Source organism: Diabrotica undecimpunctata, chromosome 1 (assembly GCF_040954645.1).
Source record: "Diabrotica undecimpunctata isolate CICGRU chromosome 1, icDiaUnde3, whole genome shotgun sequence".
NCBI lineage: Eukaryota > Metazoa > Arthropoda > Insecta > Coleoptera > Chrysomelidae > Diabrotica > Diabrotica undecimpunctata.
In genome coordinates this window covers 164,092,788-164,153,735 of record NC_092803.1, presented here as the reverse complement: position 1 = coordinate 164,153,735, position 60,948 = coordinate 164,092,788, and the positions used below count along the sequence as shown (strand labels likewise).

At 32.6% G+C, this 60,948-nt stretch overlaps 2 protein-coding genes across 5 annotated transcripts in view; one reads left to right on the top strand and one right to left on the bottom strand.

Moving 5' to 3' along the window:
- Window positions 1-2,327: 2,327 nt before the first annotated feature.
- LOC140432484 (probable multidrug resistance-associated protein lethal(2)03659) lies at window positions 2,328-52,146 on the top strand. Of its 4 annotated transcripts, none has more exons than XM_072520400.1 (12): window positions 2,328-2,512; window positions 13,289-13,534; window positions 14,127-14,330; window positions 19,079-19,305; window positions 23,244-23,400; window positions 27,021-27,608; window positions 33,652-34,290; window positions 39,037-39,391; window positions 44,138-44,288; window positions 45,964-46,194; window positions 50,720-51,031; window positions 51,179-52,146. In XM_072520400.1, the coding sequence occupies exons 1-12, from the start codon at window positions 2,436-2,438 to the stop codon at window positions 51,625-51,627; spliced, it is 3,636 nt and encodes a 1,211-aa protein (XP_072376501.1). In that variant the 5' UTR covers window positions 2,328-2,435; the 3' UTR covers window positions 51,628-52,146. The 4 variants fall into 4 exon arrangements, with proteins under 4 accessions (XP_072376501.1, XP_072376503.1, XP_072376502.1 ...); XM_072520402.1 differs by having other exon boundaries at window positions 51,315-51,469; XM_072520401.1 differs by having other exon boundaries at window positions 39,277-39,391; window positions 50,720-52,146.
- Window positions 52,147-58,825: 6,679 nt separating this feature from the next.
- The window catches only part of LOC140436184 (uncharacterized), a 5,208-nt gene continuing 3,085 nt past the window's right edge, over window positions 58,826-60,948 (bottom strand). The window contains exon 1 of the mRNA XM_072524888.1: window positions 58,826-60,948. This exon is cut by the window's right edge and continues 3,085 nt beyond it. Coding sequence (XP_072380989.1) covers window positions 58,826-60,948 — 2,123 coding nt within the window.

Sequence of the window (60,948 nt, the reverse complement as noted above, 5' to 3'; positions counted from 1 at the left end):
CACAAAATACGACGTCAAATATAATTGTATAACATGTCATAAATAATACTAGATGTATAAATATATTTTGGAATTAATTTCACATATTAAGTCGCATTTTCTTTTATCCATTGTTTTTAGATATATTCTAAAAACAATGGATATGGAACATATAAATGTTCCTTGGAATTATTATTTTCGGTACTGTAAAATTGGCGATCAAATTTTTATTTTCTACCACATATTTAAAATTTGAACGAAAATACTTCAATTAATGGACTAGAGGTTGATGCCTATTAGCAAACATATTTTATTATTTACTTGTTAAAGAAAAATATTTAACCTAGAATTTTGATATAATTATAAAAAAACTACCGAAGTCCATTGAACGTAAATATCTACCAATAATTTACAATTGTTTAAACTTTAATTGTTTGTTCTCAATATTTAAATGGGCAGGAAACATTAACATTTCTTTTCTATATAGTTGCAAATCAGGTAATGGTAACTTTACAAGCAAGAAGACATAACAGATCTAAAAAACTACCGTCCTATCAGTTTGCTCTCGCATATATACAAACTTTTCACAAAAATTATCAAAAAAACACTGAACGCTAAGTTAGACTTCTATCAACCTAGAGGACAAGCCTGATTTAGATCCATTGAAACCATTGGCACTGATATTCGTAGACTACAAGGAAGCATTCGATACCTTAAACCAGCAATGTTAAAAGCATCGATAGAATTCCAAATATACCATCGCTACACTAAAATATTCAAATATATCTACCAAAATGCCACAGCTAGGGTAAGACTAGCTGAACAAGAAACAAATAAATTATGTATACAGCGAGGAGTATGGCAAGGAGACACCGTCTCTCCAAAGCTATTCACAACGCTTTTAGAACATACTTGTAAAAAGACAGATCTGAAGGAGCATGTTATCAATATAAATGAAGAGAAGCTCAGTCACTTTAGGTTCGCAGATGAAATATTCCTTATAGCCGATCGTATGGATGATGCAATAATACTACAATAATACTATTGAACAAATTATACGACGCTTCGTTGAAAGTCGCAGGGTTGGTGGAAGGGATATTGTGCAGATTGCATCGTGTAAGTATTGAGGACATAAAATTCGGTTGAGCAGCGATAATCAGACATGTAAGCTCTCACGTTGCATAGAATTAGTCTGAGTAGCGTCTGGTAAATTAAACTATGAATTTAAATTTCACTTATGGAGCAGAAACATTAACAAAAAGGTAGTGAAAAAGATTCGCGTGACTAAAAGGGCTATGGAGCGCTAGATGTTGGGTGTCTCTCTGAGAGACCGAATACCAAACGAAGAAATACATCTAAGAACAAAAACAACATATGCCATCAAAAAAATCACAGTACTAAAATGGAATTGAGCAGGATACGTCTCCAGATTATCAGACAATCGATGGGCAAAACGAATTGTCGGATTGTCGAAACGAATATTTTAGGAGGAAGTTTAGGTATGTGTGACTACAAATTGCTCTTCCGTTGCGAATTCCACGTGCTGATCTCTCTGTTCGTTTCGCTTCCTGAGACTCAAAGGTTCTAAGTTCTTGGAAAGTTTTCTTAAGGTAATCTTTTAATCGCTGTAGAATTCTTCTACTATAAGCTTATGGTGAAGTAAAAATCTTCTAATGTTAAATGGTATATACTCAAAACATTTATTAAAAAATGAAATTTTCCAAACGGATTACAATTTCATCAGAACGTTTTCGATGTTATCAGACCATATCCAGTAAAAATATAGTTAGCAATTGAACTAACCTGTCTAATTAGCTTTGGATTGCATTTTAAATATGTTAGAAATTAAAATTAAAACGACATAAAGTCGATGTTAATAGAGCTAACTTAATGAGAACATACTGACTGGAGTTGGCTGGGATCTTCGGGAGTGCAGCGAACATGTACTTACAGTTACAGGTCATGCTTACCTTGCATGCAATGGTCGTGCAATTCTTCAGCTACTTGTAATCACATAATATAATTTTGGACAATCCTCTGTATAAAATGTTTGCATTTATGTCAGTTTTAGACAAATTTCTATGATGATTATAATAAAATAACGGACTGAGGCACTTATAAAATAAAAAATAATATTCAAAATAATAGTATAATTATTAACGTTCCTTTATACATAGCGTACCATACCAGATAACTGTAAATAAAATTGTGTACGATAGAAAGATAGTATCGACTTATACAGACAGTAAACTTAACACAATGATAATTGCATATATTTACATTTTTTTTAAATCTCAACTAAATATTTGTTTTTATCTCCACATTCCTTTATTTATTCAGAACTTAAAGGTGGTGTTACTTCTTTATTAAAAGAATAATGTGCTATACCCTTGTGACATGATATCATCTACACAAGTAAGAATGCTCATATTCTACAAACAGATGCAATTTTAAAAATGGACCATTGTAGAATATCAAAAAGACGAAAAAATCCTAAAGAAACTGCTAATATTTTTTCAGTCTTAACATTTGCGTAAGTTACATTTTTTGCATATACCTACTAATTTTCTTATAGAGTATAAGAACATACCGTTAATACTACTTCTTCTTTCTCGTATCTTTGAAAGTGTTTTAGATCTATGTTCAATTTTCATTTTTATCTGTCATTGCATCATATCTAAGAATTTTCTTTTATTTTTATATATGTATTAATATACATTATGGTCTTGTTGATTCTTGATATCTTATATCTTTGATGTACGTCTCCTGATTTAAATATCTGGTTCATAGCAAAGAATGCCGTATTGGCTAGGATTTTTCTTCTGCAAAGCTCTGCATGGTCAATGTCAATGGATTTGTGTTGTTGACTCCTACATAGATAAATCTGTCTACTTTTTCAAAGTTGTCAACTGTCAGGTAGGGTCGTGTTGCTCTATTCGATCCACTTTGTGCTAGAATTTCAGTTTTTTTTATGTTTATTGAAAGACCTATTTGTTAAGCATGTGATTTAAGTTCCTTAGGTATAGTATTTTTGATATAAAAATGCGTACACGTCATTTAAGATTTACGACGTCAGAACCCCACAGTGTTGCCAAAACATCAGAATAGTTAGTAACTGAGCAATTTTTAAAATGTCAACTATTTGTCAAACTACTATATTAACAGTAAATACATTTAGTTTTAAGATTACTGCAACACACTAGAAAAAGAAAACATTTTAATACAAAATTATATATTTTAAATTTTAAACTTACCTCTTTTAGAGCATTAATAGTAAAAACGTCCCGCCATTATTTCTTGTTCCAAATAATCTATCTTATATAAAAGCTTATCAGCTTTCTACAGACTATTTAGTTGTTTTAATATTAGCCCAGTCTGGTTATACAAAAATCATCGATTTCACGGCAAAATGTTTCGCAGATATCTGAAGCTTTTAAGACATAGGTGGGGTTACTAGATGACGGATAGATAAAAAGATACTCCTATTTTTACCTTGCGTTTTTTTTAAACAATTTATGGTCAGAATTTGATTTTTTATCTATAAGTTTTTTCCCTTATAATTTAAATAAACAATACTTATACCATTTTTTTTATCACGAATATCTTTATTTTCCCGTTTTTTCAATTAAAATTGAGAAATAATTTACGGAGATATTTGCAAAAAAGCAGTTTTTTGCACTAATTTATAAATTTAATTAATTTTTTAATTAACAAAAAAAAATGTTATTAATACATTTCAACATTGAGGAATTACCTTCTTTTATATTTGTGCGAAATTTCCCCCCGATAGGTTAAATAGTTTAAAAGTTATTCAATTTGTTTTTCCCTGGGACTAATTATTTAAACCATTGAACTTGCCCTATGAATGATGCTAGACACATTTAACAAATTTCATAGGATTCTTTAAGACCTATACTATCTCAGAAGGTAAATGAATATTGAGTTTTCATCGAAATTATTTACAAAATAAACGTTTGAAAAAGGGGTATGTTTTTTACTTATAAACAATTGTAATAACTTCTATATTTTTCAAGCTACAGACTTGTACGTACAACCATTAGATAGCTGGTAAAAAAACTCACATTTAACAAAAAAAAATAAACCTTCTATAAACAATAGGAACGAAGTTAGCGACAATTTTTTTGTTAATTATATCTCCATTGTTTATAAACATTAAGAAGTAAAATTTGCACAAATTTTAAATGAAAATCTAAACTTTATATTGCATTTTATAGCAATAAAATTCATCCAATTTTTCGAAACTTAAAACCTTTCGAAACGAAGTTACTTTCGAAACATCGACATAGTAAAGTAGAGGGGAAACTGTTTTAGTTCCTCGCTACAAAATTTAATATTATGGTTACGGATTTATCATTCAAAAGCTTCAACAGTTCTGTAGAAATTTCATCAGGTCAGTTTGCTTTTCCATTTTTAGCGTTTCTTATTGCGTATTCTACTTCTTCTTTCAATATGTCTATATGTCTGGACCAGTTGCATTGATTATCTGAGTTAAGTTGTCTCTATCGTCTTCAAATAATTCATTCAGGTATTCTGTCCATCTTTTTATTTTATTCTCTAGATCTACAATAAGATTTCCATCTGTGTCTTTAAGTTTACCTATTTGGCATTTCTTTATGCTTACTGTTATCTCTTTTACTTTTTTGTGCATATTGAACGCATCGTACTTTTTCTCATAGGTTTCCATTTCTTCACATTGTTCTTTAATCCACTCCTCTTTAGCATCTTTTATTCTCTTTTTTATGTGTTTATTTATTTCTTTGTATTTGTCTGGGTAATTATTCATCTTTCTTCTTTGTTCCATCAAGTCTAGTATATCTTGTGTCATCCACCCCTTATTCTTTGTTGTTGTTTTTGTAAGATGTTTCTTTCCTGCTGTTTGTATAGCTGTATTTATATACTTTAATTTTTGGTTAACGTTGTTTGTATCGTTAATTTGTTGCTGCACTAAACGGAGGTTTTCATTTATTTCTTCTTCTGTTTCTTGTCGTATATTTTTGTTTCTAAGTTTATTTAAATCTAGTGCCTTTCTATGTGGTCTTCTAATCTTTTTTGGTCTCGCCTCTATCACAGTAACTACCGGGTTATGATCTGAGCCTATATCAGCTCCTGGGTACGTCTTAGTACATTTAACAGCATTATGATACCTCCTTGCTATCATAATGTAGTCTATTTGATTTCTCACTATTTTTTCTTTGGTATGTTGTGGAGATGTCCATGTATATAACCGTCGAGGAGGTAATTTGAAAAAGGTATTTGTTATTACGAAGTCTTCACTTTGGCAAAATTGAATCAATCGATCTCCTCTGTCATTTCTGTTTCCAAGCCCATATTTTCCTACTTGTTCTCCTACCTTACCTTGACCCACCTTGGCATTAAGATCGCCCATTAATATGTTAATGTATGGAAAGACTGAATTAATAAGTGAAGACAAACAACCTGCAACAAAAAGGTTCAGACCTGACAGTGAAGTTGAATAAATGAACCAAATTTTAACTTTTAAACCAATGTATGTAAAGAAAATAAAAAAAGTAAAGTTTAATAAACATTGTAAAATTTATAAGGCAAGTGATGAAAAAATCGACTTATTTTATCAAAGCAGTAAGGCGATTAGATTAATATTGTATATCATATTTGTAAGAAAAATAGAATAAAAATCAATATTGTTAATTATAAAAATACAAACAATTATAATTAATATAAGGAATATAATAATATAATGTGTAAAAAATTACCTGAAATTTAATTTATAAAATATATAAGTAAGTATTTAGGGTGAATTTCAAATGGACTCAATTTTTCCGAGTTTTCCCATATTTTCCGGCCAGTGAAAACTATGTAGTTATTCATATTTCGACGAGCTACCCCAGAATAAAAAAAAGAGGCTTGCAGCTGCAAAGGAAGCCGACATAATGTAAATTTTTCCTACGTGTTGCAATTTGAAGTTCCGATGCCGAAAAAAAAACGGAGCTGAAATAGATATCATCTCCACTTTCCTATGTCGATCTTTCGAAAGTACCGTCGTTTTGAAAAATTAAATAAATTTTATAGCTATAAGTTTCAATATAAAGTTTAGATTTTCATTCAAAATTTGTGCAAATTTTACTTCTTAATGTTTATAAAAAATGGAGATATGATTTTTTTAAAAATAGTCACTTACTTCGTTCCTATTGGTCATAGAAGGTTTTTTATTGTTTAATGTGAGTTTTTTTACCAACTATCCAATGGTTGTACATACAAGTCTGTAGCTTGAAAAATATAGAAGTTATTACAATTATTGTTTATAAGTAAAAAACATACCCCTTTTTCAAACGTTTATTTTGTAAATAATTTCGATGAAAACTCAATATGCATTTAACTTCTGAGATACTCTAAGTCTTAAACAATCCTATGAAATTTGCTGAATTTGTCTAGCATCATGAATAGGGCAAGCTCAATAGTTTAAATAATTAGCCTCAGGGATAAACAAATTAAATAACTTATAAAATATTTGACTGATCGGGGGAAATTTCACACAAATCTAAAAGATGGTAATTTCTTGATGTTTAAATGTATTAAAACCATTTTATTTTGTTAATAAAAAAATTAATAAAATTTATAAATTAGTGCAAAAAAACTGCTTTTTTGCAAATAGCTCTGTAAATGATTTATCAATTTTAATTAAAAAAACGGGAAAATAAAGATATTCATAAAAAATGACATAAATATTGTTTATTTAAAATATAAGGGAAAAAATTTATAAACAAAAAATCAAATTGTGACCATAAATTATTGCTTAAAAAAAACGCAAGGTAAAACAAGGAGTATCTTTTCATCTATTCATCATCTAGTATCCCCCACCTATGTCTTAAAAGCTTCAGATATCTGCGAAACATTTTTCCACCTTTTTTTAACCAGACTGGGCTATACAGCACAATCACAATACACAACAATAATTAGTTTTTAAAGCTATTAATCTAAATTTAATATATATTTATAAATACAATTTATTAATATATAATATATTATGATCAAATTGTGTTAGAAATCCAAAAATAAACAAAATTCTTACTCTAAAAAAGCAGCTTTTATTTCATAAAATTTATATTATTAATAATAATAAATGTTTTTGGTTATTTAATCAATATAATTCTAAAATTCCCAATATAATGATGATTACATTTTTCTGATTATTATACCATATTGACGCCTATGAAAGATCGAGCAGTTCCGTATGGGTTTCGTATTATTAGCTGTCTTAGGAAAATTTGAACTCTAAGGTTGACGTTCTGGAAATTTTAAATATATGTGACGTCACTTTATATAAATTGTGAAGTGCACGCATTTTTATATGAAAAATACTATATACGTATTATCATCTCTTGCTTTGGTTTTGCTCACAATAATTATGTCATCTGTATATGCCCAGTGAAACTGATTTTTTGATAAGTGTGTTGTGTCTACCTTGTGATGTTCTTCTAACTACGTATTTCAGTGCTAAAGTAAACAATGTTGGTGCTAGTCCATCACCCTGTTTTAATGCTTGTGTTATTTGAAATGGGTCTGTCTAATTCCCAGGCTTTTCTTAAAACCTGCTTAACCGTAAATAGTTGGTCAATGGCTCTTTGCCTAATTCCTGGCTGATATTCTCCAAAGAACTTCTCTTCGAGAGGTTGTAGTCTATGGTTAAGTATACTGGTAAATATTCTTTGCATAATTCCTGCCTAATATTCTCCGATGATCTTCTTTTCGAGGGGTTGTAGTCTGTGGTTAAGTATATTGGTAATTATTATAACACAGCTAGAAGATTCTCCTATATTCGCCCCTTTTATAAATTGGGCAAATAATACTCTTATTTCACATTTTCTCTCTCATTTCCACTTCTGCAAAGTCTAGCCAAAGAGCTATTGTACTGATAGTAGCATAAATTCCTATATGAAACAATGACCTGTCTCTTGTGCGTAAATTTCCCGCCCTCAAACCAAGCAGGGTGGAATGGGTGGAAAGGGTGGATAGCAGAAACCCGTGGACAGCACACATATCTAACGAACGCGTGCTAGAGACCGTGCACAAAGAGCGAGCATTGATTAACATCATCAAAATGAGAAAGGTCCAATAATTCGGTCATATAATGAGAGGACCTAAATATCGCTTACTCCGGTTAATCATTCAGGGCAAAATCGAAGGAAAACGTTGGGTCGGAAGAAAACAACTGTCCTGGCTGCGTAACATTAGACAATGGACAGGTCGAACGGTCGAGGAACTGTTTCATCTAGCTGCCGACCGAGAATCATTTCATCAGCTTGTCAATATGACGACAACCAACGCTTGAATACAAGCACGGCACACAAAGAAGAAGAAGAAACCAAGCAATTTCAGAATATCAGAAGAATCGATAAGACCATTTAAAACATTATATAGTAATGTGTGATCAGTCATGACCCTTAACCTAAACAGTGGAAGAAGATGTAAGATATTGTTAAGATCTTGACTTCGCAAACTCAATTTCCAAGGACAAACTTCCAGAAACCTTTTCTGCATTCCTTCCAAAGAATCGATGTGGTATTGGAAAGTAACCAAACAGTTGAGGCATAAGATAGGATACTATGTACCAGATTTAAATAAATAATCTTATAGGCCATTACTGAAAATTTGCTTAAGTTCCTTGTCACAAATCCTATGTTACTTAGAGCCCGAACTGTAATATCTCCTATGTGTGCAACAAAATTTAATGATGATTCAAATATAACATGAAGATCTCAAATTTCACTCTCTCTACTTAAAATATTTAAATGTATCTGATAATCAAACTCAAAGCATGGCCTAGACTAAGAAAAGGTTATCTTGAAACATTTATTTAAATTCAACGATAATGTATTAGAAGCAGACCTTCTATTTATTGAGTTTATGTCTTCCTGAAGTTTAAAGCATTTGGCTAGACTGGTTATCTCCATATAAAGTTTAAAGTCATCAGCAAAGAGTAACAATTTCTAATGCTTAAGTATTAAAGCTATATCATAAATGAATAGGTTGAATAGTAAAGGCTCCAAATCAGATGACAAAAGATTTTATCTTCACATATTGAACTCGTTTACTCAAATAACTAACAACCCATTTAAGTCAGAAGGATGGAAGTCCGTATAGCTGAAGTTTATGAAGTAAAAGATCATCATTCATCCTATCAAAGTTGTTGGCCAATTAAAAGAGAATTACAATACCAAGTCAACTGTTTGCACAGAAGGAACTCAAACAACTTAGAACTTAGGGATGAAAGACAGCGTAAGCACAGGTCGGTAATTCTTCATATACTCTCTGCATCCTTTTTTTTTAATTAAAGCTATCCTTCTACATTAATAAAAAACCTGCAATTTCAATGAAAGGGTGAATAAAAAACAACGATACAAATTTCAAGCTTGAAAATAAAGATGTGTTTTTCCTCTATTTTTGGATTCAATTATAATTTGACTTTGGTAAGTTACGTTCCAAAGAAAAAATAAAACTGTCATTCTTCTTAGATTAATGCACCATGTTCAATCTGTAGATATTTAGAGTCCAGCAAAGAAGACTGAAAATATTTATTTTATTTGCAAAGCGAGTCTGAAAAAATTTTATGCCATAACGTAGAAATATTTGCTTACGCACCCTAGGGTTGCAAGTAATTAGTAAACTAAAATTAGTAATTAAGATATCCAATAAGTTTATATTTGTATTATAAGCATTCTTCTTCTTATGACGCCATCTTCTTTCGAAGGTTGGCGATCCAAATGGCAATTGTAGGTCTGGAAACTGCTGCACGAAAGATTTCTGCGGATGAGCGGTCGAACCATCTCCTCAGGTCTTTCAGCCACGAGTTCTGGCGTCTTCCTACTGATCTTTTACCCTGTACTTTTCCTTCCAATATAACTTGAAGTAATCCATATCTTTCGCCTCTCAAAACATGACCCAAGTATTGCATTTTCCTCTCTTTGATTATTCTTAGTAATTCTTTTTGTTTACACATGCGACGAAGTACCTCAACATTAGTAACTCTTTGTACCCATGGAATTCTCAACGTTCGTCTGTATATATATCTCAAATGCATCTATTCTTTTTTCTATTTCAGAGTCCATTGTCCAACTTTCACAGCCATACAGTAAGACAGAAAAAACGTAACATCTGATCATTCGGATTCTAAGCTGTAGACTAAGGTCTGATGGTCTGATCTTATATTATACGCATAAACATATATAATACAAGATAGAATGATCGTTGGAATACCAGTCCTATTCCCCAGTGCGACAGAGAAAATTGATGCAAAACAGTCCCTGCATCTCTGTCTAATGTACCGGGTTTATCGACCACGTGAGTTTCTTATTGGTCATTTAGGTCACGTGGTCTATAATCCTGGTGAATTAAAAAAAAGTGAAGAAACTGCTTTGCGCCAGTTTTTCTATCCACTTCTATTGGAGAATCTAGAAGTTGCATTCCACAATATATCTACACATATAAGCAAAAATCTTTGGAGGAGATTTGGTTAATGAACTGTCCCTTCTTTTATTTAATAATATTTTATATTATTTTATACTAATATGCTTTTAATTAATCTTTTTAATATTAATTATTAGTTTTAAGTATTAAGTATTAGTTATACCCTTATACCACTTAGTGTGATAAGGGTTTTTGAATATATATATATATATATATATATATATATATATATATATATATATATATATATATATATATATATACACTCAAAAATGTTTTGCATAATGTAATATTTTCAAAATTATCCACCAAATCTGGTTAAATCTATTTTTTTTAACAAAATACTTTATTATATATATAAAATTGTATGTTTTGAAAAAAACAATAAACAAAATTTAAAGGATTAACAATTTATTAATATTATTTATAATATATATTATAAATATATTTTTTTAAATTTGTACAGATATAGGAACTAATACTTAATATGCCATATTTCCACCCCTTGCATCAATGCAAGACGATGTCCCATTGTTTCTTATAAGTGTATTAATGTAGTTCTGGTCCATGGTGCCCCATTCTTCAATCGCTGCTATTCTAAGGTCTTGTAGTGTCCTTGGGGCTGGCTGCCGGGACTGAATTTTTCTTTTGAGCATATCCCATCCGTCCTCAATTCGATTGAGGTTAGGTGAGCAAGGTGCCCGTTGTAATCTGACGATATCTTCTGTCTCTAAAAAATCTGCCACATATCTTGTAAGGGAGGGAGGCGCATTGTCGTCCATAAAAATAAATTCTGGACCAACGGCTCTTCGCCACAAGCGTACAACAGGTCTAAGAATGGAATCAATATAAATTTGTCCATTCATGTTACCAACAATAGGAATTAAAGGAGTTTTATTATTTAGCATGATGCCGCCCCAAAACATTATGGAGCCACCTTGATATGGGAATCTTTGGACAGCTTGGTTAAGTCTATCCTGTCGATTTGGGTTCCTCCAAATCCTAATTCGGGGATTATCTGACAAAAGGCTAATTTTGGTTTCATCAGAAAATAACACGTTTCCCCATCTGTTGTCATGCCATTGTAAATGTTCATTGGCCCATTCCAGTCGAGTCCTTTTCTGCTCTAACGTAAGCTTTGGTACAACCAATGGTCTTCTTGTAAATAAATTCGCCGAATGCAACCCGTTTTTAATAGTCCGATCGCAAATTAGAATATTATGAGCTTGCTGGAGCTCTTTTCTAATAGCTGGGGAAGTCAAGAGGGGTTTTTCCGGGAAGTTAACGTTAAAAAGCGTTCGTGGACATTGGTAGTAATTCTGGGTCTTCCGCTTTTTAGACGATCGCTAACAGAATTCGTCTCTCGATATTTTTTCACAATCCGAGACACATCACTCTGATTAACTCCAACCCGGACAGCAACGTCGACTTGTGTGTGGCCTTCCTCAATCAAAGTAACGATTCTCGCTCTGTTGAACTCAGATATCACTTGTCTATTCATATTGTTCACTCCAAAGTGAATAAAACGCAAACCAATTTTTACAAATATCGGTTTTCGAAAACTGATGAACGCGATATGAATACTGAGAATCTTTGGAAATACTATTTCTATAGAAAATCGACAATTTGTCTTTAATTTTGTTATATTGATTAATTTTAATTTAGACAACATATTTCTCTTCGACATTTGTAATTTTATTGACAGTTATCATATTTATTATCATATTTATTATCAATAAAAAAATATAAAAATTGAAATTTTAATAATAAATTGTAACCAAAGCAAATCTTGCCTAAAGCTTTACAAGACTTTTAAAATTATACTTATGGCTTCATGTGGTTGACAGAATAACTTGCTGGTGGCTTCTGATAATCGCTGGATGGATGGAAGCTGAATGAGTAGCTTTCAGCTTGGTGAAGATGTCGGGATCGAGCCCGTTGTAGTTTTAGGCCACTTTAGTTCTGCATATCTGCTGTGCTGCTGCAATTGTCATCCCTCTGTATGGTGCACCATGAGATTTTTAGAACCTCATGGATGAATGAATTACCCGACAAGGGGAAACAGGAAAAATTTATTTTAGACCAAAAAACTAAAATATTAAATATTGAGTTAGCTACTGGATATGTTTTAAAATATTTTCTTACCATATAAAGTTTGAAAGTAATTACAATATCGAATAGAAAATAGCAAATTGGCAAGGATGAAATGAATACAATTATTATTAAATAAATTAGTTAAGTTATATTAAAGATACTAATTGCATATGGGACGAACTATAAGGTTAAAAGAAACATATGCGGTGCAGATTATGCATGTAAAGTTAAATTATAAAAAGACACTAGATATGGTTAAATATTAAATATAACTTACCCCAAAATAAAGATTTAATATATAAATGAATTTGCACTTCAAGCATGCTTTTCTATACATGAATGGCTACTTCCATTTCTTCAGGATTGAAGTGACATTGCAGAGCAGAATTACCAACTGACAGATATACTTTGTCTACTGAAGTAGAGCATAGAAATTTTATGTTTCACGGCATAGAACGAAATGAGGTCTGAATAAAGGAATTAAAATATTAAGTAAAAATTAAAATTGGAAATTAGATTATGACAGAATATTTAGTAAATAAAAAGTTGAATGAAGAGTTTTAGTATAAAAATAGTAAAATGAAAGATAAAGTTAATAGATGAATAAAATCGAAATAAATTTAAATAAAATAATTATTTAAAGAAAAATAACAAACATGTGACGTTTATGACATTAGCAACTTTTTATCTTTCACTTGTACTCAAAATTTGTTGAACGAAATATTATAGAAACGTTTCCTTTTTGTTTTAGATATATAGGTGGTATCTACAAGCAAGCTTTTAAAAAAGATTTAGAAGATGAAGACCTTTACGAAGTACCAAAATCTTGCAATTCGGGAAGATGCGGAGATAAACTGGAGAAAATTTGGGTAATTGAGAAAGAGAAAAGTAACAAAGCAGACAAACATATTATAGTTCCAAGAGTGTTATGGAAGCGATGGGGTAAAAAGTATTTAGTTTTAGGAATCCTTGATTTCGTTGTTACCACTACTAGCAGGTATAACTAAAATTTATTAATAATTAATATTTAGTACACTCCATTCGCTTAGTTAGGGCATATTTTGACAGTATTTTTGTCGGAAACCTACAACACAACAATTCCTACTTCTCAGTATTAATAGCTCAAGTATCCTACTATTGCAGACTTCTTTCTTTAAAAACGAAGAATGATTCTAAATAGTGGAAGTGTATACTAAACCCATCAAGTTTTGGGTAGTATATATTTAAAAAATATATTTTAGTTGTTATAATTTAACATAACTATTTATTATATGGTGCAGATAAATAAATATTGATTGTCGGTAATTCGCAAAGTTCTATTTCATTTACCATTTAGTTTGTTTACTATTAATATTGACTATAAGTACGTGTGTTTGGTTGTATAGTAATTTCCAGCCACTTCTAGTCTGTCAAAAAGTAACTAACTTCGCAAAACAATAATTACTAAATTCACTAGACAGTTCAGACTGAGGATAGCGAACCGAGTATAACACGTCATAATACTTTTTTTTGTAATTTTTAAACTCACCATATTTAATAAGATGTAGTAGCATGAATTAAAAATCAAGTAGCTTTTTACTTTGTTTTAGTATAATCCAACCATACGCGATTAGCAATCTCATTGCCTACTTTAAAACAGGCCAGAAGAGCATCTCAAAAAATGACGCTTATTTCTATGCTTCCTTAGTACTACTACAAAACATTGTACGAATGGTATACAGGCATAACTTTACTCTATATTTTCAAACGTTCGGCATAGAAGTAAAGACTGCGTTTTCTTCATTACTTTATAGGTTAGTATTAATTAGAAATTAGATTATCTCGAGAACTAAAGGTAACCGAATCATTAAAATTGGAATGTAGTGGTTTTGAAGAGTGAACTGATTAATGAAGATATTTTTATCTATTTGCTACCTCCGGTTATACCAACAGTTACTTGTAACTTCTTTTTTTTTTAATTGCAAATATTTTTTTTAAATTGGCATAAAACTGGCATCCTAAATTTTCGTCTAATTTTTCTTTTCAGATGAGACATCCTGTATATTATTCATTATTTTAGAAGATTACGATTCTCACTATCGATCTGTATTAGTATTTCCTCTACCTATCTCTTGTAGTTTTCAAATAAATTAACTTCACACATGGGGAGATGCAGTTATAGTCAGTCCTAGGTTGAGAAAAAATCCAATATATGCAGAATCCTTTGGTAAGGATAGTTTACGTTGTTACTAGCAACAACGCAATCAGAGTGGCACAGTTGGCAATGACAAATAAACTCAGAGTACTTAGTACGTGTTTTCCCCACAAAAATATTCATGATGAATATTTGAAAAATTTGAATATTTTGAAAAATATTCATGATGAAGAAACCTGGATGATACCTGGTACTAATAAATTTAATCAAACTGATTATATATTAATATCTAAGCGATGTGCAACTTCCGTAACAGATATTAGATCTTACAGAGGCACAAATTGCGATTCGGATCATTTCTTGGTCATTTCGAAGGTAAAACAAAGAATATTAATAATAAGAAAAGAGGAAGGTGTCAAACAAAGAAAATGTTAAAAATCATAAAAATAATCAGTACCAACAATCAGTAAAACAAAGAATATTAATAATAAGAAAAGAGGAAGGTGTCAAACAAAGAAAATGTTAAAAATCAAAAATAATCAGTACCAACAATAAATAAAGCTAATTTTAAATGAAAGATGAGAGGAAAATTACATCAAAGACGAATGGAATATCTTTCAAACGACAATTATCAATATAGCAAGGGAAACAAAAGAAACGAGAAATGTTTTGACCAAAATTGCCAACAAGTAATAAATAGCAAAAATGTGGCTAGGTAGAAATGTCTAAAAAGGAATTCCCGATGAATTAGAAGACATTTAAAGAACTAAGAAAGGATGCAAGGAGAATATTTAGAAAGAAAAAGAGAGAAGAGCTAAATACAAAAATACGACACGTTAATGAATATAATAACAGAAGAGAAACTAGGAAATTTTACAAGAAAACCAAGCGATACACTAAAGGATACATGACAACAGTGTGCAAGAACAAAAACGGGGAAATTATCAGCGAGAAAAAGGAACTAATGAAAAGGTGAAAGGAGTATTTTCAAGAGCTCTTAAACCCAGAAAAAGAACACAACCAAAAAGGAGAAATTATTCATCACACAGTAGAATAACTAGCGCCTGGCAGAGATGGAATAACTACAGCACATATAAAGAATGGTAAACATGTGCTATGGAAGCGTATCCATAAACTAATCTGCTGCATATTTACACTAGAAGTCATCCCAGACGATTGGAAAGTAGAAATCATATTTCCTATGTACAAGGGGAAGAAATTATTTATATTTATATTTTATTTCCTATGTACAGCCTTCAATTATTTTTGGAAGAAATAATTGGTGAATACCAATGTGGTTTCAGACCAAAGTGGTCAACTATAGACCAAATACATATGTTAAGAGGTATACATGAAAAATGTGCTGAACATAACATACCAATTTATAACTTATATATTGATTTCAAGCAGGCGTTTGATGGAGTTGATGGACAAAAAATGTTAAAACAACTATCCACGTTAGGAATACCGAAAACGTTAGATAAACTTATACAAATGACTTTCGAGGATTCAAACGCCATGGTCAGAATAGATGGAGATATGATAGAGGCATCTGATATTGAAAATGGAGTTAGGCAAGGTGATGCCTTATTAACAACACTTTTTAATCTAACTTTGGAAGCTATTATCAGAACACTAGATATGAACGGCTGTATTAATATAAAATCCACTCAAATGGATAACCCTTAATGGAAGGGTATTAAGTGAAAAAACTCTAGATTTGAAACGAGAAGCCGCTGTATTTGGTCTGAATATAAATGGAAGCCAAACCAAATATATGGAGTGCGCAACGTCGAATTGACATGAGAACCTGAAGGTAGACAACCATACCTACGAATATGCCTCCACCCTTACACAAGGAAAGAGAGAGGACAGGTAACTTCATTTAATAAATCTTCGAAAAGTGAAGCCAGTTTCGATGTGACCGCCATGTTGTGTGACACTGCACGTTCCCATTACTACTTCACGCAGAGTTATTAGATTTACTGATGTTTCAGTAGATCTATTGATTTCAACTTCAATTTACTGATTTACTGAAACACTATATCAATCTACTAAAAAATATGTAATGATAAAATCATGTTTGTGATCATTACGTCAGTCTTTAATTATAAATTTTAAAAAATCTATTTATTGATATATATATATATATATATATATATATATATATATATATATATATATATATATATATATATATATATATATATATTCTCAATCTACTAAAGAAATAAAATATGACCTGGCAACTTTTTTGGTGTCGGTTGGTGCCAATTTGGGCTTCAGTCAATTTCATACGATTACGCGTCCCATCTCTTTCCTTGTCTAAGCCTCCACCTTTTCCCAACTAGGGTCAATAATAAATAACTGGTACAACGTCAGTCAAGAAATATATACTTCTTATATAACTTTTCTTCATTCTTGTCTTTTAATTTTTTAACCGTGTTTGACTACAATCAGGTCTCTGTATTCTTAAACTTCTGTCCTGAGGTTTTTTTAAGTATTGGAATAGAAGAATCTCTAATAATATTGTCCATATTCCTCCAAATTTTATTAGGACTTTCTTTTATGTTACAGTTCATTTTTCTACTGAATAGACCTTGTATCATATTTCTAAACTTCTACCACCTAACTTTTTGTGGCATTTTACGATATTTTGGTTTTGTTTTGCTTTTTACTTCAATATGCAATATATCAATGTTCAAGCAATTATGTTGTTGGCGTAAAGTCTCACAACTAACTATTTAGCTGTAATTTAACTACTAATAAAGTTGTTTTTCATGTTTTAAAAAAAATGTGTTAACAATTGCCTTATCTACTGCTGTTGCTACTTCCAGCGTATCATCTCCAGCTTAATTTCTAATTCCAATGCCTGCTCCTCCGTGTTTATATCCTCTCTTATCTTGAGCTACATGTACATTAAAATTACATTCTATTATGACATTTTCCTTTGAATATCAAACAGTATGTCTCCTAATTAACCATAAAAAGCTATACTTTCATTCTTACCTAGACTGACTTAAAGAGTATACACGCATAAAACATTACTGTGCTGTGGGAACCCCAGGATGAGAATTTCAAAATAAACATTTAAAAGAAGACGTCTGGGTGGAAATCGGAAAAAGTATGGACATATCGGGACAAATATGCAAAGATAAAATGAAAAGTCTGCTTTCGGGATTTCGAAGAGAGAAATCAAAATAAAAAAAGCAGTGAGACTGGGAAAGGTAGGTAACTGGAGCAATATTAAGTGGTATAAAATAAAACACAGCAGGCGAGCAAAAACGAGGGGAGCTTCTACAGTAAAGATTCGTTGAAAAGTGTGGAGCGCACGAGAAGGAGGCGGTTTCATGTAGAGGAGCGCATGTCGTATCCATTGAAGCAGTTGTAAAAGCGCGGAGTGACTGAACATAGTGGATACCCACCTTAATACGACACATAGATACAACTTCCTGCAGCTTATAAAGGTGGGTATCCACTATGTTCGCAAACTTAACACGCTCTCCACGTTCCTGCAACTGCTTCAATGGATACGAAGTGCGCTCCACAGTTTTCAACGAACCTTTGAGTATGCCGTCACCATTAGTTGCTAGTGCAATATATATTTTATTTCATTATCTTCTCGAATACTATAGAAGCCCTCCTTAGTTTTGCTCGTCAGTTGGGTTTTATTTTATACCATATAATAATGCAGTTATCTACCTTTCCCAGTTCTACTATGTTTTTTATTTGATTTCTCTTTACGAAATCCCGAAAGCAGAATGTTTATTTTATCTTTGCATATTTACTCCAATATGTCCATACTTCTTTCGATTTCCACTCAGCCGTCTTCTTTTAAATTTTTATTTTTGAAATTCTCATCCTGGGAATCCCACAGCATAGTATAGTTTTGATATGACCCGATTAGAGTTAAACATTTATCTTCCGACCACTATATTTATCCTCTTCTTGATATATTGCTTGCGTCTATGAACAGACTGAGCTCGCCTTTATGTTCGCCCAATTTACCGCTACCTTTTGTATCTCTGAGCATGGAGCGCGTACCGTTGCAGACTCCAGGAGCGCGAATATATCCATTATATGGAGCAGTTACAGGAGCGCGGAGCAAAAGAAGTTCGCGAACATAGTGGTTATCCAGCTTATAGAGGATGAGATCGAAAGTAGATGCGGGAAAGGGCGCAGGTAGTGTTCCTGGCTTAAGCACATACGGTACTGGACATGCTTGAGTTTAAATGATTTGTTCAGGAACACCTAAAACAAAGAAAAATCTTCCGAAATTCTTGCTGATTTTTAATAGGAAAAGGCACTCGAAGAAGAAGAAAAATAGTTTTGTAATATCAAATTCGATAAAACAAATTAACTGTCTAGTTTAATATACAGTATATATTACTTTTTATTATTTTTTAGAAAAGCTTTAAGACTAACTCCAGCAGCTCTGTCAGAAATTTCGTTAGGAAACATAGTTACTTTAATAACTAAAGATGTTCAAACATTAAGAATGTCTATATGGCTTTTTAACGAAATTTGGATAGCCATCACACAAATTCTAGTAATATGTGTCCTTTTATATATGAAAATAGGATTGATTTCCTTTGCTGGAATAGGAATCTTGTTAGCCGCCATTCCTTTAGAAGGTAAGTATTCTACGTCTTTTTGAATATATTAAAATATTATGTGAATAATAAATGAAATGTTATAAAAAATTAAAATAAATAAAAATAACTATTCTTAACTAACAAAATTTTAATAATTTGCATTAACACCACGTCTCTTGGGGCCGGTTTCACCAACAACAAATAAATCACTGAATAGTTAATCGTCGAATAAAATTTATTAGTAGAATAAATTTTATTCCGTTTCAATAACTATTTGTAATCCACAATTAGTTATTCGTCGAATAAGTTCAAAGTGTAATGATTTTCCACAGACTGTACTCGTTGACACCTCTCTTGGCCTCCACCTCTTAGGTGCTTGGCCAAGCGCATCGCACTATTTTTCAATCAATTTCCTTATAAAGACAGAAGGCATATCACTGCAGTAATTAGAATGAGAACAGGACATTGTTCCACTCCCGTTCATTTATTCCGCATAGGTATTCAGGACAACCCATACTGTCAATGTGGTCAAATTGGATCTCTGAATCATGTTATCCTAGAGTGTCCAATCAACGTTTCTCCAAGTTTTGACCTCTACAAAGAATTGGTTAAAACAAAACTACAAACTCCTATAGAGATTTGCTCTCTCCTATCCAATCTTAATTCTCAAAGACTAAATTTGTTGATTACTTTTCTTAATCTAGCCAAAATCAATCTATAATATATTTCTATCTTATCTACTATAACATAACCTTACAAATTTCAAATATCAAAAAGAAAAGATTATGTAGAAAAAGACTGGCTGCTACACCCAAGCGAGAAAAGTTTTATCCTGTGTTGAATTGCCTTTCCTATACTAACTGTCTGGCCCAAGAAGAAGAAGTTTCAACATAGTTTTATATGGGGATACTCGATTGTCTAGAGCAAGTTGAGAATATCCCCCCTGAATTAGCTGGGCAAATTATCCCCTGGGATATTACCCAATAAAGGAAGAAGAAGAAGAAGAAGAATCATATACATAACCTATAATATTTGATATTGGTTGATTAATTTGTCAAAATAATAATAATTGTCAATGTCAATACATAATTTATATAAAAAAATCTGTTTGTTGTGATTGTAAATTATTGTGAATCTGAAACTTGAGAAAATGGACAAAAAACCCGAGAGCACCAAAAATTATTTAGAGAAAGAAATGAAGAACTTTGATAATCTAAACCTAGTTTTAAAGTCCACATAATCAAATTCAGCAAAAGGGTTTCTTCTTTGCAGCTGCAAGCGTGGTCTTCTCCTTCGCTGCTCATTTCCGTCATCAGAGGATGATGATGAAGAAGATAATAATCTAAAATAAATATTTATGTATACAAAATTCAAATTGTGTGATATAATTACGTTTACCTGCAATACATTGTTGATAATTTCAAGTTAAACTAATAAATTTTCTTTATTATTGATATTTAAAGTGAGGTTAGCTGTCAACTTATTCGAAGAATAAATATTTATTTCTCCGATATTGGACTAATAACTTATTTGGAGTTTATTCATAGAATAAGTCTTATTTGACGTTGGTGAAACGCAGATATGTCAGTTTTATTGGTCGAATAACTTTATTCATTGAATAGACTGCTATTTGTCGTTGGTGAAACCGGCCCTTAATGAGCTAAACTATTTTTTTGGCAATTAGGTACATCAGATATTTTTGCTTAAACTGTTTAAATTCTCCTAACCCAACTAATAAATTTCTGAAAAACTGGTGGTTGATTTCTCTGTGGGTACATTACCAGGGTGGTACTTTTTGGGTATTCCAATCAATTAGATGTTAGAAGAAAATGAAAAATGGCGCATAATTACGGGATAACTTTTTAAATATGTCTAAATAATCGAATACAATTAGAGTCTTCTGTCTACTGTTGACTAAAACTTTCTTGTTTTACTGCTCTAGGGGTCTCTCAATCTTATAAATGCTTTACGAGCTAGACCAAGTTTATTATAAAACAGTGACCGATTGGACATGCTCTACCTACATGAATAATAAAATTGTAAACGCTTTGTTAGATAAATCAAAACCTGAAAACTATAGAGGAATTGCAGTTACTAGAAGTATTAGCAAAATATATGGGAAAATAATAAAAAATCGAATAGAAGAAGAATACCAAGATATGGAAGCCAGAGAACAGGCTGGTTTTCGTGCAGGTCGATCTACAATAGACCATGTCTTCTCTATTACTCAAATAATTGAAAAGATAGTTGCTCGTAGACAAGAAGTCCACCTGACGTTCGTAGAACTTAGGAAAGCGTATGATAGTGTCCCGCTTGATAAATTATGGGAGGCACTGGGGAAAACAAATATAAATATAGAATTGATTAAAGCAGTGAAAACGTTGTACTACCAAAAAACAACAAGAATTAAAACAGGAAATCTGATAACACCGGGATTCAAAGTGACTAAAGGACTAAGATAAGGATGCTGTATATCCCCAACATTATTCAAAATATTCCTCGAAGTAGCACTCAACAAATGGAAGAAAAAGTGTAGGAATATGGGCATACCACTAATGGACTTAACTTTGTACACTCTGTGTTTTGCGGATGACCAGTTCATCATCACACAGGACTCTGAAGATCTTAGTTACATGATGCGAAAACTATTAGAAGAGTTTACAAAGTGGGGTTTGGAAGTGAATATGGAAAAAACTGAGTACATGAGTATCGGAGGAGATCAACATAACCTTCTCGTAGAGGAAAATCAAGAGATTAAACTATGTGACGACTACAAATACCTAGGAGTAAAGATCACTCAGGACGGAAAATTAGATGCTGCCATTAAGGAACGAAATACACAGGGAAGGAAAGGCATAGCCTTACTGAACAGCATACTGTGGGTTAAAAACATCTTCAAGGAAAATAAAAGAAGAATATATAACACCATAATAAAAAGTATCACAACATATGGATGCGAAGTGTGGCCCCTAAAAGACAAAACAGAGAAAATGCTTAGAGCAATAGAAATGGACTTCTGGCGCCGCTCGGTGGGTATTTCCAGACGCGACAGAATAACAAACGAGAGAGTCTGAGAAATCATGGGGGTTACACATAATATTGTTGATGAAATCAAAACGACACAACTCAGATGGTACGGACACGTAAGGAGAATGCCGGAGAATAGAATACCAAGACAAATTCTTGAATGGCAACCAAAAGGTAGGCGCGGGACCAGGATGGCCTAGAAGAAGTTGGAGAGAAGAAGTTGATAAAGAAATCAGGGAAAGAGAACTGAAGGACGATCTATGGAACGATAGAATGAGATGGAGATTGGAAATCGGAAGACGTCGAAGAACGTTGTAAACCGACATTATATATATATATATATATATATATATATATATATATATATATATATATAAACGCTTTGTTTAATAAAAATTTTTCGTATCGTATCATATCGTAAGTATCGTCTATTTTGATGAGACTTCAAACATTTTGTACATAAAATAATATTTAATATACAAATTGATTTAAAACGCTTACTTTCTTAAATGGATCACCCTATATGTTATGACATTATTAAAAATAAATGTAACTATTCTCTAAGTTTCGTGAAATAGTTCATGTACCTAAATCTAACAGTTATTGACACATTTAGCTTTTAATTTCAAGATTAGTAGACGACCAGTTTCATCCTTTACAAGTTTAGCCCATCGTCACATCACCGAATAAGTTTATTTTACTACTAAAAAAATAGATTATCAAATATAAATATTGCCAATACTAAGTCTATAATAAGTATATTTATATGATATAACTGTATTATAAATATACTAACATAATGGTACAAATAATTCAGAACTGGTCTAAAGTAACACAAGTAAGTTGTCATGCTGTTTTACAACAAAATTGGGATGTTCTGTTAAATCTTTGTTAAGGTTAAGGTCATCCATTTAAAATTAGATTATATTAAAATGTTTGTTTGTTTTTAGCTTATTTTAGCAAAATGGTAACATCTTCCAGATTACAAACCAATAAAAAGACTGACCAAAGACTTGAATTAACCCAAGAAGTGCTATCAACTATTCGAATTATTAAAATGCATACATGGGAGGAATTTTTTATGAAAAAAATTACAGATGCTAGAAGGTATTTTGTTATTCTGTCTATATATAAATATTTTTAAACTTAGCAAAACTATGAATGATAAGAAATATGACAATGAAAAAGAATCCTATGTTTAATTAAAACAAACACTCAACAGTCTGAAAGGAACCAAAGTGGAGTTATCAATGAACGAAGCAATAGATTATGATAGTTCTACCCAAAAAAGCGACATAATAATCACAAACACCATTGAATGGACATATATCTGTATACATAGAAAGGACCAGGTGATCTATTTCAAATTCAAAAATAGTGTGTGCCAAAAGAATAACCATATATCGCAGATATGCGTTCATACCACAACCTATATATCTAATAACTGGCATCAAAGTTAAACCCAAAAAGTAAAAAAATCACGAACTTAACACGAACCAAATAGAAAAACACGTAAATAACCAACTAAATAACAATGGTGTAGAAATCTGGAACACGTTTAAAGATAATTTTTAAAAAATATAGTAAAAAAATACTGGAACAACATAAAAAATTATAATGGTTATCTGACATAATCCTGGAATTGACGGAGCAAAGAAGTCAACTAAGAAACAGTAGGGAAGATGGCTAAAAAAATGGATAAAGAATACATGTATTTAAATTGAAGAGCGGGAAGACAAACATGATATGTTCAATATGTTTAAAAAAGCTAGAGGAACAGCCAGTTTGTATCATAAGAAAACCTTTCATACACTAATTGACTAAATTTGTCAAAAATAACTCGATAAATGGATAAAGGGACTCATTTTAAGCAACAAATGTCCTATAGACTATTTTATTGCAATTTTTTTTTCTTGTTTCGGATTAAGTTTCGTAAAAATTTTTATTGCTTGTAGCATAGCTCCGAAGATGGCTGTAAAGGGAAGTATTTCAAAAATACTTCCCTTTTCCATCTTTTGATTTGTCATAAGTGTGTACAAAAACATATCAGTTTTTATTTGTTAAATAACAAATAGGTCAAAAAAGTCAACCAGTATACACTATGCGTTAGCCCCAATACTGGGAAAAAGAAAACTTACACGAGAGACAAGGATTAAAATATATAACACAATGTACTCTAAGACACTCTTATGTAAGAGCTCTAAGGTTCTAACATAAGAGCAGGATAAATACCATTGAGAAGAGACCTAAGAAGGATAGTTGGAAAGAGCCAATAATGAATAAAATAGCAAAGAAAAAAATGAACTGGTTTGGGCACCTGATGAGGGTGCAACCCAACAGAAATACAAGAAGCAAAGAACATCGTAACAAGAAAAAGAGGCAGACCAAGAAAAAAAATAGATACGCATGTAGTAGAGGCAAGAAAAGTTAAAAAAAATCACTCGAAGAATTGAGAATTATGGCAGAAAATAGAAAAGAATAGAAGAGATGGGTGAATTGAAATTCTTCTTTTTCTAGTGCCGTCTCCACTAATGAAGGTTGGCTATCAATAGTTGGCAATTTCGTCTCTATCTTCTGCTTTGCTTAAGAGCGTGTGTGTGTTTAACCCGGTCCAGTTGCGAATGTTTTTCAGCCAGGACATTTGTCGTCTGCCAGGACCCCTTTTTCCTTCGATTTTACCTTTCATAACCAGCTGCAACATATCTTACTTATCATTTCTAAGTATGTGCTCTAAATATGTTGTCTTTCCCCTTTTAATGGCGGTCAAAAGTTCTCTGTCTTTTCCCATTCTGTGCAACACCATTTCGTAAAAGGAAGGGGAGAATGAATGAAAGAAATTATTTTTCACTTTTATTGGTTTTTTGAACAAAGGGGTAGTTTACACCCTTAAAAACTATAAGCACATATCAACATAGGATAGATTTTAATGTGAAGGGTAATTAGAGCTTATTTCCAAAATTTTATAAAAATTGGTCGACTGGACTAAGAGTCATCTGACGGAGCGTAAGTTTTAACTAAACTTGTAACGAAATATTTTGCCTACCACATAGGGTATTAGTATGGGAGGTTGAAAATTGGGAACAGAAATTATTGGGGTGAAGATAGGGCAAGCAAAATAAACGGAACTGTTGCGAACGGCGCTCAGGGTTTATTTGGAGTAGCTGGGTCGTGGATAAGTGAATGGCAAGGGTTTGGATTGGGGCAACTACAAAAAATGTAACAAATGAGGGTACTTACATGAGTCTCCGGGACAAGTGGACAAAACACAAGAAGGTCCTCTAGCTATTTAAAATAAGGACGCCGTTTCGAGGAAACAAAATGTAACGATTACAACAACTAGTTGTAACTATTGAAATAATTATTAGAAATGAAAAATATATCTTTTTAAATGAAACTCAAAAAAGGGGTTAGAGAGTTAGTTAAGAGAAATAAACAAAATGGTTTAAAAAAATTAAACATTTATTGTTGTCTCACCACAAACAGTTACAAATATAAATGGCACAAAAATACTATATTAATAGTAACAGAGATTTATACAAAAACAACAAAGAAACACTTACTATGTCCTATGCGTTTACAACATCCATTTACAAGTGGGAGATACTAGAAAACTACAATAAATTGTTACCGGGCTATAATCGGTGGCAGAAATAAATTATTACAAATACAGAATTATCTTTTTAGATGAAACTATGTAGAGAGGTTAACCTTCTTTAAAAACAAAACAAAACTTATGTCAAAAAAATAATAAAGTTAGCTGCCATATGTCAACATTAAATTTTAAAACAGAGAACAAATAAAATGACAGTACAATATTAATTATTACAATTTAAATTGTTATGAAAGCAAATTATTATTAAAAAATGTCCATCTTCACTTTAAAAATTCAAACAAAAAAGTTACCTGAGTTTCACTAAAATGCACTTGAGTTGTAAACTGGACTCCACTGTACTTAGAATTTCTGGTAGAACTGGGTTTACACTTTCTGCCACACTAACGAATTCATCTCCATACTACGAACAGTTATTCTAAAACGGCTTCTTAGGGACATACAAATTTGAGGTTGAAATTGGGGCAATGGAACACAAACTTTAGACTCTGCTTCTTAAAAAACAGGAAAATGGAACATGTGGATATCTTTCAAAACCTCACTTTAACTGTAACTATTACCTGCCACAATACACTACATATTTTACATGAAAAGGGACGAAAAACAGGAAAACATTACAAATTTTACGTGAAATTTGAACAAACGCTGAAACAGAGTGCTCTTGACAACGCCTCAGCGAGAGTGTCGCGATTATCTTTCCGGCAAAACCTTCTCAGAGATACAAATGGATGTTTATTTGAAACTCAGAATATTAAGCGGCTTTGATCAAAGAAAATGCCGAAAAAATACACACCTGTGAAACATGAACAAACTTTTAAAATGTGTCTATTATCGACCTCATCGAAGCAAAAAGGAATTGAAAGAATACTCCGTGTTTTAATACGTACGATAGGAAATTAAATACACTAAAAATATTATTTGGCGTTTTAATACATATACGAGGGGATTTCAATATATACCAAGGAATTTACAAATGCTACAAACTATATCGTGATTTTATTTTTTATTAATTTCTATTAGTATTATTCCCTTTCTATTTTTTATCATGTTTTAATCCATTAATTATAATTCTTATTATATTTATTAACTTTATATAAAACCAATATATTTTTTTTAGAAAAGAAATTTCAAAGCTATTGAAAACTTTGATTTTAAAAACATTCATTGTATTAACGGGAGGAATATTTTCAAGATTAGGATTTTACCTTCTTCTCATGGCGTGTATTTGGTCAAGTGTTTCAACAGACACTGCTGTTATTTTCTATGCTATGTCCAACTACAAAGATCTTAGTCACTGGCTAGGTCATGCGCTACCACACACTTTTGGCATGGCGGGCGAGTTTCTTTCGGCATATAAAAGAATAATTAAGGCGTTAGAAGCTGAAGAGTTTGAAACTGAAATTCGGGAACAAGATACACAAATTAACAATACTTTTATTAAAATGAATGAAGTTACAGTAGTATTGAAAGAAGAGACACTACTTAATAAGGTTAATTTTGAAATTACGTCCGGTTTAACTTTGGTAACTGGAGAAGTCGGTGCTGGTAAAAGTTCCATATTAAAAGCTATTTTACATGATTTGCCAATAACAGCTGGATCGTTGAAGATAAATGGAAAAATTTCTTTTGCTTCGCAAGATCCTTGGTTGTTTCCCTCATCTATAAAACAGAATATTTTGTTTGGACAAGAATATAATGATGCGAGGTAAGTGAGTTTTGTGATTGGTTATTAGTTACCAAAAATAATAAAAAAATAGATTATAAATAAAATATTTATAAAGTTTGTTTAGCAGTAAATGGTTGACTTCAATAAGTATCGACTATAAACATCCTGGGTTAGCCGATAATAGTATAAAAGGCCCGGTTTCAGGTAAAATTTAAATATGTTTCCTTGTAAAATTTGTTAATCTTCATTTCTTAATGTTGATTTAATTACCTACAATCCAAACTCATTATAATTTCATTAATACAGATAAGGCTTATATTGATGAAACTGTACTGATAAGAAGGTTTTTCGAATTCGATGGTAGTGCACGACGGGTTAATCATCTTTTAAGTGGTTTTCAGGTATTTATATAATAAGTTTATGGAACTGAATACCAACCAGTATTTAAATACGAGTTCTTGATAAAATTTGTTTGTCTTTTTGTATCACGGGAAGTGTTAAGTAGTATTACTCATTTTATTCATTACGTTTTCTATCATTATGTGGCGTCCGTGGGATAATAATAATGGGGCTTCTTTTAGTGTTCCGGTAAAGAAGAAGCATTTATCTGTGGATGCAAAGCAAATTGTGTAAACTATATACAGTATCTTACTTAAAAGAGGACTTGACACAACTTCCGCTACGAGTGAAACATGCGATTTGACGAAAATACCTCTGACCACAGTAAAAAGAATTACATCAAATCCCATAGAAACAAGAAAAAAACGTAGATTCCAGTTCCACCAAATGTATGGACGAAGCCGATAAGGACTTGATACGTCGAAAAGTATATACCATGTATGAAAAGCAACGCACACCTACATTAAGATCTCTGAAGCAACGGCTCAATTTTGACGAAACCTAAATAAGCTGTAGCCTTACCAGCTTATGGAAAATTTTGAAAAGTATGGGCTTTCGATATCGTATAATTGACAAAACACAAGTAATTATGGAATCTAAGATTACAAAAATGGCGTTATCAGTATATAACTTCACACATTCTGACACACATTCAAGGTGTCCTAAAGGATTTGCCGATTCCTCCAGTGAATGTAAGATAAAAGCTCCGTCAAGTAAAGGGAAAAGAATAAAGATTTTACATGCTGGATCAGAAAATGGTTGAATTCCAAATGCCCTGTGGCTTTCTGCAAAGAATATTAAAGACTCCTGCGTCGACTACCATGAAGATACAACGCCAGAACTTTTTGAAGAATGGTTCAAAAATAATCTAATGCCAAACATTCCTCAGAATAGCGTGAAGGTAATTGATAATGCAAGCTATCACAGTCGCCAACTAAGTCGCCAAACTCGAATAATACTTAATAGGAAATTAAAAAGTACATGGAGACGAATGATATGTATTTTGAAGAATGTTACACCAAACAAGAGCTTTTAGAAGTTTTAAAGGCATTTTATATAAAGAAAAGTATATGTTTGTGATACATTGGCAAAGGAAATGGGACATACAGTGCTGCGGATTCCACCCTATTATTGTATGTTTAATCCCATAGAACATATGTGGCACGAATTGAAGTCTAACGTGAGGTCACAAAATATTTCTCCAACGTTAAGTAATACTGTTGTAAAGTACTGTGTAGAGCGAAACACCACTATGTGTGTAGTGATACTATCATCAAATCTACAAATGTTACGATTAAAAAAAAACGGTTCTTTTCAGAACCATTAATTATTATTAATGTTTGTTTTTCTATAATCTTAACAATAAAATAGATTTATTTTAAAACTCATTTGAAAACATTAATTTTGGGTATATAAGGCAAAGCAATATATTTTACATCCGTTTTTGTGTTTTTGTCGTCGTAATTATTGTAAATTTTGTGGATCCTTTGCTTTATTATAGGAGTACCGTCTAGTCAGTGTTAATTGTCAAAAGACCAACTCTGTCTACCTCGTTTGCTTATCGCTCCGGACCGGTCTTAACAATGGGTCAAGTCAGATAAATGTAATAATATTTACGACCGCACTAATTCAAGTCAACCATTTTCTGCTAAACAAACTTTAACAAAAAAACGAAAAAATATCAAATAAGGTAAACTGACCAAATAACGGCCCAGTTAAGGAATACTTGACTTTAAAAGTACATATAAAGAAAACAAAATAATAGAACAAATGGATTTAAAGTAAATTTGATTGCTTGAGGTTTTGCAAAAAACTTTAATTCCCGCTTATGTTAAAAAAATAGTGGTAATTTCGGTAATTCCGGCTAATGGGGATCTAATTCCGGCCTGCATATCAAAACATGTAAATATTTATTTTAATATTTTCAAGGTAGGTATAAAAAATACAGAAGCATAAAAACATATTTTTTATATAGAAGAGGCATAGACAAACTAAATAAAATAAAAAGATGTACATACGTAATACATTTTGAAACTAAAAAGAAAACAACAAAAAAAACTTTCATAAGTTACTTAACAAGTCTCTTTTTTTTCATTTATTGCATAAGAGCAAAGAGCTATGATAGACCTAAAAATTATTTATCTCAGGAACAGAAAAAAGACCCCTTTTATTAATGTAATTAAACGGTGCAATTAAACAAACAATTTCCTCTGGATCATACCAAATAATATAATCTGTCTCTAGCCATCTCCAATTATATCCTATTTTTTTTTTCATAGCTGTGATTTTGAATTTATGTTGTGTTATTTCTTCTACTACTCCCGAAAAATGTTTCTCCTCGTAAACTACAATGAAGTAGTCAACTAGTTTGTAGTCGCCCAACTCTAAATCCATAGAATTGTTAGCTTTCGGCTTTCTAGTTCTTTCACCTGTTTTTCTGCCAAAACCAACATTTTGGTTTAAAATTTCATTTTCTTTTTTATTTGCTCCATCGATCTTTCCTCTTTGTCTTTCTTCATTCTCAATGTTTAGGTTTAATTTAACAGCTTTCGAAATTTTAATTTTTTCTGTTTTCTTGCCATTAGATTCTGCATTTTTCTTTAAGATGTTGTGTGCTTTTTTTCTTTTTCTTCAAGCTTTTGTTTTTTCCTTGCTTTTTTTTTATTTTTTCAGCTTCTACTCTTCTCTGGTACTCCATGAAATCATCAGCAACCGTTACTACAGGTGTTAATTTTGTTGTAGCCCTGCTTTTGGACATTTGATTGATTTTCAAAATAGGTTCAGAAATCATGAACTATTTTGCGCCATGCAGCTTTGACAGGTCGGAATATAGCAACATCAAGCGGCTACATGATATGTATGGAATTTGGAACCAGTGCTACCAAAACAATTCCATTTTCACGACAAAACTCCCCAGATATATATGACCAAAATGCTCATCGAAAAATAACACGAAATGTTGCTTAATGTAAAATAGTTTGCAATATACTCATAAAACGTTTCTGTATACATCCATCCACTTTTATTGTATCCGATACCCATCGAGTTAGAATCTATGGAGAGGGCATCACGTGACTAAAAACGACCTCACTTCGGCCATATTGTTATGATCGTTTTGACAGATCGTGTATGATTATTTACGTTTGTTGTTTTTCGAATATTTTTAGTTTTATAATACTTTTATAAAAACTGTAATATTATATTGTGATAGTGCATAATAATGGTTTCTTGTTCTCAACGTAGTTGCAGTAGCAGAAGCAATGTTAATCAAAAATCTTCAGGAATAACGTTCCACAGGTTAGTATACAAATATGTAAACAAAGAAATGGCCCGTACTTCAGAAAATACATTAATAGTATTTATAAAAATCTTATAAGGTAGATCGTGCTATTCTAGAGAATACAGAAATATCTTCATCCTAAATATCTTAAAATTTCTTATTAACTAGGTACTGCAACATAATTATTTTTATTTCTACACAATTTCCATTGTGATATTCGAAAGATATTCAATTTTGTTTTTTAAATAATAACTTTTCTAACTTTGTTAATTGCACTAAATTTTTAAGTGTCTTTTATTAAACGTATTTCTTTTATTTCATACCGTATATTCATTTTACCCTTTAAAATATTATTTATATTATTGTCTCTTTCAGATACAATTTGTTATTTGACTGTATTAATTTATCTTTATGTATATGTCGTGTTTTTAGTGTTTACCGCGGGATAAATAAATCATAGTTTATTAAAAATGTATTGCACTTTTTTAGAATATGATTAAAACTTCTGAATAACTATAGTTATGTTTGTATAGTAGTTTTAATATTATTGAGTCAGGTCCTGATCCCACCGCCATATTGGTATGATCGTTAGCCACACCTACTGATGCCGTTTTTAATACATACGTTAATATGCTCATAGCTTCTCCATAGATTCTAACTCGATGCCGATACCCCAACCTATTGGCATAGTTGCAACTAAACGTTTTGGTAGTCTCGTATAGGGAAACGAAACCATTGGTGGTGGGATATCTCCACTAGCGGATATTGTTGTTAATACGGTCGGACATTCTTTTTCATCGTTAGTAGTTCTGATATATAGAGTTTTAGAACCTCTATTAACTAACACTTGTTTATCCTGTGGAGCCATGAAAAAGACTGTCTCTTCGCAGTTGATTATTCGGCTTGGATCTTCCAACACATCACATGGATGTGATGCCATTTTGACTGAAATAATCAGTTACTTCCTTGGAAAAATTACTCATCCTTTCCTCTGTAACGAAGGAACGGCTAGCTGTCAGATTTTGCAATACACGACGTCTTTACTTTCGTTAATTACTTTCGGATGCCGGGTTAGGAAATGTTGATACTATATATTTCCAGAAATTTCATTCTTCAACGGATTGGCTCTCTTTAGATTTTAAATAAGCACTGCTACGGTGTTAATAAGCTGACAGCGTGTCACGGGAAATATTTTTGTGCACATACTTTTGCACTCACATCTTTCAATTTACTTTTTTTTATACCATACACCTTGGATGCTTTATAGGTAGACATGCCAGTTTTCATGTCGTTTAGGGCCCGATCCAGTAGCTCTTGTGAATATTTTTTTACATTGGCTTAGACTTTTTAGTTTTGACCATGATTCTAGAAAAAAATCAAATGTGAATAATTGAGTCTTTGTTGTAGGTACCATGTCAGGCTAAATTTGGGTTAGGCTGAAATTAGGGCACATGCGAAATATACCACTCAGAATAAAATAAAATTATTTTAATGTTTTTTTATAATTAATAAATTGTCATACTATATATTTTTAGTTAAATAAGTTACAAAAAAAAATATTTTTTTTGGGAACAAATTCGAGATTTTTTTCAATTTTCTACCATTAGAAATAACTACCTGACTTTTATAGTTGTAAACTTCCTTTTATGCTTTTCTAGAAAAAAAGTATGGGACGGAATTTGTTAGTACGTTTTTGGTAATATTTTCTTTTTTTTTTTTAAAGTATTACTTTTTTTAATGATTTTTGATATTAAAGAACAAAAAGTTGAATTGAAAAAAAAACACCAACATTCGCAATTACGGCCCATTGGGCCGGAATTAGATTAGCCACTAAAGTTGTGCACTAATAACGGCCTTATCAATTTTTGTAAATTCTACTTTATTTTGGCCCAAAACTAAAGGGTTTTATAAACAATACAACTATTAACCATTTCTAATGAACAAACTACTTCATGTAGGTGAAAAAATATTTTCTGTAATAATCTGCAAGCAAATATTGTAACCAATGAATTTCTCAATGCTTACCCAAAACACTAAGTATTGACGACCGCTCTCGAACAGAGAGCAGTCGTCAATCGAATTTAATCGAACTGACTAAAACAAAAGCTAGAACATGTCTTCCCACCATTTATACATAAAAAAGGAGCCTAATAAATTTCTTGCTAGGATACACAAGCATCGTAGTATTAAAATTAACCAACTTACACGTACTTACAAAATAATTTTTTTAATATTCCTATATCAATTCGTGGTTTAATCACGAAATGGTATAGGCCGTTAATAGGTAGATTTACCTTACTATACTTACCTTTTAATAGAGAAACATTATGTAATTGAATATTTTTACAAGCAGACTCTTTATCGATACCATTTTCTACAAAATTTTCAAGATTTTCTTTTTAGGTATCAAGAGGTCATTAAGGCATGTGCACTTCTATACGATTTTAATTTATTTGAAAACGGCGATGAAACAATTGTCACAGACAGAGGATTGAATCTAAGCAAAGGGCAACAGGCTAGAATTAATTTAGCAAGAGCAATATATAGGGATGCGGATATATATCTTTTAGATGACTGTCTTACAGCATTAGACATTTCAGTTCAAGAGTATATATTTCAAAATTGTATAAAAACTTTCTTGAAACACAAAATTTGTATTTTAGTTAGTCATATATCTAGTCACATCGAACAAGCGAATAATATTTTGATTATGCAAGAGGGTAAAGTAAAATATTTTGGTATTCCTCATACATATTTACTAAACGCGATCATCAATTTACCAGCAGAAGATTTACAAAAAAATATAAATCAAGAAAATAATGAAAATGGTTGCGATGAAGAAACTAATTTATTAGAAGCTGAACAAATTAGATCAGAGAAAAAAATATACCGTGAAGTGAAAAAGAAGGGATCAGTTAATATAAATGTTTATACAAAGTATGTGCTATTTGGTGGTGGATTTTTGTACCTACTTGTTAACGTCATTGGAGGAGGGTGCTCACAATTTGTCACAAGCTACTCTGAAAAGCTTTTAACCAAATGGTAAGTAAAAATATTACTTTTACAATTATTGTTACTGAAATACTATTATTAAAGAACGTTAAAAACACAAGTTTATTAGGAGTAGCAGTCATCAGTTTTGGACTAGGAATTTAGTAAAACTCTTGGACGTTGTCTAGCTTTCGACTTTATTTAATTCTTCTTTCGGACATCTGAGAAGATGATTATATTAGTAAGTAAATTTACTTATATAAAATAAACTTACTCGTGGCAAGATTGGGTTTGAAGCTGTGATATATCTTCTTAAATTTAATTTGTTATTGTATACTGTTTGCATCACTTTGGTTGCCATTTAACTTCAAAGTACTCATATTTTAGTAAATCTTATTAGTTTATCATTTTTACCTCTGCACATAGACATACCTATACTGTCCACTGAAATCTAAACCCGTTCCCCCAGTGTGACAGAGAAAAAAGATGTGAGCAGCCCTTGCATATTTTTTTAATGGATGGGGACCTTGCTACTATCAAACAAAAGTGAGGTAGCAACTTAAATATAACTTTTTTAACCTGTTTAACGTAACAAGTGATAACGACATTGTATTATTTCTGCTTTCGAACCTGTATAATTAAGGTTCAATTCTCTCACTGATTTTTATTTTTTTATATAAATTAAATATTATTTAATATTACCTATATTACGTATTTTTGCATGACGGACGTTTGTAGACATTTTAGTAAACATATCAAAAGCCATCTAGTATACTGTGTATACTGTGATGAAAACAAACAGAGACAAAGAATGTCATGGTAAACGATTTGCTTCTGATTCATACACAATTCACGTGATACTACTAAACACAAAGGAACGTATTTGGAAATAATTTTAATTCAAGTTATTCCAAATTAGTAACCCTATTATAACCATAAATGGATGATTTGACTTATCCCTATAATAAAAATCATTAGGTGACAGATCCAGTGATCCCTTTGGCTACAAAATAGTTGTGACCACTTTGTCTTCCTATTTAATAATTTGAGAAGGTTATCTCTAAATTTGTATGCACTTCTATGAATTTCCGGAACAAATTGCTGTTGTAGTAGGTCCAAATACTTCGATCCAGTTGGGTTTTAGACTTTCTCATTATCTCATTTCTCAGATCATTAACTTACGCGAGATAAACTGTTATGCTTTAGTACTAAGAACGCTTAAGTTTTTTTCTGTCGCTCTGGGAAACGGGTCTATATTGCAGCGCTCAGTCTATTTGTATTGTATGTAAGGTATGTGCAGGTAATATGGCCACCTTAAGAACTTTTGTCCGTATTTGTGGCCAAATATATATTTTTTTAAAGTAACTGTTATTATAGTTACATGGGTTATCTAAATATATATTTATTGTATAATTTTTCAAAAATTGATAAAAATATGATATTTATGACTTAATTAAAAAAATACTGCTATTGGCCATATTATAAACATGGTGTCGCTAATATGGCCACTCTACAGAAAGTAAATTTGTATATCTAATTATGAAGCTTAACACAAAATAGAATAAAATAGTTTGAGATTTTTTAACAGTTTTATTACATGTTAAGCAAATACAGTACAGAAACTTAATATTGTCTTATTTTTCACAATCGGTGCTTAAGAACGTATCAATTTTGTCTTTAGCTGTGAGACCCATGCACTCTTCGTGGATATAAGTGCTACGTACGCTATACAGTCTCATATCTACCATCCTGTCTTCCTTGCATAATTTGCAGAACCAAGATTCTTGTTTTTTTGTTCCCTTTTTCTTAGCAGGCAAGGTCTTAAATTTGTTTTTTGGATTGGGTAATTTTCGTAGCATTGACGAGACTCTTTTACCATCTGTAGTATGCGTATTTGCTTTAATATTTTCTGAATCACTTTTTCCAATACATCTACCGAATAAATCTTTAGTAACAACTTGGGCTCGACTGTTGATAGCTGGTTTTCTAGGCTTTTTGTTATCGTTCTTTATTGTTGCATTTTCAGGTGTTTCGAGCATAATTGTGAATGAATTATTTTAAATGTTTGAGAAATCACTGTGATCGTCTTCTGAATCAATAACTTCATTACTGCTAGAATCATGCAAACTAAAGGATAAGTCAGAGTTGCTACTTTCAGTGTCTAGAAATAGTTTTTCCGGGCGATTCTTCGGTTGAAAATCCGAAGTAGAGGGACGACAAGAGTTACTACTATCAGTGACCAGACATACTTCTTTTGAGTTATTTTTCGGTTGTAATCCCAAAGTAGAATGACAACGGTAATATTTTTGTTGAATGCCTGAAGTTGATGGCATGGATAAATCATCTGCTTTATTACAAGCGTTAGTTTCTGATAATGTGACATTTTCTTTATCTTCCTGATGTTGGTATGTGATAGTACTAGGGACAAACGCTATCTCTGGGATACCTTCTGGGTTAAATGGATAAATTCCCCTTGAAGAAAACCCCGATTTTATATTAGATGGTGTCATTGTTTTGCCCAAACTGTAGAAAAAATTGCCCCAAATCTCTGTTTGGTAATAACACGATCGCTATGAATAGAATAATATTTCATAACTTCATCATCCCAGTAATATTCAAAGGCTCTAAATACAGCTTTGTCCATTGGTTGGAGCTCATGAGTAGTATTACTAGGTAAACAGTATTGAGTAATTTCGTATCTTTCGGCAGTTTCTTCAATAGTGTGATCCAAATGGCATCTTGCACCATCAAATATACATGGACCAGCAACCTTAAATTTTGAAAAGTGTTGAAGCCAAACTGAAAACGTTTCAATATTCATGCTACCTTTTGCAGTCATTTGAACAACAGCACCTGGAGGTAGTGAGTCAACCCATTCTGGCTTACTACGTTTACCCTTAAAAAGTACCATTGGAGGGAATGCTGTACCAAGAGCATTACCACAAGAAACAATGGAAACACTTTCTCCATGTTCGTTTGCAACAACATGTACTCTTCTAGCCCCTTTTTGCGCCAAAACTTTCTGCTGGTGGTGAAGTGTTAACCTGCAACCTTTCTCGTCTACATTATATATCCGTTCGGGCTTATCACGTATGTCCATTTCTCTTAAAATACCTTCCAGCTTAGTAAAACGATCTTTTACAATAAATTTATTAAGCTTTTCTGCCCTAGTCGGATTTAAGTTTTGTGCTTTCCTAGGTCTGATTTGGGGATTGCGCTTCATAAAACCACGTAGCCAATAACGACCAGCTATTCCTTTGCTTTCTTGAAAAGAATTTGGGATATTATTGAGTTCTGTAAACCGATATACACACTTACAAAGTACCCTTGCAGTAAGTGGATATCCAATTTGCGAAAGACGGACAATACGTTGAACTAATTCTGCTTCTTGGTCATTTGTAAGTATAGTCTTTCGCCCTAGACAAGACTTTACTTGTTTTCCCTCTTCTAAATATCGTCGAAGTGTCCGCCTTGGGATGTGATATGTACGACTAGCTGTGTTAACTGCGGTCCCATTTTCCACCGCTCTTAAAGCTGCTGACAAATTTTCCTTCGTCCAGTTGCCTCGTAGGCCCCTGCGCTGATACTGGGGCATTTTTTATTTCTGTAATAAAAGAAATAATATCAATACAGCAAACAAAATATGCATTGTAGAGTAATATGGCCACGTAAGATAAATATGGCCATGGCCATATAACCCTACTTTTCACCTGGCCATATTACTCAACACTGTATTTTGATATTTTGTCTAAGAAAAAATGTATTAAATCAAAATTTATACAATAAAATAAGAACATGTACATGATTTTGAGGGTATACGAAACATGTAAGTACAATTAATATATTAAAAACTTACCTACTAGATTCAGTTAAGATTTTTTTTAAAAATTACGAAATTAATAACCAGCTTCTGCAATGACGAGTTTTCACAACAATGGTGTATGGTTCTGACGTATAGAGAATGTGGCACCATCTGTTTAACAATTTCGGCACTAAATGTGTATTACTATGCTAATATCAAGAGTTCTACCGTTTAAACATAAAAATAGTAAGAAATTTGTTGGATGGCCATATTACTATACATGGCCATATTACCTACACCTACCTTATGTCTATGTCCTTACGTGTGTTAATTTTAACCATTTTTATACACAAATTTCCATGCTACACTTCCTGTAGCCTAGTCCAAAACTAGTATACATAGGTACATCTATCTATTAGACTTGATACATCTTCTTCTTCTTCTTCCTACTTTATAAATAGGGTTAATGCCTGTTTTACTTCGGTTTTTAGCCTCAGTTGACGTTATCTAACCATCTTTCCCTCCTATGTCCCAATGATCTTCTTCCATTTGGCGATTTGTCTCTTGCTATTCGTGCTATTCTATTTTCTGTCATTCCATTCTGTTTGGTCCACGCGTTTAATTCCTCTATACCACATCTCGTTCGTATTTCCTCACTTCTTACTCTGTCTCTTAGAGTTTGGTTTGTTTCGTAAGACTTTCATTTCTGTTGTTTCCAGTAGTCTTTTTGTTTTCGCCGTATCTGCTCTTGTTTCCGCTGTTGATCTTGATACATCTGATAATGGATATAAACGCCCTCTTCACCTTCCATTTATCTTTAATTCTAGTTTTTAGCTCACGTGTCAACGTCATTTATAGTCATCCTTTTTTTGCTTGTGCCCATGGTCAGAAATCTGTAATTCCCGTAATCTTATGTTGATCGTTTGTCTTTCAAATATTTTGTTAATATTGAGCGTAGCTAGTATGAATTTATTTAAATTTGCTTTACTTTACAGGGTTGACAAAAAAGAAAGCGTTTTAACATTAAAAGACAAATTAGCTCATACTAATACCACCGGCTTTAACATAAGTCAAATAAGCGAAGCAGAAGCTGTGGAAGCTGCCACATTTAAGCTTTATTCTATCATGCTGGTAATGTCAAGCAGTTTAGATTTTTTAGTACTTTTCCTAATGCTAGACTTCTGTCGAAGAGCATCGGTAAACATTCATAAAGAAATGATTAAAAATATTTTTAGTGCTATAATGACATTTTTTGATACTCATTTTATTGGAAACATCTTAAACAGATTCTCACAGGATTTAGTTAATATTGATGAGGTGCTGCCACGTGTAATAAGGGTATGCAAATCGGTAAGTTTCTATGAATATATTTTTTTTGTTGTTAATCTGTAGTTTTTTGGTAGTTTTCTTTATAATTGTTTAATTATTGCTTATTAAAATCGTGGGTAAAAAACAATGGGGCTAATTATTCAAATAAGTAACTGAATTAAGGAAATAAGATAGTTTTGAAATATCATAATTTAGACGTGTGCTAAAATTTTTGTAATCTATAGAATTACTCAATAAAATATCAAAAACAATGAATATAAAAGAAAGATGAAACAAAAATAAAAGCTGTTGGAATCCATTTAGAACACTATGGATGAAACTGCAATAAAACCATTTATACCAAATAAATATTTGAACAAACAATGAAGAATTAAGTTGTGGTCATAGACAGTTATGATATCAGTTTTGGCAATAGGACATTAATTTCATGAACCGCCATGTTCGTACAGACAGATTTGACAATGACGTATAATATATATTATACGTCATATGTTTATAAATTTATAAATAAATATTTGTTAAATAATTTTTTTATTTAATATAGAAATAAAGGGTTTAGGAAATTTATAAAATAATATATGTAATGTTTTTAAATTATTTAGAGCGTATATCTTCTTCGTTTTCTAGTTCCATGACCGTTATCGATCGTTGGATATCATGTTGGCTACCATATTCGCTATCGTGACTTTATTGACAGCAGCTCTAAATAACGATGTAGTTGATTTTCCATACCATTGCCTTAGATTTTTCAGCCATGATGTTCTTCTTCTACCAGGACCCCAATTACCTTGGATCTTTTCCTGAATGATCAGATGTAAAAGGTCATATTTTTCAGGGTGCCTCATAATGTGACCGAAGTATTCCAGCTTGCGTTTCTTTATTATATTGACGTTGTGTTGTTTGGTTCAGCCGTCTAAGGACCTCCTCATTTCTAACTCTGTGGACCCAGCTTATTTTCAGTAGTCGTCTGTATACCCACATCTCAAAGACTGTCAAGCGTTTAAGGATAGCCTCAGTTAGAGTCCACGCTTCCACTCCATACAGCAGGACAGGAAAGATGTAGCAAGATGTCATTCGAACTCTAAAGTAAATGCTAAGATCGTGACTGCAAAGTACGTTTCTTATTTTTACAAAGGCAGCTCGGGCTTGTTCTATTCGGCTTTTAATTTCTGCGGTTGAATCCCAGCTCTCATTGATATTACTGCCGAGATACACGAGTTTCTCTACTCTGTTCATTGTGGCATCTCTGACTTTTATACCGTCATCCTGTATATAATTTTGTTTGCTAACTATCATATATTTAGTTTTCTTAACGTTGAGTTTAAGTCCATACCGATCACAAGTCTGTTTTATTTTGTTCATTAGATTTTTAAGGTCTCCGCAATTAGCAAGCACTAAAGTATCGTCGGCATATCTAATATTGTTGACGGTTACTCCACTCACAATAATACCTTCTGTTGTCTCCATTAAGGATTCCTTAAATATTTCCTCCGAATATAAGTTAAAAAGTAAAGGCGACAATATACAGCCTTGTCTTACTCCTCTTTTTATATTTATTTCATCCGACAGTTCTTGTTCAACCTTTATTCTTGCCACTTGATGCCAGTATAGATTTGTAATTATTCGTAGATCTTTATCGTCCAATCCAGCTGTTTCCAATATTTCTAGCATTTTGTTATGTCGGACTTTGTCAAAAGCCTTTTCAAAATTGATTGTAAACCTGTATACTAAACAAGGCTTCTCTTGTACCCAAGCCACTCCTAAACCCAAATTAAGTATTGCTAATTCTGTCCTCTAAAAGCGTGTAAATTCTGCTGTGTATTACTCGCAGGAAGATCTTCAAAACGTGACTCATCAGACTTATTGTCCGATAATCACCGCATGTCTTTGGACGATGTTCCTTAGGTATTGTGACAAATGTCGACTTTAACCAATCAGTTGGTAATATCCCAGTGTCATAAATTCTGTTAAAGAGATTACACAGACCTTTAATTCCATTTTCTCCCAAAAACTTTAGTATTTCAGCACTTACTTCATCGGGGCCAACTGCTTTTCCATTTTTTGCCGTTTGTATTGAACGTGTAACCTCACTTTCTGTTATAGATGGACCTAATATAGCAATCGGTGTATAGTGTTCTACTCTCTAATCTTCAAATAATTCAGAAATGTAGTTTTCCCATTCTTTTAACTGTTCATTCATGTCTAATATTTTGTGTCCGTTTCTGTCTTCTAAACTTTGGGATACTTGTTTCCGTTTGTTTCCAGCGACCTCTTTTAATTTCTTGTGCAGATGAAATGTATCGTGTTTCTTTTCATATTGTTCAATTTCATTACATTCTTTACTATGAAATTGTGTTTTCGCGTGTCTTATCTTCTGCTTGATTATTACGTGGATCCTCTTGTATTCGTTTTTATCTTTATTTCTGACTTCTCTTTGATCCATAAGTCTCAGTATTTCTTCTGTCATCCACCCTGGTTTTTTTCTTGCTTTTAGCGCACTCAATTTTGTTTCTTAAACAGTCATTAAGATGTCTTTAATTCTCGTCCAGTTTTCCTCAGTACTTTCCTCTTTGCTTGATGTTAACTTCATTTTTTGTTCTATTATACTAGTTATTTCTTGTTTTACAGTATCATTTAACATCTTTTCTCTATCAATAGTAACTGTTTGCTTATTCGTCCTTGTAACTCTACTTAATCTCAGTCTTATTTTTCCTACTAAAATATTGTGATCTGTTGGTACATCTGCGCCTGGATATGTTTTTACTGCTAATACTGAATTTCTGCATCTCTTATTAGAGCGTATATCACTCTTACATATTTCATAACAACACCGATTCGTTGTTCTTTTTCGTACAGGTATTATAATAATAATAATAATCTATTTAAAAAATGATTTGCTAATTGTGGCACTTTATTTTTTTCAATAAATATACTTTCTTTGGTAATTTTTATATTAATTATCTATATTATTTATATTACTAACCTAACTTAGTTGTTTGCAAAATGTCTGTTCGAAAAAATGGCTGACATAATTTTTTGATCATAAGACAGAGAAGAATTTGCAATTGTAGTAGCCAACGTTCATTAAGGAGATGACACTTTAAGAAGAAGAAGAAGCTTGGAAATAATCTTGCAATCCTTTCTTCTTTTTTTCTTTCTGCACCTTTCCATTTCGGATATAGGGAATCATCTAGAGGCCTTTTTTTCCATTACTTTTCCTTACAAGATCAGCTTTATGCGTCTATATTCCTTGGTATTGTTGGGTACAATGTGAGATAAATTTTACAGCTGCTAGGGTTGTATTAGTCAAATGTGTACTTATTATGAAATTGAAATGGTCTTATTGCAGTTTGGATTAAAAAACAAAATGTGTGTTTTTACTTATTTCTGTATAAACTATTGTAAATTGATTTATTTGTAATTAAATATTCGTTATTCGAGCTTTAATTACGTAGATAATATTAATAATAATGGTACAGTTTTGGATATAAAAAACCCATTCGCTTGTTAAAGTGATGATTTTTTGGCGTCCTATTTATTGAATATTATGTAGGTATGCTGTAGTGTATGTGTATTTTATTTTTATGTATATTGTGTATGTTCATTGTCTTTACAAAGAATTGCTTACTTTATTCAAACTACTACGGTACGGACTACAGAATGGAAAACAAAGAAATAAAAATACTCTGTTACGCAGGCGTCTCAATATTGATAGACTTAATCTTTTAGACATTTCGTATAACCCAAAGCACAAAAAACGATATTATTAAATCGTTTTCGTTCATGGGCATCAAAGCAGGTGGCACCTCTGTACGATAACCACTGCAGTGGTCAAGTGGTTTTAGGAGAGCACGAGAAGTTTAACGAATTTGTCTTCCTAAGAATTGTCCATGATTTTTTGTTTGGAAAACATACCACCAACCGTCGAGAGCATAATAAACAGGGTGAATGATGATGAGGACCTACCAGCTTTTTCAAAAACCATATTTTGTAAGCTACTAAATGACATGGGTTTTGAATATGATAAAAGAGGTCGAGATTCGATAATGATGGAAAGAAAAATATCATATCCTGGAGATACAAATACCTTGGATAAATAAAAACATTAAGACCCATGAGTGACTTTGAGTTTCGCTATGATCTATACTACTACTATTTATTATTGGTAAAAAAAAATTCGTGGTTTTTTAAAAACTTTGAAATTTTGTAAATTGTACTTTTTAATGTTCCGACTCAAAACGTTACCGATCCCTGGGTTAGCTTATAACGCTATGAATCTTTGCCGTTTAACTGTCTATAGAAAGTCTCTCTCACCTGTCGAGCTTGGTATGGTATGGTAGGATATGTGTTTGAGATGCTCCGATTAGGTAGACTCTTCTAACCTTTTTAGGGTGAGTTCCCAATTGATGAACACAGTCACTGGTTGAAAAATGTTCTACTAGTGGTAGTGGTTAGTCTGGAATTCTGTGGAGGAGATTGAAGACCAGACAAGACAGGGTTGAGCAAGTTTGGATGGGAATTGATACTCTACCAGTAGTAGTGAAAGATGTAGTGAGAAAAGGTCTAGGGAAAACAATGTGAGCGTAAGCCACTTCTGACGTAATATCTATCGATAGAAGGATTCGTCAAAAACAATACAATTAGAATGCACAGAAATTCTATGATGATTATTATCGGTTGATTCTGACCAAAAATATAATATATTGCTTATCATGTGTTACTACTAGTTCCCAGTTAATTTATTTATTGCTAAAAAATTGTTTTTAGGTAACATTCAGAATTAGTGGAAGTTTAATACTTATAATGTCAGTCCATCCTCAGTTCGGGATTTATATAGTTATTATGTTTGTTCTGCTGCTAACATTAAGATGGATCTACATGCCTGCTGGAAGAAGTTTAAAGCGATTAGAAGCATCAGGTGAGACTTTTTCAATATTTTTATTTTGTATTTAAAACATCACATTTTATTTTTTTAAAAACTACATAGACTGCCAACTATATAGACATATCCGTAACATGTACTTGAAGCTGAGTATTGATCCTGTGTTTGTGACTTTGTAGAAACTGAATATCAAAAACAAAAATAAAAAATCAATCTGACTTGAGATCTAAAAAATCGTGGATAGCTAGCAGCTAACGTATTTTTGTGACAAATAATTAATAGAGCATAAAAACGAAATCGGCAAACTTATCTCATGTTTATAAACTGACATAAATCCCATGAAAGTTTTGCACCTCCAAAAGATATTAGGACTGACTCCATTGGTCACCGGCCTACATACGATGAAACCAGACAAAGATTTAAATACCAACCTGTAAGTCAGTCTCCTTCATAAAAGGTTCTAAATGTGGTGTACATCTTTGTTTAAACAAAAATAGTAGGTAACTGTCAACTTTCACGGGAACTGAGTTTGTGTCTGTGATGCGTAATGAAACATATCTGTTACAACAACATTTTTGTATATAATATAGTATATTACATAATGAGAGTTGTAAGAAGCTTATTACATGCAAGTAAAAAAGTCGCGAGCGAGCCGCGTAGCGGCGAGCGCATTAATTTTACAAGTATGTAATAAGCTTACAACAATTTTTAATATTAACATTATTTTTCAAAGTTATAACACTTCTTAGCATAGAATATACTGCCCATAATGAGGATGGTTTAAATTTCTTAGCGATTTCTCCAAAATAAGCCAAGAGTACGTTTTCAGAAAATGAATTTACATTATTTGTTGTACGCCAATCCATAAATTGCTGATATACCTTTTCATATCTTCCTCTAGATTTTTCTGGTAATAGGTTCTCGGTAGTGTTCGCAGCTAACTGCATAATATTGGGAGGTGTGCTACTAAATTCATCTTCACTATTCGATTAACTCATTTTATTTATCTGTATTTAAATTACCACTATATTTACAATGACAGATTAATAATTTTTAATCTGTCAAAATAACGTCTGTTAATTCGTTTCCACGGTAACTCGACCAACTGACTTACAAGGCTTGTGTGATATTACATATTTTTATAGAACTGAAGCGTATTTTTTTTTATTACGTGCTAGTCATTACGTGTCAGTATCTGTTTTGATGTATTTACTTAGCATTCAAATAGTAGGTAATATACAATTTACTAGTAAGAGAGTAGAAAAATAGTTATAAATAATTGCCAAAATTTTACAATTAATTATTATAAATAAATGTTTAATTTAAATTGTTCCCAAATTTTGTTAAATAAATAAAAGTTACTTGTTATACTTTTTATTTTTATAAATAAAAATAATCATAGAAAAAGTATAGTACGCAACTTAAGCTGTAAGCTTATTACATGCTTGTAAAATTACCTTTTGCAAGGTACCATTACCTTGCAACTTTTTTCCTCGCATTTAATAAGCTTCTTACAACTCTGGTTATGTAATATACCATTTTGCAATTTTTTTTTCTCTTTTTGTTTTGTAGACACAATTACCTTGTTCTGATTTTTTTTGGAAACGAAATAAAAAACTGCGATGTTTAGGGTTAGGAATTTTTGAGCGCGGTATATTAAAACTTTTTCTATTAAAATTAATTATTAAAACATAATATCTTTTTATTTCAGCAAGAAGTCCAATGATTGGTCACTTAAACTCTACTCTTGAAGGTCTCACTACTATACGAGCCTGTAAAGTACAAAATATTCTAATCGACGAATTTGATAGACATCAGGATGTATATACTTCTGCTCATTTTCTCTCTATATGTAGCAGTAAAGCTCTAGGATTTTTTATGGATTCAGTGTGTACCTTTTTTGTTGTTGCGGTGGTTGCCAAATTTGCTTTCTTTACTACAGGTATGGATCCAATAAACAACTTTTTAATGCATATACATCTCTTAATAAATTTATACAAATTTACTTTTCTGCTTCTACTAAGATTGAAGATAAGTTTTCTTATTTTTTTTATATTCGACAATATGTTAGCTTTTTAACTTTTTCTGTTGTATTAAAAGTTGTTTGCTCTTTTTCTATATATTGTTTGTTACTACTTTATTTATCTCCGCTAATTTTAATTACCTTAAGTAACCATAACTTTTTCAAAAATTTAAGGTTTAAACTAAAAATAATGGTTGGGACCGATCTATAAAAATAAAACTTACTTTTACTTTATCGTGTCCGGAGATGTGACATAAAATTTAGGCTCAGTATCTGACTACGTCGGTTCCATCTTTGTTGGCGAGCCACAAATCTCCGAGGGTACATCGATGAGGAAAATTTCTTCATTTAAGAAGATGTTCCATATTCTGTGTTTCTCCACAGTCACAGTTCACATCATCTTGGTCTATTTTTCCCCATACTCAAAATACTCAGGCGGTTCACCCTACACTGTTCCAAGGAAGCTTTTCCTGGATTTTAGTCGCTTTCGTGGTGTTCGAGCTTTGTACAGTGCATGCCGTTCGTCCGCGGTCTGTTTATTTTTTCTATGTGCTCTGCAACGCCTCTGCGTGTTGAGGGTTCTGCAAAACTCGCTGTTTTATATAGATCTGAGAGTGGTGTTGGTTTCATGCTCCCCTTACTATTCTGCACAACTCATTTAGTCCAATATCAAACGTGACTCGCATATTCAGCAGCTGGGTTTGCGTTTACTTCCCGTTAGCTTTCTGAGTATGATGTTCCTAGTTGTTACTTTCCCTCTCGTTTTTATGCAATGTTGTCTGTAGGTGAGGGCTCGGTTCAAAGTTAATCCAAGATATATAGGTTGGTTTGTGTGTTCTAATGTATTACCATTCCACGCAATTTGGAGTTTTCGCTTGGCTTGGTTTGCGCGAAGGTGGAAAGCGCAGACGTGGGTTTTAGAGGGATTGGGTCTCAGGGAATTCTGCAGGTGGTACACTTCCCGTCATATAAAACTGGTACACTTTTTTTTCCCAATGTAAACCTGGGTTCAGACTGGATAGAGTGTTTCGTGAATTAATTCGCTGTTGCCATCACAGATAACGGAATTGCACTAAATCTAATTAAAAAAAATAAAGTTATTATTAGATAGGTATTATTTTTATCATTAACAACAAAAAACCGTATTTAATAAATTTAATAACCAGAGATAGGGTTCAGCTAATATCCAAAATATTTGAAGGATCTTTAAACCTAGATTATTGGCACAGGGAACATTGGAATGCATCTACTGTACCTAATTTTTTACTTCAATTACCTACCGAACACGAACTGTATTTTGTATCAATAAGTTTAGTCACAAGCCAACTACCAAGATTAATTTATTATTTATTATATGAACGATAACATTAACAAAAACTAACATTATACTTTATCCTACGTAGATTATAAAGTGACAGTTACAATCCAATACCTCACTGTTTTATTATAATAACTTAAAGTTATGTCTAGATTGATTTTATCTTTCACTATATTTGAATTGAAATATTTTTATAAATTATAATAAAACACAAATCAAGGTATGAGTACTTAATTGAGATACTGAAAAATTACAAAATTAATATGAAAATTTTTTAGGATGCATGTTTAAACAAATTTAATGTGACTGACTGATCGAGAATGCTCGATGTTTTAGTTTTTAGAATACTCAAAACTGGCGGTCTGTCACACAGCCCTGTTTTTAGCTGATTTCATATAATATTTTCGTTGAACTGGCAACAGTGCCCTAGAAATTAGAATGACACATGTGACAAGATCAACTTACACAACTTGAAAAACATGATTTTCGGTAATAAGAGTTGTACCAGTTTTTTATGACGCGAACGGTACGCTGTCATTGTTTTTAAGTTTCTCCTCCACTTCTTCAAAACTATTTCTTGGAGCACATATTGCAAGATCGTCAGCATAGACGAAGTGATTGGTTTCGGTCGAAGTAGGTTGGTCGTTTGTGTATATATTGAAGAGCATTGGTGCTAAAACACTTCCCCGTAAGAGGCCGTTTTTTGAACTCTCCCCCTACTTACTTTACCCTCCAGCATAACGTAAAAACGTCTGTTTTGCAGTAAGAAATATACGACATTACCCAGATGGTAGTCATTGAGAGTGTCGTATAATTTGCGGAGTAATATTTTGTGCCTTATTGTATCATAGGCTGTTGTCAAATATAGGAAAGCAGCCCCAGTTACAAGTTTTTCTTCAAAGCCCTCTTCAATGTGTTCTATTAGTTCGAGGACTTGACCGGTGAAAGTAAGATATATAAATAAAAAATATTTAATAGGTAATTAAAACATCCTGGCATATATTTTTCTTGAATTAACAAGTGCTTTTTAGTAATTTTTACTTTCTGGTATAAACTGTAACTGCTAAAGCGAAAATTAGATGAATAAAATAAATGAAACAAAGAATATAAAGTTACACAGTAGATAAAGTGCGAGAAGTAGTATGCAAACTATGAGGACTGACAACTATAGCTTAAATATCATACTTATTTTTTTATGTATAGTTATAGATTCTTAAATCTAAGATCAAAGTTACAAAGAAAATGATCTTGCTGACATATTATGTTAATGTTAACACATGCTAACTCCTTTCTTTCCCCCACACAATCCCTTTTCACCTAACCATACAGCATTTTATGAATCAGTAGAATCAGTAGAGAAAAATAGTTTATGAGTAAAAGTAGTTGTTCTTGTACTTAAATGTGTGATTATACGAGCCTTAACAACTAAATGTTCGGACAAACGAAAATTTATTGAAAACTTTCATCTTTACAACTTTGCTTATTAAACCAAAGAACGAGATCGAGTACGGGTAGAGATCGTAAGCACTTGGTACAAGACTATTGTTTAAAATATTTCTTGATTCTTTAATTGCTGTGTTACTTGTGCCTTCCACCACTTCATATACCAGCTGATGAAACGTACCCCCAAATACCAAATACGCACCATTCCGTTTCTGGAATACCTCATTTTTACTTCTGCTAATCCGTTTTCGAAAGTCTCCTACGCAAACATCAAATTTCGATTCGTCACTGAATATGGCTCTGGACCAGTCATCAATGGTCCATGAAGTCTTCGATCTTGCAAAATTAAAGCGGTTGCTTAAAGTTTTCATGAACCGTTGATGACTGGTTCAGAGTGATGTTTATACAAATTTGATGTATGCGTGGGAGACTTTCGAAAACGGGTTATCAGAATTCAATATGATGCATTCCATAAATATTCCCTCAATCAAAACAACTGTGAAGTTTCCCAAAGCAATTATGATTTGGGGCTGCATGTCAAGAAATTTTGAAAAATAGTCTTACGCCAAGTGCTTACGATCTCTACCAGGATTTGAATTTTATATTCCAGCAGGACGGTACTGCATGCCATAAAACTAAAACAACTAAAAATGGTTTGGAGATAATAACATTAAAGTCCTCTCATTGCTTTTGAACAGTCCAAACCTTAATGTTATTGAGACATTGTGGCATAAGATAAAACAGAAATTGCGTAATGATCCCCAGAGAATCGTCGCCGATTTGAAGAGTAAATTAGGTGAATTATGGGATAGTTTCCACCATGACTTGTGTAAATCCTTAGTACGAACAATGTCAGACAGGATTGCCGCAATTGTAAAGGCGTGTGACGATGTAACCATATATTGAAATAGAAATTTCTTGAATTGTCCGAACATTTAGTTGTCACGATGTTATGCAACACTTTTGTTTATTTTGTCGCTAACGCTACAATTCAAAGTGTATAGAGACCGAGCCATGTCAATATTTTGTTATTAATGATAGAGTTTAATGCATTATTGATCTCGTTCTTTGGTTCAATAAAAATGATCGTGAAGATGAACGTTTTTAATAATTGTTCGTTTGTCCGAACATTTAGTTGTTTGGGGCTCGTATGTATATATATATATATATATATATATATATATATATATATATATATATATATATATATATATATACATTTGCACAATGTCTATATATAGCGCACAAAATATTAACTTGTAAAGTTTTCTTAGAATATAACCATTTTACAAAATGCAGTCCTCATATTTTGCACACTCAACTTCATCCAGCTGCCATGCGACAATAATATTATTATGTAAAACTCTTCTTCTTCTTAAAGTGCCCTCTCCTCAATGGAGGTTGGCTACTACAATTTTAAACTCTTCTCTATCTTCAGCTGTTCTTATTAGCTGTTCAAAATTTAGCCCTGTCCATTGTCGGATGTTTCTGAGCCACGATAGTCTTTTCCTTCCTAGGCCTCTCTTTCCCTCGATTTTTCCTTTCACTATAAGTTGGGCATATTGGTACTTATTATTTCTCAGTATGTGGCCTAGGTATGATGTTTTTCTAACTTTTACTGTGTTAAAAAGTTCTCTAAAACTCTATATTTTATTTTAATTTTACAATCTTTTATCAATTTAGATTCGACTGCCGGGGAGGTTGGCTTGGTTCTTACACAAGTATTTGGCCTTGGGCGTACCATTCAGTGGGGTATTCGTGAGTGGGCAGAACTGGAAAACCTAATGACGTCGACTGAACGACTTCTGGAATATACCGAACTGAAAAAAGAAAAAAGCGAAGGCGAAAAATTGGATAACTGGCCGTCCAAAGGTTCTATTGTCTATGAGAGGGTTTGTTTATCATATCAAAATAGTAATGAACTGGTTTTAAATAATTTAAATTTTAATATTCAGCCCAAAGAGAAAATTGGAATCGTAGGCAGAACTGGTGCAGGTAAATCCTCTATAATCTCAACAATGTTTAGACTGTATGAAGTTAGAGGACGAATTATTATTGATGGGGTAGATATCAAGACATTACGATTAGATTTTCTACGAAAAAGTATTGGTGTTATTCCACAAGATCCTATTTTATTTTCAGGAACCATCCGTTCAAACTTGGATCCGTTTAACGAATTTACGGATGAAGATATTTGGACATGCTTAGAAAAAGTTGGCATAAAAAATTATATTAATGATTTATACCAATTAGTTAATAGCAATTCATTATCTTTTAGTGCTGGCCAAAAACAGCTAATTTGTCTAGCAAGAGCTATTCTACATAAAAATATTATACTTATTATGGATGAAGCGACTGCTAATATGGATCCAGAAACTGACAAAACTATTTACAGTATTATAAGGCAAAATTTTCACAATTCTACGATACTTAGTATTGCCCATAGACTTGAATCCATTTTAGAATATGACAAAATAATGGTGCTAGACAGGGGAGAATTACTTGAATTCGATACACCTGAAAATTTACTCACAAATACAGATAGTATATTTTATAACATGGTTAAACAGTCAGGATTAGTACATGAATAAAAAATATAGGGGAAACACAGGTATTCTCAATTAATTTTAAACACTATAAGATTGTAATTACTCTCTTCCTATTTTATTATTATTAAGGTAATATCAGTTTATTACTGATTAGGATATTAAAACAATAAAAGCATACATATTGTGAGATAATTATTATAACAAACCCAAAATATACTGAAAATTAGATACGAAATTTTATTTTAGTTAGATTAAAGCGATGCATCCAACCTAAAAAAGGATGGACAGATTTTAGTGAATAGTTTAATTGTGGTGAAGTTAGTAATTGATTGGGAATAGTTTGCAAATCAGGCATCTAAATGCAAATCCCTAAAAGTCGCATGTTTTACGATTTTGAGATTTATACGTCACAGTGACTTCGGCTCTATACTATATGCTACAGCTGATTTCGGTGTAAACACTGAATTGTCCACGACAACCAATAAAAATGAAGTTTGATGTACCACGTGGCTAAGGCGCATGTCAGATACGGGTTAAGAGCAACATCCATTGTTGTTTATATTGTACTACGAGGTTGCAAAGTAATTGTTTTTCTTAATAGTGAGAGAAATTCCTTATGGAGAATATCTTACTCCATCTGAAGTTATTAAATCTCAGAAAAAAGATAATTAAGCAATAAAAGCGAATTTGGAAAATGAAATAGATGGGTTTGATAGTACATTTTCCCTATGGTTATTGATTGTAGATATGTTACAAAATCATTACCGATGTTTCCAAAATGTGGACATGTAGTTAAACCATACCCTCCTTAGTGGCGCACCCATAATTTGTCTTAGGGGGGGGTTTTGAAATTTTTTTATGCTACCTCCATGTTGAATCCCTACAATTTGGGTTTTAGTTTAATTTAAAGTACTAAAGATAGCAGTTCCAAAGATTTAGGTATCTATTATCCTACCTACCAACTAAAACCACCCTCTCTTACTTATGCGCAGTTGACTGTCGCACGTACCGTACTCCGAAAGTGGGATGGCCACTGTAAGGCTGACGACATTTTTGGAACACTCCCTTCTCTTATCTAGATCTTATCTATTGTTCTGAAGCTATTTTCTTGTGGCATTTTAAAGTAATTACCATTTTAATGGGAATAAGCGAAAATTGAAGGTTAAAATAAGGTTATTGACGTTTGACATTAATCGAACTTGTAAATACAATACATTTTGAAGACGGCTATCGCCGTATTCCCGTTCTCCTCCGGGAATCCTCCCGGTGCAAGGCATGCTCCTCCTCCAAACCTGTCGATTCCATCGCTCTTCTAATTCCTTCATTTCAAGAGCGTCGAGGTCTACCTCTTTTTTTCTTCCAGGGGTCTTCGATTTGTGAAGTTTTTGGGGCCAACGTTTGTCAGACATTCTCAATTGATGTCCAAACCATTTTAAACCTCTTCTTTCTATTCTGTCAATGACCGTTTCTGTAGCATTCATGTTATTTCTTATAGATTCGTTAGTCTTCCTTTCCTGCCTTGATATTCTAGCACTTCTTCTCAAATAATCCATTTCAACTGTCAACAATCTTCTCTTCAGGTCTGCATTAATTGTCCATACTTCAGAGCCATAGAACAAAGAACTGATTCAACCATGGTTTGCCCTATTCTTTTTTTGTTCCTTTTGGAAATGTGGTGATCCCACCATAAGGAGTTCAGACATCCTACAATTTTACGTCCCTGATTACTTCGTGTTTAATTTCGGTTTCTCCCAAGCCGTTCTTAGCAATGAGTGGATCTAAATATTTAAATTTTTTCACTTGTTTGATTTCCACGTCCTCGTCTATCAACACTTCAAACCTTGCATCTGAACTGATAATTAAGTAAATATTCTGTTTTCTTCATGCTGACTTGTAACCCCCATTTTAAATATTCTCTCTATAGACACTTTATCATAAATTCTAGATCATAAGAATCTTGAGCTAGGATGACTTGGTCATCCGCAAAGTACGTCATTTCCTATGGGGATTCCCATTCCCTGGCAGTGGTTTTTCCAATTTTGGAGGGCTGCCTCAATATATAAATTAAACAGTAGGGGTGACATACTGCATCCTTGTTTTAGTCCTTTAGTTTCTTTTATTGGCTCTGATAGTCTATATCCGATTTTTAGGTAAGTAGTGTTATCCCTGTATACTTCTGTGATTATTCCTAAAAGGTATGGACTAATGTCGAGTTGTTGTTAAGCTTGCCACAATTTAAGTCTTGGAACTGTATTATACGCCTTTTCTAGGTCGATGAAGGCTAGATGTACTTCTGGACCAACCGCTATTCTTTTTTATATTAATTGTTGGAGTATAAACAAGTTATCAGTGCAAGATCAAAGATCAAAAATTCAAACGTCAATAAACTTATTTTAACCTTCAATTGCGACTTATTCCCATTAAAATAGTAATTAGATCTTATCTCTGTCATTAGCCCGGTTGGTATTTCTCTTCTTCTTCTTTCTTTTTAATGACTGCTTGGATGTAATTGTGAACACTATTCCATCCCTTCGTATTTCCCGTCATCTTTACGATCATCTCTTACAGTCACAGGGTTCATACCTATTTCTTTATACATTCTGTTTCTCTCCACTGTACATCTATTACACTCCAGCATTGTGTGAGTAACAGTGTCGGAATATTCGCAGTATAGGCATTTATCTGCATCTGTCTTTCTGAACCTATGAAGATACGCCCTAAAACAGACAATCTACCCAGTCCCTTAGGCTCGGGATCAGCATCTTTGTCCACTGAGCAACATCTTCCTTGTTGTTCCACTCTTCTTGCCATTTTTCCATTGATCTTTCCCTTTCTTTTTTTTATAGCTGTTGTCAAATGCTTACTTCTCCCATAGAGATGTCTCTTTTCTTTTCTACTGCTCTAACACATGCAGAGGAACACAACCCGTGATAGTCCACAAGGCCGCCGCAGATACAGTCCTGTAGGCGCATGCTGCTCGCAACAGACTCGTTCTGTCTAATTTTTTATAAGCCTAATATTAGGTATCTATATCTAAATATAATGAAAAATATTATTAATTATTGCGTATTTATACAATAATTATTGTGTTCTACATATTTAAAGTGGTAATTTAATTATTCAATCAGCGTTTTGGATTTTTTGTATTGTGTGTGAAAGACAAGTTACATTTTTCTACTATTCTTTATATATTGTTTACTTTATATGCCCTGGGGGGGGTTTTAACCCCCAAAACCCCCCCTGGGTGCGCCACAGCTCCTTTCTAGTGTACATCATTGCTTACCAAGAGGGTTACTAAATATTTTTTCCACTCGTTTTATACATTCTCAGATAAAACTACTCAGAATAATTTAGATTAAATCATTGCAGTGTTTCTGGTCCCAGAAGAAGTAGAAAACAAAAGGAAGGGGGAAGAGGACCAAAATCCAATTCCGTACTATACTATGTTAAAATAAGGAATGATTTAATAGTTAATGTATGTACAAATAGTACAGTCGTCAGAGAGTTGACCCCTAAACTTCATACAGACAGGCTGAATTTTACAAAAAATATTAATTTTGGGATCCCAAAAAAGATTCAAAAAGTTTACCACTTTTACCCCCGGGTTTCCTCCTAAAAACGCAAAAAAATCGATTTGCCAAGAATCTGTACACCGCAGAAAAAAATATTTCAAATAAAAAATGTAGCTGAGATAATTTTAAACAAAAATGTTTATAAGCATTTTTTGTGTACCATGAACCGTTCTCTTAGAAACAACGCTTGAAGCGATCGTCGATTTTGCATGTCAGTTACGCACGCGAAATCAAGTTCAATAAAAATTTATTTTTCGGGTTTTTTCCTCATAATTTATTATGGAATCACTAACAGGAGAATTTTACTGTCATCATGGCATGTGTTTGTCTTTTTAAAGACGAATTACATGCTATGATTTTTTCTGACGGATATTCTCCAGTTAAAGTTGATTTTATATAATCGAATGAACTATCTTACAAGTAAAGTCGTCCCAGGAACGCAACTCAACAATATTGGCAATATCATTTTAAAGTCGTCTACTTTAAAATGTATAATGTATGTCTGAATTGTCAATATAAATGAGTCAGATAAAATTAAATTATTAGAAGAATTTTTCACAAAGTAACAAAAAACAAAATTTGTTTAATTTACTCAGGTTTGTATTTTGAGAACGATTTCGGAAGTTGAAATTGAAACGTTAACAAACGTACTTTAACCTTTAATTGTGGCTTATTCCCATTTAAATGGTAATTACTTTAAGATCCCACAAGAAACTAGCTTCAGAACAAAATCAATAAAATTTGTATTAGCGGGACGGTAAAAATTCGATATCTTTTGATCCAAACGTCCTATCGACAAAAATCAAGACGCGTTTTAAAGGCAAAGAGTGCAGCTTTCGTATGCCGTTTTTGTATTTAGCCGAGAATGAACTCAGTTTTTATAAAGGTGTTAAATATATTACCGTAGCGAGATTTTTGCCATTTTTTTACGATTCTCGAGAGATTAAATAAATTGATCACTTTTATTGACCAGTTGTAGTAAAATTACCATTTTTAGAAATCAATCTTTAAAACCTATGACATAACATTTTAATTTTGAGTTGTGGTAACAAATATGAGCCATTTAAAATATTAATAAAAAACTGCAGAATTTAACGTTTTGCATTACAAACGATTACCCGTCACGGGAAATGCTTTTAAGAAGACTGTTGTGTGTGTAGTTTATTGCAGAAGTTTTGTTATTTTGAAAAACATACTAGTGTAATTGAAAAACAAGTTTTAAATGTTTTAGATCGTTTGTTGTGTGAAAGTTTAAATCCAGCTTTTTTTAAACATATTTCAAATGCCCTCAAAACTAAAATTTTATGCTATAGGTTTTAAAGATTAGGCTCTAGTAATCGAAACTTCATAGTGAAAGGGATAGAGTATATTCATCTCGTGAGAATCATAAAAAATGGCAAAAATCGCTCCACATTTATTTGCGTCAAAATACAAAAACTGCTTACAAAAGCTGAACTCATCATCATTTTGGCTTTACAACCCTGTGTGGGTCCTAGCCTCCCCAAGAATTTTTCTCCAGTCGTCCCTATCCATCGCCTTCCTCCGCCAGGCACGTATTTCCATATTTCTCATATCTTGGTCTATGTTATTTAGGAATCTTGTTCTGGGTCTTCCTCTTCTTCTTTGACCAATAGGTCTATCAAGGAGCGTTTTTCTAGCTGGGTCGGTTTGCTCCATCCGCATTATATGGCCTACCCACCTCAGACGTCCTATCTGTATGTGTTTTAAAAAAGCTGAACTCTTTACCTTTAAAACGCATCTTGATCTTTGTTAATAGGTCACTTGAATCAAAAGATATCGAATTTTCACTGTCGAGCTGATAAGTGAGTTTGCGCGCGTAACTGACATGCAAAATCGACGGTCGCTTCAAGCTTTGTTTCTAAGAGAACGGTTCATGCTACACAAAAAATGCTTATAAACATTTTTGTTTAAAATTATCTCAGCTACATTTTTTTACTTGAAACATTTTTTTCTACGATGTACGGATTCTTGGTAAATCGATTTTTTTGCGTTTTTATCCCCCTAAGATAGGGGTTTTAGGGAGAAGCCCGGGGGTAAAAGTAGTAAACTTTTTTGCATGTTATTTGGAGTACCAAAATTAATATTTTTGGCAAAATTCAGCTTATTTGTATGATTTTTAGAGGTCTCTGACGACTGGAGTAAAAAGCGTTTATGGACATTTTATTAGTGAAAAAACACAAAATTATACATATTATTATACAGAGAATATATTACCATATCAAAAATGTTTAATAATGTAAAAACTAACTTATATTTCACGTGGCCGCAATTTGAAGACAAACTAAAAAGCCTTAGAACGCTAGAACAAAAAATCATAAAATGGTTTATCAGCATGTATACAAAAGTTAAGTGGTTTTACCTTGACTTTTAAAGTAAGTTAAAATTAGTACTCCTACAAATGGCAGATCAAGCAGCCTACTTTAGTACGCAACTGAATTTCTACCATTTTACGTTAGTTAGAGGAAGTTCCAAAGAAAAATTTAATCCATCTACAATTAGATCGTATGCATGGAAAGAACTGGATCATCATAGGTACTCCACATTTATAAGAATGAAGAATGTTATCTAAATTCAGTTGAGTCTATAGTTTTTTACCCGTGTGTCATTAATACCTCGCATATGAGATAAAACGTATACTTTTTATCGAAAAGAGGTAGGTACAAATAAGACGCTTAGAGAAGTACAATTTTGATATTTCTGGTTTGTTTACTTGTGGCTGTCCTTCTTCGATAAAAGCAGACCTCGTTTAAAAACGAAAACTTCCGATTTACCTGAGAGCAATAAAATGGCAATTCGAAATACAATATATAATATATACCAGGATAGTAAGTAAACCAACTTTCTGTGGAGAATTACGAGTAGGACTTATCATGTTATAGTAATAAATTAAAATATGTAACTCGTGAAGCGTTAATCAATGAGCTGCAGGCTAAACAAATTATTTCTACAAGTAAAACATCCTTGAGTAAATAATAAAAGATTTTGACTTTAAATTTAAAAAAGATGATCATCGAAGAGCCTTAGTTTAAAGAACTCATATCGCAGCACAATGAGCGTATTTCTTATGTAAAATCATGAAAAACAAGATTAATACATATTAACAAGTTGTATTTTTAGACGAAACGTGGATTATTTCTAGAGAAAATAAAATGATGTTATGGCAGGATGACAACAGCAGAAGTGTACATAAACCAGGTGGTTATGATGAAAAAAGATTTATTGTGGTTCTGCCAGTTCAGCAATGGGTTTTATTTCAGTCGCCAGTTCGTTATTTTGTTCTAATCATTGTGAAATGGATAGTAAAATATTTACTAAATAAATAAGATCACAATTACTTCCTAATTTAGAACACCCATATTTGACTGGTATGGACAACGCACCCTACCATAGTTGTATATGAACTGAGTGGACTGTATATTATTTTTATTTGGTCGAATTAAAACGCATTCGCTTACGCATAAGGGGTTTATTTACTAAATTTATAATATGAATAAAATGTGTCTTCACACCACGGCGGTCGGTGAAGGTCTCTCTCTGTTGAATTTTTGAATTTAAGACGCCACCTCGGCACGGACCATCTGGCTGGTAAGCTGCGTTGCCGATGTTTGCAGTCTCTAACATGCCCCCGGCCTTGAAAGGACCTGCTTTCAATCTTGAATTGGTAGTGGGCAAATTTTTGGAAAAGCTCGACGAATGACACCAGTTGCAGTTCGGATCGATGCCACTCGACAAATTCCATCCTTTCCAGGATGTAACTCCAGAACACGACCCAGTCTCCATTTCAACGGATTGATATTATCCTCCTTCACGAGTACCATGGAGCCTTGTGATAAAGTTCTCTGCGTCTTTTTCCATTTAACCCTCTGCTGTAATTCGGATATATATTCTTTCGACCATCGTCGCCAGAAGTTCTGTCGCATTTGTTCCAGGAGTTGGAAACGAGAAAGTCTTCCAGTAGGTAAATCTGTGATGTCGGGTTCTGGTGTTGCTATTAACGGTTTGCCGATGAGAAAGTGAGCAGGAGTTAATGGATTTTCATCGTTAGGATCGGAAGAGAGTGGTGAGAGGGGTCGGGAATTTAAAATCGCTTCGATCTGTGCAAAAACTGTTGATAATTCTTCGAATGTTAGAATATTACTGCCTACAACTCGCTTTAAATGATTTTTGCTTGATTTAATTCCTGCCTCCCAGAGGCCACCGAAATGCGGAGAATGTGCTGGAATAAAGTGCCAGTTTATATTTTCGGATGAGCACAACTCCAAAATTTTATTTTGATTTGAAATCAAAAACTTACTTAACGCTTGTAATTCGTGATTCGCGCCAACGAAATTAGTACCATTGTCAGAATATATTTGTTGAGGTTTTCCGCGTCTGCTAATGAATCGTTTTAGTGCTAATAAAAAAGTATCTGTCGAAAGATCAGAAACTAGCTCAATATGAACTGCTTTGACAGCAAAACATACAAACAGTGCCATATAACATTTTGAAGTTTTACTGCCCCTACCGTATCGATTTTTAATAATAAAAGGTCCGCCATAATCTACCCCACAAACCTTGAATGGATAACCAGCATCAAATCGAGTTTTCGGCAAATTACCCATTATAGGATTTGTGTTCTTCGCATTGAATCTGAAGCAAGTCACACACTGTCTAACTGTTAATTTAGCAAGATTTCTTCCTGATACCGGCCAAATGGACTGACGTAAAGAACTAAGCAAAAGTTGTGGGCCGGCATGCATCAATTTTAGATGCTCTGATTTAAAAATTAATTTGGTTAACGGATTGTGTGCCGACACGATAATGGGATGTTTCTTGTCATACGAATAATCTGAATTTGTTAAACGACCACCAACTCTTAATAAACCTTCCTGATCGATAAAAGGATTAAGATTAAGAATTTTGCTTTTAGTATTGATTTCTTGTTTGTTTAATAAGTTGTTTATCTCTGCGGTATATGACTCTCTTTGTGACATTTTGAGAAGAAGCTTGTATGCCTTTCTTAATTCTTCAGTATTAAGAGGACCATTTGTTCGTCTAGAATCTTTATTTGAGATCATTGAAATGAATCTTAGAACAAAGGCTACTGTTCTAATTAGCTTGCTCAATGAAGAGAAGCGACTTATATCTACTACTGGTTCCAACGCACGTATTAAGAATGCATTTGAGGCACACTTTAGTTCAGGCAAGTTCTCTGGACACTTTACCTCTTGAGGCCAATCGCATTCGGATTTGTTTAACCAACTTGGACCAGACCACCACAAATTAGATACTTCCAACTCATATGGACTGATACCGCGTGACACTAAATCAGCAGGATTGTCCTTTGAGGAAACGTGCCGCCAATTACAAGAACTAGTTAAAGTTTGTACTTCGGCAACTCTATTAGAGGTAAACGTTTTTAATCGGTGTGGTTCCGTTTTCAACCAGCCGAGCACGATTGTGGAATCTGTCCATAAGGTAACTCTTTCAAATGTTGTGTTGTTAAGTGCATCCTTAACAATTGTACATAATTTGGATAAAACAACAGCTGCGCATAACTCGAGTTTGGGAATCGTAATAGTTTTCAACGGACTTACTTTAGATTTTGCGCATAGAAGCCTAACTGAAACTTGATTAGTTCGAGTAATAGAACGTACGTAGATGCATGCTCCATACGCGCGCTCGGAAGCATCCGAGAAACCATGTAATTCAATTGATCGTACATTTGGTAATGTTACGTGACGTGGAATAATTAATGAATTAAGTTTAGGAATCTGAGATTTGAACTTAA

Coding starts and splice junctions, on each gene's coding strand:
- LOC140432484 (XM_072520398.1), top strand. CDS start 2,436: ATGGACCATTGTAGAATATCAAAAAGACGAAAAAATCCTAAAGAAACT. Junction 34,291..39,036: donor GAAAAGCTTTTAACCAAATG/GTAAGTAAAAAT, acceptor TTTACTTTACAG/GGTTGACAAAAAAGAAAGCG. Junction 39,392..44,137: donor TAATAAGGGTATGCAAATCG/GTAAGTTTCTAT, acceptor AATTGTTTTTAG/GTAACATTCAGAATTAGTGG.